General features: G+C 39.5%; 3 protein-coding genes across 3 annotated transcripts in view; all 3 read right to left on the bottom strand.

Moving 5' to 3' along the window:
• The window catches only part of LOC106610098 (uncharacterized), a 16,973-nt gene extending 7,180 nt beyond the window's left edge, over positions 1-9,793 (bottom strand). Inside the window, exons 1-3 of the mRNA XM_045723219.2 lie at positions 9,334-9,793; positions 8,803-8,921; positions 3,342-3,518 (exon numbers count right to left, since the gene is read on the bottom strand). Of these exons, the coding sequence (XP_045579175.2) occupies positions 3,342-3,518; positions 8,803-8,921; positions 9,334-9,592 (555 nt within the window). The 5' untranslated portion in view covers positions 9,593-9,793. The remainder of the gene's footprint in view (positions 1-3,341; positions 3,519-8,802; positions 8,922-9,333) is intronic.
• Positions 9,794-22,974: 13,181 nt separating this feature from the next.
• Positions 22,975-63,873, bottom strand: LOC106610143 (uncharacterized). The gene is made up of 7 exons (XM_082978408.1): positions 62,170-63,873; positions 61,465-61,595; positions 61,108-61,272; positions 59,773-59,925; positions 39,627-39,738; positions 36,205-36,326; positions 22,975-29,579 (listed from the first exon to the last, which is right to left on the bottom strand). Exons 1-7 carry the CDS (start codon positions 62,450-62,452, stop codon positions 28,506-28,508), a joined length of 2,040 nt encoding a protein of 679 aa, XP_082834534.1. The 5' UTR covers positions 62,453-63,873; the 3' UTR covers positions 22,975-28,505.
• An 8,053-nt stretch (positions 63,874-71,926) lies between these two features.
• The window catches only part of LOC106610106 (uncharacterized), a 5,634-nt gene continuing 5,471 nt past the window's right edge, over positions 71,927-72,089 (bottom strand). Inside the window, exon 3 of the mRNA XM_014209276.3 lies at positions 71,927-72,089. This exon is cut by the window's right edge and continues 3,692 nt beyond it. The gene's annotated coding sequence lies outside the window, so the exon portion shown is untranslated.

Here is a 72,089-nt window from a genome sequence, read left to right as displayed (position 1 = left end):
AAACTCATCATGGTGGACATAAATACACTACCGTTCAAAAGTTTGGGGTCACTTAGAAATGTCCTTGTTTTTGAAAATAAAGCACATTTTTTGTCCATTAAAATAGCATCACATTTATTAGAAAAACAGTGTAGACATTGTTAATGTAGTATTACTATTGTAGCTGGAAACGGCAGATTTTTTATGGAATATCTACATAGGTGTACAGATGCCCATTATCAGCAACCATCACTCCTGTGTTCCAATGGCACGTTGTGTTAGCTAATCCAATTTTATAATTTTAAAAGGCTAATTGATCATTAGAAAACCCTTTTGCAAGTATGTTAGCACAGCTGAAAACTGTTCTGATTAAAGAAGCAATAAAACTGGCCTTCTTTAGACTAGTTGAGTATCTGGAGCATCAGCATTTGTGGGTTCGATTACAGGCTCAAAATGGCCAGAAACAAAGTACTTTCTTCTGAAACTCGTCAGTCTATTCTTGTTCTGACAAATGAAGGCTATTCCATGCGAATAATTGCCAAGAAACTGAAGATCTCATACAGCGCTGTGTACTACTCCCGACACAGAACAGCGCAAACTGGTCTCTAACCAGAATAGAAAGAGAAGTGGGAGGCCCCGGTAAACAACCGAGCAAGAGGACAAGTACATTAGAGTGTATAGTTTGAGAAACAGACGCCTCACAAGTCCTCAACTGGCAGCTTCATTAAATAGTACCCGCAAAACAGCAGTCTCAATGTCAACAGTGAAGAGGCGACTCCGGGATGCTGGCCTTCTAAGCAGAGTTCCTCTGTCCAGTGACTGTGTTCTTTTGCCCATCTTAATCTTTTATTTTTATTGGCCAGTCTGAGATGGCTTTTTCTTTGCAACTCTGCCTAGAAGGCCAGCATCCCGGAGTCGCCGCTTCACTGTTGACGTTGAGCTGTCGGGTGTATGCAGAATAGGGTGAGATTAGATGTGATGTATACTGAAGAGTCTCAATGAAAGTCTTAGAATGAAAAGTCCCATTTTGTGTTTATTAAACATCCATATGAAAATCACACATACACATCTCAACAAAAAAATCTGCATGAACTTGATAAACTGCATACATTTTCTAATTAAAAGTGTCTTGGGGAAGAAAAAAACATTAAGTAGTTGAAAGGTAGTAATGAAACAGGCATTGTGAACATCTTATAGGCTACACAGTACAAACACAATGTGTAACACACGTTTTATGGTTATAAACTGAACAAAAAAAACTAAAAAAAAACACACCTTGCAACTATTTCAACAATTTCACTGAGTTACAGTTCACATAAGGAAATCAGCCTATTGAAATAAATGCATTACGCCCTAATCTATGGATTTCAAATGAATGGAGCACCAGGGGAGCCAGGCCCAGACAGTCAGAATGAGTTTTTCACAAATAAAGGGCTTTATTACAGACAGAAATACTCAGTTTCATCAGCTTTCCGGATGGCTGGTCTCAGACGATCCCGCAGATGAATTAGCTGGATGTGGAGGTCCTGGGCTGGCGTGGTTACACATGGTCTGTGGTTGTGAGGCCAGTTGTACTGCCAAATTCTCTAAAACGACGTTCGAGACAGCTTATGGTAGAGAAATTAACATTCAATTTTCTGCCAACAGTTCTGGTGGACATTCCTGCAGTCAGCATGCCAAATGCACACTACCTCAACTTGAGACATTTGTGGCATTGTGTTGTGTGACAAAACTGCACATTTTAGAGTCCCCAGCACAAGGTGCACATTTGTAATGATCATGCCGTTTAATCAGCTTCTTGATTTTTTTTTATTTAACCTTTATTTAATTAGGCAAGTCAGTTAAGAACAAATTCTTATTAACAGTAGTGACGGCCTACCGGGGAACAGTGGGTTAACTGCCTTGTTCAGAAGCAGAACAACAACTTTTTTACCTTGTCAGCTCAGGGATTCGATTCAGCAACCTTTCGGTTACTGGCCCAACGCTCTAACCACTTGCCATACCTGCCAAGTGGATGGAATATCTTGGCAAAGGAGGAATGTTTTTGTGCATAAGGAACTTTTCTGGAATCTTTTATTTCAGCTCATGAAACATGGCCCAACACCTTACATGTTGCGTTTATATTTTTGTTCAGTATATATGCCTTATATCACACAATGTCTGGATGCAATACTCTTCCCAGGAATATTCTAAAGTCAAATCTGTTACTCTCGTTATTCCAAATGCATCTGTGGATATTTTCTGCTGACAACAATGACAATTCATTTGTCTTTAATGCAGGGTTTGATCTAAACGTCTATTGAGTGGAATGGTTACTTTCTATTTTATGGAGTGGAATGGTTTTTCTGCTGGTGTATCCTGAGGTAGCTCCTCTCTGAGAACCTCTTCCCGCAGTGAGTACAGGCAAACAGCCTCTCTCCCGTGTGGACCTTCAGGTGCATCTTCAGCTGGTGTTGGCGGGAGAACCTCTTCTCACACTGGGGGCAGCTGTAGGGTTTCTCCCCTGTGTGGACCCTCTGGTGCCTCTTCAGGTTGCCAGCCTGGGCGAAGCGCATATGACATTGGGTACAGCTGAAGGGTTTCACACCTGTGTGGACCCTCTGGTGGACCTCAACCTTCTGGGGGCAGCTGAAGCCTTTGTTACAGAACATGCAGAGGAACCGTTTCTCTTTACTATTGCCTGGTGTGGCTCCCCCTCCCTGAGCCTGGGCTCTAGCCCTGTCGTTTGAATTCAATACTTGATCAAAAAGTACACGGCCTTGAGAATCAGAAGATGCCATCGACGTTGACACTGGGTCGCGATCCCAGAACCTGTGTACAGGGGAGTGGGTCACAACATTTGTATTTGTCTCTAAGCTTCCCCTGTAATCTAAGCAATCTCTGCCCTGTGAGTGTCCTTCTCCTTGGTGACAATCTGCATTCCATGTGGGAGGAGCGTCACCCTCTACTTTCACAGTCACCTCATCTACCACTATAACCTCCCCTTTCTTATCTAGGGACCCTTCAGAGTATACACTACTACTGTACTGGTTCCAGTCCCCTCTAGATAGATCAGTCTGTGTCTCTAAACCCAAGGATATGTTGCCAGGGTCCATCTCTGTAGTGTAAGAACAAGATGGATCATCACTGCCAGTGTCTAACGTGTCACCATCACCATCCCCACGGGAATGAACCGTCCTCTGGCTCTGGTGAAATACCGGTAAGTATTCCAAGCCAGGAGCAGGAGGACAGACCATTCTTCCCAGCATCAGTCTCTCTGGGTCTGATCTGTAGTCAGATCCTGTATGTAAGAGCCTGTGTTTTACAGTTAAAGTCTCTGTGTCTGTCTCTGACTTGATGACGGCGTTCGGCGCTCCACTGACCTCCGTGATGCTGCGTCGAGTCTTGGCATTGGGCGCGGCAGCAGTTGCGGTATCCTCCGTGGCTATAGGGGGCGCTCCAGCCGATCCAGTCTGGATGTCTCTGCTGTGCCGTGGGTCCTCCTCTCCTTCAGACCTCTCCAGCTTCACCCCAGGACCTGCAGCCTCTGCATCTGTAGACTGACACAAAAAGAGGAGGTTATTGAATTGGATAACAGGGAAGTAGGGAAGTCTCACATGTAGGGCTGTTGCTGTGAGCGTATTACCGCCACACTGGTGGTCACGAGTCCCAAAGGCAGTCAAATAGGCTTCTCCAAGCTCCGATGCTGCTGATGATCATTAGTAGAATACCAAACTTGCTAACTGCATGGTACTCAGCACTCTATTGTCCCTCTAAACACTCGGACATTAATGCAAATGTAATCGGAAATCTAATCAAACACTTCATGAGAGCCCATGAGCTCATGTTGCGCAACATTTCTATAGGCTATGCAATTGCGAAAAAACCCCAGAGAGATGGCATCTATTAAAAAGAGAATCCCATCAGCTTTCGATAGGCGGAGCTCAATTTCGAGTCTCATAGCAAAGGATCTGAATACTTATGTAAATTAGGTATCCCTATTTTATTTTGAATACATTGGCAAAAAAAATTCTAAAAACCTGTTTTCGCTTCGTCACTATGGGGTATTGTGTGTAGATTGCTGAGGATTTTGTATTGATTTTATATCACTTGTGAATGATGCCCAGCATAAGGCAAGAAACAATGTTTTTCTTGCGCTACTTTTTCTAATCATAGTCGCACAACTCATGTTTGTTTTTTGTTGTTGGTTTTTTTCACCCCTTTTTCATGGTATCCAATTGGTAGTAGTTACAGTCTTGTCTCATCACTGCAACTCCCGTACGGACTCGGGAGAGGCGAAGGTCAAGAGCCATGCGTCCTCCGAAACACAACCCAACCAAGCCAAGCCAAGCCACACTGCTTCTTGACACAATCCCCATCCAACCCAGAAGCCAGCCGCACCAATGTGTTGGAGGAAACACCGTACACCTGGCGACCGTGTCAGCGTGCACTGCGCCCGGCCCGCCACAGGAGTCGCTAGTGCGCGATGAGACAAGGATATCCCAAACCCTCCCCTAAACCGGACGACGCTGGGCCAATTGTGCGCTGCCCCATGGGTCTCCCGGTCGCGGCCGGCTGCGACAGAGCCTGGACTCGAACCCAGGATCTCTAGTGGCACTGCGATGCAGTGCCTTAGACCACTGCGCCACTCGGGAGGCCCTAGGCCTATATGTTTTTATAAGGTTTGTATCACAACTAAAGTGGCCAAATAACGTCTTAAAATTAAGCTCATTAATCTGCTTTACAAGGGGTATAGAGACTAACTGGCATACATAAGCAGCGTGTGAGTTTCAAGTTTGGGGAAGATCATTTTCACCATAAAAATGCACCTTTATAATATAAGCATTATTGAATTTGCGGTTACTTTTGATAATGGTGTTTTCCCGCTAATGGAACATTCGCGCTTATAGCCTGCTGCAGTGTGCGCATTGCTGCGCTTATGTGAAGAAATAGCCTAATAGTGTATGAACATATAAAGCTGTTGCGTCAGCCACATTGTGTGAAAAAGTTTTTTTGATGCTAGTGGTTGTATTCATTTGGGATCTATCGCATCCCACAACTGTCCCAGACTATGTTTGGAATATTTATTTCTCGCACAGAATAGGTCAACTTTTGCACTATTGGTGATAGTAGATTGACATAGGCTAGTGCTTTTGCTGTTCGTTAGAGCTATTTATCTTGTTGGCTGACAAAGTAAATGTGGACAGTTCTTCCAAAATCTTTAATATGCACCTTGGAATTGGATAAGAATGCACGCAGTTGCATCCCCGATGTGTCTGTCTTCAATTGTAGTCTATGACAAAGACCCAATCACGTGATGGAGAGCCATGTGAGTGAGAGGTGCTTCAGATCGCGCAGCTCTCAAGGCGAAGGGCACAACGCAGCACTCCGGGCCAAGGGCACAACGGCCACTGGCCTCAAAAGGCATGGATTTTTTTTAGGGTGCATTATGGCCACACAAAGGGGATGCCGCCGTGAAATTCGAGGCATTATCAAGTGCTTGTCAAACTGTGAATGAGAGACTGATGAAGTGTGTACTGCGCAAAAAATAAACAGAGCTCATGCCTTTCAAGCGACTTAAAAAAAATCATCACTAGAGTCGCATCATGCAGCCTTACAATGTATTACAAATCAAAACATATAGCCCAACGTTTGTAGAACAACTAAAGATACATTAATAACTCTAAATTAAGAATATAGGAGTACTTATTTATTTGTTAACCACTCAACACAGAATAGCCGCATGTGCATATCCTTTCTATTTTATTCAGCTATGTTCAATTGTATTCTTCATACTATAAAATGATGCCACGGAATTCTAACCAAATCTTGTCTGCTAAATGAACTAGTGTAGCCCACAGCCATTTGGCATAGCCAGATCAGGACCTAACATAAGGACACCTCAGAGTACGCTATTCTGTTCTTCTGAAATAGACTACATTTTTTTCATATCATGCTTCTTTAGACCTGTCTAAAATAAATAGATTTATTGTGAAGGTGTAGGCTATATTACATGGATTTATTAGACTTTTTTAAAAATGTAGATGTTCCAAAGGTCTGCATCAGTGGCTTGTATGCTATGTGTGGAAGCCAGGAGATGCTGAACGTGTTTATGTTCATTAACGTCAATTACCGTGAGGCCGACAGTTATTTGCTTGACAATCACTGGCTGACGAAATTTCGTGACCGCCATAGCCCTACTCACATGCTCCCCTATGGCAGATAAATAAGGATGTGCTTGTAAGCAAATTAATAGCTGTCGGCATAGGCGCCTGAGCAATGGAGCAGCTGCACCCCCACTTTCAAAATAGGGGTGCAAACCGATGTTTTTGCACACCCACTTTTATACCAGAAAATGTATTTGATGTTTTCAGTGATTAGTAACGTTTTGAGCTAGTCTGTATTAAAATAGTTATATGATATATACAAAAGTATGTGGACACCCCTTCAAATTAGTGGATTCGGACAGTTCAGCCACACCCGTAGCTGACAAATCGAGCACATCGCCATGCAATCTCCATACACAAACATTGGCAGTAGAATGGCCTTACTGAAGAGCTCAGTGACTTTCAACGTGGCACCGTCATAGGATGCCACCTTTCCAACAAGTCAGTTTGTCAAATTTCTGCCCTGCTGCCCCAGTCAACTGTAAGTCCTGTTATTGTGAAATGGAAATGTCTAGGAGCAACAACGGCTCAGCTGCAAAGTGGTAGGCCACACAAGCTTACAGAACGGGACCATCGAGTGCTGAAGAGCAAAATAATTGTCTGTCCTCGGTTGCAACACTCACTACCGAGTTCCAAACTGCCTCTGGAAGCAACGTCCGAATAAGAACTGTTTGTCGGAGCTTAATGAAATGGGTTTCCATGGCCAAGCAGTCGCACACAAGCCTAAGATCACCATGCACAATGCCAAGCGTCGGCTGGAGTGGTGTAAAGCTCGCCGCCATTGGACTCTGGAGCAGTGGAAACTCGTTCTCTGGAGTGATGAATCATGCTTCACCATCTGGCAGTCCGACGGATGAATCTGTGCTTGGCGGATGCCAGGAGAACACTACATGCCCCAATGCATAGTGCCAACTGTAAAGTTTGGTGGAGGAGGAATAATAGTGTGGGGCTGTTTTTCATGGTTCGGGCTAGGCCACTTAGTTCCAGTGAAGGGAAATCTTAATGCTACAGCATACAATGACATTCTAGATGATTCTTTGCTTCCAGCCTTGTGGCAACAGTTTGGGGAAGACCCTTTCCTGTTTCAGCATGACAACGCCCCCATGCACAAAGCGAGGTCCATACAGAAATGGTTTGTAGGACTGGCCTGCAGAGAGCCCTGACCTCAACCCCATCTAACACATTTAGGATGAATTACATCGACTGCGAGCAAGGCCTAATCGCCCAACATCAGTGTCCAACCTCACTAATGCTCATGGCTGAATGGAAGCAAGTCCCTGTAGCAATGTTCAAACATCTTCCCAATGTTCCAACACCTTCCCAGAAGAGTGGAGGCTTTTAAAGCAGCAAGGGGGGGGGGGGACCAACTCCATATTAATGCCCATGATTTTGGAATGAGATGTTCGACAAGCAAATGTCCACATACCTTTGGCCATGTAGTTTATGTCCATGTTATATATAGGATATAATAGCTAACAGATGTCATTTTGCACCCCCTCCACCCATCGCCTCAAGATCAATGGTTTTGACCAGTAAAGTTTTGCTTCGTTTCCGCGTGCCACTGTTTTGGTTCAGTGCAGTTAGAAAGCACTAGTTTCACCACTGGTGTTTAACATGAAAAGGCATCTGCAAAAGAAAATTGTTTATCTAGTTTGTTGTGCTGTTGTATCGTTGCTAGAGTAGGAGGCTACTAGTAGACAGGCTGTATATGAGTACATTTCTTTTTGTATGAAGTAGTGTTTATGAAAGAAAAAGGTTGGAGACCCTTGCTCGAGGTCAAACTGTTGAAATGACCCATATTACCGGAGCTACATTTTATCCTTTCTACTGCAGATTCAGAGCCGCAATTTATGGATATATTATTATAATTTATGGATCAACAAAAAATATCGCATTTAATAATTATAAATGAATACATTTGGAATTTTCTTTTTTTTTATGTTAAAATCATTTTAATGACCAAATGTAAACGCAAAACTCTAGTTTGCATTTTCAAGTTGACAGTTCTTGTTCAATGCCCTACCAGATAACACTGCCATATTGAGGACGAAAATTGTTAAAAGTTCACATTTGTAATTGTACTACATTATTGTGATTGCATTATTTGTGACAAAAAGATGACAACTTGATGTGCAATTTGACAATGTTTTTTATTAACCTACCAAGTACAACATTTAAATCCTTATTGAGTAAAACAATATCATTCCTCCCATTTTTGATTTCATTATCATTCCTTATCCTTGACAGTTTGGCCTCTCAATTGATCACTGTGGGTGGGATTGTCAGGGGAGGAGCATAATATTTGTAAGTCACAGGCTTGTTAAGGTTTCAGATCTGTCGATGAATTATTGGTGGTGGGATTTTTAGGGAAGGGAGAAGATGAGTACTCTAGTAATTAAAACACTTTTTCAATATAATTTATTGTGGGAAAACCAAATAAAAATAGTTATGTTCTGTTCATATATATTGATTCCACCTGTTAAGAAACAGAGTAGAATGGCAGGAAAATGGTGTAAAAAAATACTATGAATTTCTGGGAGTGATCCCCCAGACGCCAATGCTTTTGCACCGCCACTTTCAGAAAAAGTCAAGCGCCCATGGCTAAGGGAAGCCTTTCTGAAATAAACGGGCCACATTTAATGTACTGTAATTTTTTATGTCACACTATGATACTAACCTCTATCACAATAACATGCTGGTTTGAGGTTCCACTCCCCTCATCTATAGCTAAGGGTTGGTCATCTCTCCACGCTGGCTTCACAAAGCTCCTGTGGCCTCCAGTGAGATGTCCTTCACCTGAGAGAGTGATTGGGGAAAAAGGGGTGGTTAAGTTAGGTACTGTCAATGCTCAACGCTATATTGTACACAGTCTACAATTGGCAAAGATATAAGGAAACACCTCATAACTTCTTAATACACTATTTATTGATTGACTTACTATGTTCCATGCATCACATTCTTTTGAGTATGACAATAGGAAATTCAGTGAATCAAGAATCTTGTTAGAATATTATATTGTGTCTTTGTGCAAGAAAAAAATTGTTCTTAATTGACCTGCCTGGTAAAATAAATAAAAATGTGCAAGATAGCCAAGTAATCAGGGGGAGTGACCAGAAACTGACCAAGACCCAATTCTGGGTAACGCATCTGAACACGTGGTGAGGACAACATGGCAACAGCCCCCGACTTCTGCAAAATGAAAATGTACCTCTCGCCATTCCTTTGTATCGTTCGAGGATCTTGACACTATTGGGACGACTTGCGAGGACGCGCTCTCGTGCCACCTTCAGTTCCACTAGCTGTAGTTTCCTCCGCAATGCCCTGTTTTCTTTTTGGCTTTGAGTTATTTCCAAACGAAACACTGCATAGTCGTCGTCTACGAGTTTACAGATCTCTGCCACGGCTGAATTCGCTAGAACCTCCATGATGGAGGCTATTTGAGTGTGAAAAACCATACAGTTAGCCATTATTAGCAGCTACTAGCTAGCGTTACCTAAACATATATCAACCAAGTCGAACGCGAATTAAACAGTACATGGGGTACGTATGTGATGGTGTGCAGTTACATTAGTCATATTCTGAGTTCTAGGGTGTTAATAAACGTCTAAATAAAACCGCTAACGTTGAAATTGCTCTTGGTTACAGTTCGCTTCCGTTTACACTGAAGAGAAAGGATCTTATTGGGTGGCGTCATAGCTCAAAGGGTGTGGTTAAATAAATAAAAATATGCGTATTGTTCTTTGAAATACGGTACTGCTTAAAATAGTATTATGTTGAAAATCATATTTTGTGTGTTGGAATGGTGTGAACATATACCGGTCGTTAACATTTACGCGAGTAGCTCATCCTCTAAGGAAATAGCAAGCTTTTTTTAAACCTTTGAATAAAGTTTAAGGTGGGGGTTTTAAGTGTTTTCTCAAATGTATGCTTTGGTCACAAATACGATTATTAGGGATGTGCACGGTTATTCGAGTATCCATAGTATGCGAATAGTTGTGAGTATAAATACATTAATTAAAACATCCGTCTGACAATGGGTGGGCATAATTTGTGGAACGTTTCAACAGGAATGTGTTCCAAAAACTTCGTAATGTACAAGGTTGCCAAAAAACAACGCATACAGTGTAGAATTAGCAATTCACGTCGCCACCTAGCTGCCGAATAGGCATCAATTCACCACGTAGCTTATTCTTAATGTTTGTCCATAGGACAGACATTTTTCGGAATAAACATGGTGAGTGAAAAATTAAATAGCCCACTCCCTACCCGGTATCGTATTCAGCCGCTATACAACTTTGTATGCGTTGTTTGTTGGCAACCTTGTTTACGAAGTTTTTGGAACAGATTATACCCACCCTCTGACAATCATTTTAAATTATTCATTTAATAAAACAAACTTTTCAATGTAGTTATGACTGCGCCCCGTAAAGACTAGTAGCCAACCGGTAGACTTCACGTGTAGCTTGTTTTATGTTGGCCAATCAAAGTGGCAAATAGGCTCAATGTGTCGCAAGTACGTGACAGTTCACCACTACAATGGAATACAATTACGTAATTAAACGTTTTTGAAACGATTAGGACTTGGCTACAACCAACAGGTAGGCTGTTGTTTACAGAATGGGGTTGTAGAGAGCGCCTCAATTAACCTACCATGCCAAGCTGTCTAGGATACTCCAGTGAAGACAGGCAAATATGGGTGGTGTTTGTTCTTCACTGGTTGCCCTTATTTTGTGGCAACAGGTCACAAATCTTGCTCCTGTGATGGCAAACTGTGGTATTTCACCCAAAAGATATGGGAGTTTATCAAAATTGGGTTTGTTTTTGAATTCTATGTGGATCTGTGTAATCAGAGGGAAATATGTGTCTCTAATATGGTCATACATTTGGCAGGAGTTTAGGAAGTGCCGCTCAGTTTCCACCTCATTTTGTGGGCAGTGTGCACATAGTCTGTCTTCTCTTGAGAGCCAGGCCTGCCTACAGCGACCCTTCTCAATAGCAAGGCTATGCTCACTGAGTCTGTACATAGTCAAAGCTTTCCTTAAGTTTGGGTCAGTCACAGTGGTCAGGTATTCTGGAACTGTGTACTCTCTCTGTTTAAGGCCAAATAGCATTCTAGTTTGCTCTGTTTAATTTTTTAAAATAATAATTCTGATGTATCAAGTAAGTATATTTTAGGTATATTTTAGTTTTCTCATGATTTGGTTGGGTTTAATTGTGTTGCTATCCTGGGGCTCTGTGGGGTCTGTTTGTGTTTGTGAACAGAGCCCCAGGATCAGCTTGCTTAGGGGACTCTTCTCCAGGTTCATCTCTCTGTTGGTGATGGCTTTGTTATGCAAAGTTTGTGAATCACTTCCTTTTAGGTGGTTGTAGAATTTAATGGTTCTTTTCTGGATTTTGATCATCTCTCTCTCCCTCCATCTGCTCGCTACCATCTCACCGGCCCCTCCGCAGCTGCAATAGAGCGCCAGCGCCTCTTCCTCATGCAGCAGTACTCGGGTTAAAACACAAGTAAAAAATTTCTGGATATCCGTCCAAAATTCGTCATACTATTCGAATAGTGAAATTATTTCAAACCCCCATCTCTAACGACTATAGGTTGAGTCAACAACATTATTTGGGTATGAGTTAACATAGGGTTTCCCAAACTCGGCACGAATTGCTATTTGTACATGTAATGAATTTGCAAAATGTATATGTTGCGAATTCCAATTTGTTGTCGCTAATGTTAGCTAGGCTAGGGGTCAGGAGTTGGGTTAAAGGGTGAAGGATTAGCTAAGTAGTTGCAAAGTAGCTCAAAATTAGTATGTAGTTGTCCGTGATGAGATTCTAACACCCAACCTTTGGGTTGCTAATGTTTGTTTTATACTCCCACCCATCTTTAGTTTTTAGCCATAAGCAACCTTCTGTCTTATGTAACATACCAAATTAACATATCATACTATATTGAACTAAAAATATGAACGCAACATGTGAAGTGTTGGTTTCATGAGCTGAAAGAAAAGATCCCTGAAATGTTCTATATGCACAAAAAGCTTTTTTCTCTAAAATGTTGTGTACAAATTTGTTTACATCCCTGTTAATGAGCATTTCTCCTTTGCCAAGATAATCCATCCACCTAACAGGTGTGGCATATCAAGAAGCTGATTAAACAGCATGATCATTACACAGGTCCACCTTGTTCTGGGGACAATAAAAAGGCTACTCTAAAATGTACAGTTTTGTCACAAAACATAATGCCACAGATGTCTCAAGTTTTGAGGGAATGTGCAATTGGCATGCTGACTGCAGGAATGTCCACCAGAGCTTTTGCCAGAGAATTTAATGTTCATTTCTGTACGATAAGCCTCCTCCAATGTTGTTTTAGAGCATTTGGCACTACGTCCAACTGGCCAAACAACTGCAGACCACATGCAACCACGCCAGCCCAGGACCTCCACATCGGCATATTCACCTATGTGTCGTTTGAGTTCAACCACCTGGACACCTGATGAAACTGAGGAGTATTTCTGTCTTTAATAAAGCCCTTTTGTGGGGATAACACATTCTGATTGGCTGGGCCTTGCGCCCCAGTGGGTGGGCCAGTCTCCCAAGTGGGTGGGCCTATGCTGTCCTAGGCCCACCCATGGCTGTGCCCCTGCCCAGTCATGTGAAATCCATAGATTAGGTCAAATCAAATCAAATTTATTTTTATATAGCCCTTCGTACATCAGCTGATATCTCAAAGTGCTGTACAGAAACCCAGCCTAAAACCCCAAACAGCAAGCAAAGCATGTGAAAGAAGCACGGTGGCTAGGAAAAACTCCCTAGGAAAAACTCCCTAGAAAGGCCAAAAACCTAGGAAGAAACCTAGAGAGGAACCAGGCTATGAGGGGTGGCCAGTCCTCTTCTGGCTGTGCAGGGTGGATATTATAACAGAACATGGTCAAGATGTTAAAATGTTCATAAATGACTAGCATGGTCAAATAATAATAATCATAGTAGTTGTCGAGGGTGCAACAAGCACGTCCGGTGAACAGGTCAGGGTTCCATAGCCGCAGGCAGAACAGTTGAAACTGGAGCAGCAGCACGGCCAGGTGGACTGGGGACAGCAAGGAGTCATCATACCAGATAGTCCTGAGGCATGGTCCTAGGGCTCAGGTCCTCCGAGAGAAAGAGAGAATTAGAGAGAGCATATTTAAATTCACACAGGACACCGGATAAGACAAGAGAAATACTCCAGATGTAACAGACTGACCCTAGCCCCCCGACACATAAACTACTGCAGCATAAATACTGGAGGCTGAGACAGGAGGGATCAGAAGACACTGTGGCCCCATCCGATGATACCCCCGGACAGGGCCAAACAGGCAGGATATAACCCCACCCACTTTGCCAAAGCACAGCCCCCACACCACTAGAGGGATGTCTCCAACCACCAACTTACCGTCCTAAGACAAGGCCGAGTATAGCCCACAACGATCTCCGCCATGGCACAACCCAAGTGGGGGCGCCAACCCAGACAGGAAGACCACGTCAGTGACTCAACCCACTCAAGTGACGCACCCCTCCCATGGACGGCATGGAAGAACACCAGTAAGCCAGTGACTCAGCCCCTGTAAAAGGGTTAGAGGCAGAGAATCCCAGTGGAAAGAGGGGAACCGGCAGAGACAGCAAGGGCGGTTCGTTGCTCCAGCCTTTCCGTTCACCTTCACACTCCTGGGCCAGACTATACTTAATCATAGGACCTACTGAAGAGATAAGTCTTCAGTAAAGACTTAAAGGTTGAGACTGAGTCTGCGTCTCTCACATTGGTAGGCAGACCATTCCATAAAAATTGAGCTCTATAGGAGAAAGCCCTACCTCCAGCCGTTTGCTTAGAAATTCTAGGGACAATTAGGAGGCCTGCGTCTTGTGACCGTAGCGTACGTGTAGGTATGTACGGCAGGACCAAATCGGAAAGATAGGTAGGAGCAAGCCCATGTAATGCTTTGTAGGTTAGCAGTAAAACCTTGAAATCAGCCCTTGCCTTAACAGGAAGCCAGTGTAGGGAGGCTAACACTGGAGTAATATGATCAAATTTTGGGGTTCTAGTCAGGATTCTAGCAGCCGTATTTAGCACTAACTGAAGTTTATTTAGTGCTTTATCCGGGTAGCCGGAAAGTAGAGCATTGCAGTAGTCCAGCCTAGAAGTAACAAAAGCATGGATTAATTTTTCTGCGTCATTTTTGGACAGAAAGTTTCTGATTTTTGCAATGTTACGTAGATGGAAAAAAGCTGTCCTTGAAACAGTCTTGATATGTTCTTCAAAAGAGAGATCAGGGTCCAGAGTAACGCCGAGGTCCTTCACAGTTTTATTTGAGACGACTGTACAACCACCCAGATTAATTGTCAGATTCAACAGAAGATCTCTTTGTTTCTTGGGACCTAGAACAAGCATCTCTGTTTTGTCCGAGTTTAAAAGTAGAAAGTTTGCAGCCCTCCACTTCTTTATGTCTGAAACACAGGCTTCTAGCGAGGGCAATTTTGGGGCTTCACCATGTTTCATTGAAATGTACAGCTGTGTGTCGTCCGCATAGCAGTGAAATTTAACATTATGTTTTCGAATGACATCCCCAAGAGGTAAAATATATAGTGAAAACAATAGTGGTCCTAAAACGGAACCTTGAGGAACACCGAAATTTACAATTGATTTGTCAGAGGACAAACCATTCACAGAGACAAACTGATATCTTTCCGACAGATAAGATCTAAACCAGGCCAGAACTTGTCCATGTAGACCAATTTGGGTTTCCAATCTCTCCAAAAGAATGTGGTGATCGATGGTATCAAAAGCGGCACTAAGATCTAGGAGCACGAGGACAGATGCAGAGCCTCGGTCTGACGTCATTAAAAGGTCATTTACCACCTTCACAAGTGCAGTCTCAGTGCTATGATGGGGTCTAAAACCAGACTGAAGCGTTTCGTATACATTGTTTGTCTTCAGGAAGGCAGTGAGTTGCTGTGCAACAGCTTTTTCAAAAAAAAATTCAAAAACTGCATCTAGGGTATTGCGCAAGGTTAAATTGAGTTCCTCGGTTAGGTGGTTAACTGATTTTTGTCCTCTGACGTCCTTGGGTAGGCAGAGGCAGTCTGGAAGGGCATCAAGGAATCTTTGGGTTGTCTGAGAATGTATAGCACGACTTTTAATGCTCCTTGGTTGGGGTCTGAGCAGATTATTTGTTGCAATTGCAAACGTAATAAAATGGTGGTCCGATAGTCCAGGATTATGAGGAAAAACATTAAGATCTACAACATTTATTCCATGGGACAAAACTAGGTCCAGAGTATGACTGTGGCAGTGAGTAGGTCCAGAGACATGTTGGACAAAACCCACTGAGTCGATGATGGCTCCGAAAGCCTTTTGGAGTGGGTCTGTGGACTTTTCCATGTGAATGTTAAAGTCACCAAAAATTTGAATATTATCTGCTATGACTACAAGATCCGATAGGAATTCAGGGAACTCAGTGAGGAACACTGCATATGGCCCAGGAGGCCTGTAAACAGTAGCTATAAAAAGTGACTGAGTAGGCTGCATAGATTTCATGACTAGAAGCTCAAAAGACGAAAACGTCATTTTTTTTTTTTTTTAATTGAAATTTGCTATCGTAAATGTTAGCAACACCTCCGCCTTTGCCGGATGCACGGGGGGTATGGTCACTAGTGTAACCAGGGGGTGAGGCCTCATTTAACACAGAAAATTCATCAGGCTTAAGCCATGTTTCAGTCAGGCCAATCACATCAAGATTATTATCAGTGATTAGTTCATTGACTATAACTGCCTTGGAAGTGAGGGATCTAACATTAAGTAACCCAATTTTGAGATGTGAGGTATCACAATCTCTTTCAATAATGGCAGGAATGGAGGAGGTCTTTATACTAGTGAGATTGCTAAAGCGAACACCGCCATTTTTTATTTTGCCCAACCTAGATCGAGGCACAGACACGGTCTCAATGGGGAAAGCTGAGCTGACTACGCTGACTGTGCTAGTGGCAGACTCCACTAAGCTGGCAGGCTGGCTAACAGCCTGCTGCCTGGCCTGCACCCTATTTCATTGTGGAGCTAGAGGAGTTAGAGCCCTGTCTATGTTCGTAGATAATATGAGAGCACCCCTCCAGCTAGGATGGAGTCCGTCACTCCTCAACAGGCCAGGCTTGGTCCTGTTTGTGGGTGAGTCCCAGAAAGAGGGCCAGTTATCTACAAATTCTATCTTTTGGGAGGGGCAGAAAACAGTTTTCAACCAGCGATTGAGTTGTGAGACTCTGCTGTAGAGCTCATCACTCCCCCTAACTGGGAGGGGGCCAGAGACAATTAATCGATGCCGACACATCTTTCTAGCTGATTTACACGCTGAAGCTATGTTGCGCTTGGTGACCTCTGACTGTTTCATCCTAACATCGTTGGTGCCGACGTGGATAACAATATCTCTATACTCGCCAGTTTTAGCTTTAGCCAGCACCGTCTTTAGATTAGCCTTAACGTCGGTAGCCCTGTCCCCTGGTAAACAGTGTATGATCGCTGGATGATTAGTTTTAAGTCTAATACTGCGGGTAATGGAGTCGCCAATGACTAGAGTTTTCAATTTGTCATAGCTAATGGTGGGAGCCGTCGGCGTCTCAGACCCCACAACGGGAGGAGTAGAGACCAGAGAAGTCTCGGCCTCCGACTCCGACTCGCTTAATGGGGAGAACCGGTTGAAAGTTTCTGTCGGCTGAATAAGCGACACCGGTTGAGCATTCCTACAGCGTTTCCCTCCAGAAGCCATGATAAAGTTGTCCGGCTGCGGGGACCGTGCAAGGGGGTTTATACTAACGTTACTATCTGTACTTACTGGTGGCACAGACGCTGTTTCATCCTTTCCTACACTGAAATTACCCTTGCCTAACGATTGCGTCTGAAGCTGGGCTTGCAGCACAGCTATCCTTGCCGTAAGGCGATCGTTCTCCTGTATATTATAAGTACAACGACTGCAATTAGAAGGCATCATGTTAATGTTACTTAGCTTCGGCTGTTTGAAGTCCTGACGAACCATGTCCAGATAAAACCTCCGGGGTGAAAAAGTTGGTCCTAAAGGTCCTAATGAATTTATTTCAATTGACAGATTTTTTGATATGAACTGTAACTCATCATTGAAATTGTTGATTGTTGCATTTACATTTTTGTTCAGTATAATTTCAGTGTCCCGGATTTATGTTTACTATGTTACGTCTAGTCTAAGGCTTTTAAATATTTTGGACATTATTTTTGTCCAGCTTCTGTGAAAAGTTTGGACACGTGCGATGCCCATTGCATGAAAGGTGTCAGTGGTTGTAGGAAGCCTGTTTAGGAACATCAAGTTATTTAAAATGACTGCTTGTTTTTTGTTTATCATTTTGTACAAAAAAAAAACATCGTCCACTTCCCCCTGTTGGACCAAACTGTTAAATCGCAGGAATTTTGATCGCTGTCTGTGGTTCTGAATCCGCTTGTAGGCTATATTAGCATGTTTATTTATTTACCTTTAACGTGGCAAGTCACTACTGTCCATATCAACAGCAATGGTAGGATATATATATATATATATGGGAGCAGTATAAAGGGGAGTTGACATTCCCCCTTTCTCTTTTTTATTGATTTATTTTTTATTTCACCTTTATTTAACCAGGTAAGCTACTTCAGAACAAGTTCTCATTTACAACTGCGACCTGGCCAAGATAAAGCAAAGCAGTGCGACAGAAACAACAACAGAGTTACATAGAATAAACAAGCGTATAGTCAATAACACAATAGGGAAAAAAAGAAAGTCTATATACAGTGTGTACAAATGGCATGAGGAGGTATGGCAATAAATAGGCCATAGTAGCAAAGTAATTACAATTTAGCAGATTAACACTGGAGTGATAGATGAGCAGATCATGGTGTGTAAGTAGTGATACTGGTGTGCAAAAGAGTAGCAAAGTAAATAAAAACAATATGGGGATGAGGTAGGTAGATTGGGTGGGCTATTTACAGATGGACTATGTACAGCTGCAGTGATCGGTTAGCTGCTCAGATAGCTGATGTTTAAAGTTAGTGAGGGAAATGTAAGTTTATACGGGATCTTTTTCCAGCTCCTGTGAAAGTTTGCATGTGCATAACATCCTCCATAGTCTTTGTTATCTTAATAATATATGCCCAAGGGGAGCAATTATGGTGCCTGTAACTATTTAGACAGCGTATTTAAAACAAGTTCTTGTTTCGTTTTATAAAAATTTGATTAGAATTATTCACTGTCTTTTCAGGTCCTGGCCAATCAAAAACAGCACATGTAGAAATGACCCGAATTGCGGGCTGCAGTTGCACACTTCTACAATTTATCTTCTTAAAATCTAACATTAACCACACTGATAACCTTATGCCTAACCTTAAATTAAGACCAAAAATTAAAACAAAAGATTCATGAATGTTTACGATATGGCCAATTTGGACTTTGTGGATGTGGTAACTATTGACAACCGGGGTCAAGCCTCGACACACTTACAACTTTATTAATCAAAACCCAGCCCTTTCACGCCACCACCAGCTACTGCCCCCATAATTACAGTTGTGAAAATAGCAACATTTTTGATACACAATCTTACCGCCAGCACTAAGATTTACCATAGCGTCAGGTCTGAATCTCCTATGATCAGTATATTTCAAGCTGAGAATACTTTATTTTTAAAGAACATTGTTGCCAAGAATAAAGTAGAAAATAATGAATGACTTTATTCCATCAACATCACCTCAGTAAGGTAAATATTAAACTGTATTTGTTCTAGCCTAGATTTTCTGTCTCTCTAAAAACAGGTATTTACACAAGACTGTTTTAAATGGCAAGTTAACAAAGGGTTAATGAGGGGTCTGTGGTTAATTACCCTCTTAATTAAACTCTTACTCCAAGACACTTCACATAACCATAATATGTCAGATAAAGAATGGCTCCCAGATATCCCCTGCGTACATCTCAAACCACACTGCTAAGATTTATCCCCATTGTGGACACTCCTATGTCTGATAAAGCTACTCAGGAAGGAGAAGCTCTTGTAACATAGTTTGCACTTGAAGGGCCTCTTCTTAGTGTGAACGGTCCGGTGCTTCTTCACATAGTACGCTTCAGTAAAGAGCTTTCCATACGTGGGGAAGGCGTATGGCTTGTCGGCGTCCGTCCTAATGCTCGGGCTCCCACGTTGTGACCCAATGACACCAGAGGAGGTAGAAGCAGGATCCACCACCCTCAGGTGGTTAGTCTTTGAGCTCCCTCCTTGACCTCTAACTATTGGTTGGGTGTTGTTGGGATTGTATGCTGTGTTGTAGGTTAGGTACCTCTTGTTGTGAACGTCCATCCTGACCCTGTCTGTATTGGTGGTGTAACCCAGAGGCAGCTGAGGAAGGCTAGACCCAGGCTTTCCATGAACCCAGTCACTAGGCATTTGACCAGTGGTCACCAACCTTTTCTGAGTCAAGATCACTTTCACAGTCAAAAAGAAAATTGAGATCTACTGCTCAGATTTGTTTTTTTTACATTAACCTCACACAAACAGTTTTGTAGGAATGAGGTTTGGGCAGTAGACCTAATACATTATCACAGCATATTGGCTATATGATTGGCCTGCCAATATTGTTAATCAGACCATATTATATTTCAAAACTCGAGCTTTGATAACAAAATAGATCAGTTGGTTTAGCACTTGTGAGGCACTGTGGAGCATGAATTTAAATATTTAGCTTTGAAATTTTACTGGACTGATGGTAACTGCGCCTGAGGGTCAACAAGGTCAAATCACCACGTCAGTGATCTTCTAGAAAGATGCCTGAGTTTCTGACTTGGAATTCCGTGTTGGATGACCGTTCAAATCGATTTTTCCCAACCGCCTCTCACAGTCCCTGCTCTCTCCTTCCAGGGAGTGTCTGTGTTGTCTCAGGGTCCATGTTCCAGTTGATAGATCCTATAGAAGGCAGGCTGAAGGCAACACCTATTAAGTGGTTAACCTGTGGCGCCATCTGTTGTAACTGTAATGGGTTACAGAGTTAATGTTTACAGTTAATTCATTGAGCTGTATCGAAGGATATTTTCTTTAGAGTTATTTACATATATAATTGTATTAGATTTCGTGTGTTGGAGATTGAGAGAACTACATACACATTTCTGATGTATTGGTTAGTATTGGATTACGCTATTGACTGCAAGTTCCAGAATGCCTTGCAACAGGCCAGCGAGAGAGAACTCGCCAGTTATGTACAAGTGACAAGTGATTATCCTGACTTTCGCTAGCAACTTTCTTTTATTGTTTTGTAGAATCTAAAGTTGTTAAATGTAACGCTAACAAGTAGTACTACTAAAATAAGTTTTCATTTCAAACCCGACATCCCGAGTCATTACTTTGAAGGTAGTTATTCTATACCATCTATCTGTCTGAATTACAACTATAGGAGCAGGATGGAACATTGCTAGCCAAGTCAGTATCTATTCTCTCTAGCCGCATAAGGACACCTCCCCATCCACACAGACCAACTCTACGCATCGCCCTGATCTCAGCTAGTCTGTTGTCATGGAGACTAAATTCAGTTGTTTTGTGTTCGACTGTTTGTTTCTGGTTGTGGTTAACAATGTTGTTCCCCAGTCCAGAGTTGAGGACGCTGTCCCATCCACTGACCTCCACTATGTCGCCTCTGGTCCTGGCCTGCTCAGTGATGTAATTCCCTAGATCCTTGGCTGCACTGGTCTGGGAATCCAAGATGTCCGCCCAGTCTCCTCTGTTAGCCTCCACCCAACCACCTGCAGGAAGAGTTTACAAAATAGACTTTCCAAACATGGCAGAGAAAACGTAACATTATGACTAACTACTGTTCACCGAAGGAGGGAAATGAGTTACATCATACTACGGGGAGTCGGTTGAAGGATCTACAATCACGCCTGAGAAGGCCAATGAAATCCGTACCTAGCTGGAAGCCCCGCCTTCCACAGATGATAAGCGTGAGACTCAGATTCATTGCTTCAATTTAATAACGCTTTTCACCAAGGCCTGGAATGGGCGGCACGGGGCCAAACAGGTGTTCTACCTCGTTTGGCTCCTTCAGGGAACAATAGTTCTAGTCTTGACGCTACGTTTCCTTTCAGTCAGTCAACTTTGGTACAACATACTATGGGGAAATATAATCACGCCCCAAGCCACCCCAACGGATACTAAATGAAATGGCCCAAGACAGACCACCCAGACCTGACCATGCTAGATGGGGCAGTCCAGATGCAGCACACAGGGTGTCCTGCCTGGTTACTTCCCCTGTCACAGCCGTAAGCACACTGTGGGCTACACTGGGAGCTGTGACATCCAAGCAATAAAATATCACAAGTGTTTGGAGATGCCCAACTCGCCGCAGCACAAATATCTCCTATAGTCAACCCTTTAAACAACGCCCAAGTGATCGCATACACCGCTAGGTAAACCTAGCCCCTTGCTGCTATATGCCCGGGAGATAGCTGGATTAGCAAAACATTTTAAAAAAGCTGGTCATATAACCGCATATCCCTGGACAGTTCAATGTATGTGCGTAAAGCTCTCAGCGGACACAGGGCACGTAACCGCTGTTGCTATTCAGAAGCAAAAGGAGGATGTGAAAAGGGAAATAGCTCAAAAAGAACTGTAGGACATAGCCATGACTTTTGGGGCAAAGGCCGCATTTGGACGCAATATCACCTTAGAGTTCCCCAAGATGAACTGAGTACAGGGAGGGTGTACAGATAACACGTGTAAGTCCCCAACACATTCAGCCAAAGCCATGAGCAGGGAGTTTTTTTAGGAGAGGATCTTTAGAACCATCAACTCCAAAGGCTCAAAGGGGGCCACACACAGTGCCTCCAAAACCGGCGCCAAGTCCCATGTGGGCAAATGGGTTTAGAGACCGGTCTGAGATGATGTACACCTTTTCAGGAACCGCACAATCAGGGGGTGGGCCCCCGGTGAGGCTCCGTCAATTCCCACGACACACAGAGAAAGCATTTAACGTGGAGAATGCCCGCCTCTGCTCAAAAATCTCCTGTAGGAACATAAGGATGTCCCTCACAGAGCACTGAAAAGGAACAAGTCCTTTATCTTGGTACCAGACACTTGCCACTTATACCATATAGACCTCTCGTGGAAGGTAGCAGACTGAATGGATCAATAACATTCAGCGGTAAACCTCTAGCCATCAGATTGGCCCTCTCAGGGGAAAGGCCGATAGGAACCAAATCTCCAGCCAAGCGTGCCTGGTACAACAGGTCCCTCCCGACACACCTTCTCCAATGTGGGCTGAATCAGAACCACTGGCGGAAACATGTAAAGGAGGGTCCGAGGCCACTGGTGTGCCAGAGCGTCCGTTCCCAACGGGACACTCAGGTCACTCATCACGATGTGTAAAGATCTACGTCTGCCCTGTAGTCTCCACTCATGCCGTGACCACCTTGTGGGACAACACCTGGCGCATGAGAACTCCTTGCGACAGTAGCCAGGGATCCCTCCGCTGGCCATTGCCCAAAGGCATGTCGGGGACACCTGCAACGACCAGTTTAGGTAGTGTTGTGACTTTTGGCTAATTAATATTCAAGATAATTTACTGATTAATTAATTGATCAGGTTTATTTGATTCATTTGGTTATCCAAATAATCTAAGAGGGGCACCATTACATTTTGGATATAGAAACACCGTTTAATTAACTAATCATTAGTCAATTTACTATATTCTCATTCTCAACAGTTGTCACGCTCTGAAACCTCAAGAACCAAATCGCTTACAAATTAACTCAATGTCACAAATAATTCAATCAAGGTTTTATTTACTAGACTAAATCAATTGGAAAATTAGGTAGTTAAAGACACAATATAAGACGGGGTACAATGGGGTACAACAGTTATTGAGGTGAGAAGCCCCACAGTTCAATATGAAATAGGCTTCCGTACTCAACTCAGACAAAAACAACAGGACATTCACAGGACTTTTGAGAATGACATGATCTTACTCATTGAAAGAGAAAATGTCGACACAGGCTTTCGCAACTGTGAAACTCTAGAGCTCCCCAACCAGGAATAGACATGAACTAGGCTATTGATTAGCATCTGATGTGGACAGTCCCGGGATAGTATTGACCATGGGTTTGTAAATTAGACCTGCTGTCCTACAACACTCAATGACTTCCACCACTTTAAACATACAAAGCACCACTTTCAGAGGAAATGAATAATGAAAGTGGGTAATTGACTTGTATGTTGCCTGCCCAGTAGGATTCCGTTAGGATAGGATGAAGCCGGGATAGAGACGAAAAAGGTGTGTTGTCCAAGACTCTTTCTCCCTCAGTTCTCAGTCCAGGAAATTAAAGTCTATGAGAGCTCTTCCGTGCAGTGAATTCTTCCTCTGCTGCCAGCTGGGATGGATAGCGAACTCGGTCAGTTAGTCTCGAATGCAAATAGTGCGTTCCTGCAATCACCCGCAGCAAGAGCAACATCGTTGATATATACAGAGAAAAGAGTCGTCCCGAGAATTGAACCCTGTGGTATCCCCATAGAGACTGCCAGAGGTCCGGACAACAGGCCCTCCAATTTGACACACTGAACTCTATCTGAGAAGTAGTTGGTGAACCAGGTTGACATATCAGGTGCAATGGAGAGATTGAAAATACTAATGGCCGAACCTACCAGCACCGCAAAAAGTCAGGTAAACAACCTCCAACCGCCAAAAGGACCAACAGCATGTACAACCACTAAAGTAAGTAAATATCATTTTACTCAACATCCTGGCTTTTAGAGACTACTGCTGCTTTTGTAGGGTGACTTCAGTCAGTCCGAAAAAGCCCTGCAGTAACCATGGTAACAGTCTGATGTTCAGACAAGGTAGCTTCCAGCTTTAATTAAGCTAACTTTCCTTGCTAGCTTACAGCTGAATTTACTACCCTAGTTCTTTGTTTGTGATAATATGCAAACCATAATGCAAAATATGCTGATTTCAAAGACGATTGTCACCAAAAACGTTATTAATTCACTTCGTCTCCCTCGCCAAAAACAATAAATGAACTTGTCTTCCTTCCTTTGCCTCCCATCTGGTTTCCACTCGATTCCATAGCAACAAACTCCGATTCCAGCCACATTCTGCCTGCGAATGACATTCATGTCTTAGACAGTGCACGCTATTATAAAATAAGAGATTGTTTCTTCTATGCAAATGTTGTTAATCAGTACAACAAAATAATATTCTTAGCAGTTACCAATAAAGTAAGTCCTAAATGGAAAGGAAAACAAGCTCAATTACTCAATGCATGCACGCACTCCTATTGAATAATATGCATTCACATGTATTGTGAATAGACCTAGGCTACATCTTGATTTACCCAGTGTATCAATACAGATTTTCCATTCAAATAAAGGATTATCGTTATGTTGTTTTCTAGTTAGATTGGTAAAAAAAAGTACATTTGAATATAATTGATTCAAAATGGACCTAAAAATGTTAAAATAGAATGATATTGAACTCAAAAGATGCCCAACGATTGAACAGAGCAGTATCTGAGTTGATCTGACTGGATCAAGTGCCATTCTGTGACTTTGGCAAATACGCCTTTTTTTTCTGGTATTGTTTTGGTATCAAGTATCGTGATACTAAACCTGGTATCGATATCGAAGTCAAAATTCTGGTATCGTGACAACACTATAGACTTTAATTGTAAATAAGAATTTGTTCTTAACTGACTTGCCTAGTTAAATAAAGGTAAAACATGTTTTTTTTTTTAAACAACCCTAGCTTCATGTCCACATCCTGGTTCAACCCTAACCTTAGACAAACTGAAAACATGTTTTTAAAAATTTTAGCACATTTATTGAAAATTAATTACAGAAATATGTAATTTATATAAGTATTCGCATCCCTGAGTCAATACATGTTAAAATAACCTTTGGCAGCAATTACAGCTGAGTCTTTCCGAGTAAGTCTCTCAGAGCTTTACACACCTGGACTGTACAATACTTCCATATTATTATTTTTAAAATGTCTTCAAGCTCTGTCAAGTTGGTTGTTGATCATTAAACAATGGGTGGGACTAATCCTGGAAGCTGATTGTTTGTCTGCATTCCAGGTTTTAGTTACCACCAGCTAAAACTATGACGTTGAAATGCCTATCTACTCTGTTCCATCTCACTGCGTAATCCACTGTCTCATCAGCCCAGCCAGACATTTTATAAACTTGATCTCCACTGTACAAAGAAATGTCAATAGAAAACAGGTAAAACGAAACGAAGTGCCGCTAGTTTTCAGTCTTTCCAGCTTCAGTTTGAAGTGATTATGTTAGCTGTGTTGTTAGCTAGCTCCTCTGAACAAGTGTCCTGATGAGAGAGCACATTTTCTATGCCAGGTGAAATCACGCCTCATTTAGCTCATTCTTATGGATGTATCCAAATAAATGTCACTAAAAGACAGTTTATGTAAATGCCGCTACTTTGTTGTTATTCTGCCTGCCATGTTTGATGTGACTAAGTTAGCCGTAGTTGGCTAGCTAGCAAGCAAGGGATAAGAACATAGAAAATATGAAGAGTGGTAGGTACTCAGTGATGTTGTTGGATTTACCCCAAACATAACATTTTGTATTGAGGACATAAAGTTAAAAAGAAATTGTCAATTTTTTTTGCAGTTTTAATTTAGTCCCTTAATGCAAACAGGATGAATGTTTTGGAATATGTTGTATTCTGTACAGGCTTTCTTCTTTTTACTCTGTCATTTAGGTTTGTTTTGTGGAGTAACTGCAATGTTGTTGATCCTCAATTCTCCTTTCACAGCCATTAAACTATAACTGTATTAAAGTCACCATTGGCCTCATGGTGAAATCCCAGAGCGGTTTCCTTCCTCTTCCGGCAACTGAGTTAGGAAGGATGCATGTATCTTTGCAGTACCTGGGTGTATTGATACACCATCCAAACTGTAATTAATAACTTCACCATGCTCAAAGCGATATTCAATCTTTTTTTTTACCCATCTACCAATAGGCGCCCTTCTTTGCGAGGCATTGGAAAACCTCCCAGGTTTTTGTGGTTGAATCTGTGTTTTAAGTTTACTGCTCAACTGAGCGACCTTACAGATAATTGTACTGGGTACAGAGAAGAGGTAGTCATTCAAAAACCATGTTAAACACTATTATTGCGCACAGAGTGAGCATGCAACTTACATGTCTTGTTAAGCAAAGTTTTACTCCTGAATGTATTTAGGCTTGCCATAAGAACGGGGTTGAATACTTATTTCAGCTTTTCATTTTTTATTAATTTGTAAAAATTTCTAAACTTAATTGCACTTTGACATTATGGAATATTGTGTGTAGGCCAGTGACACAATCTCAATTTAATCCATTTTAAATTCAGTCTAACACAACAAATGTGGAAAAAGTCAAGGGGTGAGAACACTTTGACGACATTGTACATGTCTCTGCATGAACTTGATAAACTGTCCACTTAGGAAGCAACACTGATTGACAATAAATTTCACATGCTGTTGTGCAAATGGAATAGACAACAGGTGGAAATTATAGGCAATTAGCAAGACACCCCCAATAAAGGAGTGGTTCTGCAGGTGGGGACCACAGACCACTTCTCGGTTCCTATGCTTCCTGGCTGATGTTTTGGTCACTTTTGAATGCTGGCAGTGCTTTCACTCTAGAGGTAGCATGAGACGGAGTCTACAACCCACACAAGTGGCTCAGGTAGTGCAGCTCATCCAGGATGGCACATCAATGCGAGCTGTGGCAAGAAGGTTTGCTGTGTCTGTCAGCGTAGTGTCCAGAGCATGGAGGTGCTACCAGGAGACAGGCCAGTACATCAGGAGACGTGGAGGAGGCCGTAGGAGGGCAACAACCCAGCAGCAGGACTGCTACCTCCACCTTTGTGCAAGGAGGAGCAGGAAAAGCACTGCCAGAGCCCTGCAAATGACCTCCAGCATGCCACAAATGTGCATGTGCCTGCTCAAACGGTCAGAAACAGACTCCATGAGGGTGGTATGAGGGCCCGACGTCCACAGGTGGGGGCTGTGCTTACAGCCCATCACCGTGCAGGACGTTTGGCATTTGCCAGAGAACACCAAGATTGGCAAATTTGCCACTGGCGCCCTGTGCTCTTCACAGATGAAAGCAGGTTCACACTGAGCACGTGACAGACGTGACAGAGTCTGGAGACGCCGTGGAGAACGTTCTGCTGCCTGCAACATCCTCCAGCATGACCGGTTTGGCGGTGGGTCAGTCATGGTGTGGGGTGGCATTTCTTTGGGGGGTCGCACAGCCCTCCATGTGCTCGCCAGAGGTAGGCTGACTGCCATTAGGTACCGAGATGAGATCCTCAGACCCCTTGTGAGACCATATGCTGGTGCGGTTGGCCCTGGGTTCCTCCTAATGCTAGACCTCGTGGCTGGAGTGTGTCAGCAGTTCCTGCAAGAGGAAGGCATTGATGCTATGGACTGGCCCGCCCGTTCCCCAGACCTGAATCCAATTGAGCACATCTGGGACATCATGTCTCGCTCCATCCACCAACGCCACGTTGCACCACAGACTGTCCAGGAGTTACATTTACATTACATTTAAGTCATTTAGCAGACGCTCTTATCCAGAGCGACTTACAAATTGGCGGATGCTTTAGTCCAGGTCTGGGAGGAGATCCCTCAGGAGACCATCCGCCACCTCATCAGGAGCATGCCCAGGCGTTGTAGGGAGGTCATACAGGCACGTGGAGGCCACACACACTACTGAGCCTCATTTTGACTTGTTTTAAGGACATTACATCAAAGTTGGATCAGCCTGTAGTGTGGTTTTCCACTTTAATTTTGAGTGTGACTCCAAATCCAGACCTCCATGGGTTGATAAATTGGATTTCCATTGATTATTTTTGTGTGATTTTGTTGTCAGCACATTCAACTATGTAAAGAAAAAAGTATTTAATAAGATTATTTCTTTCATTCAGATCTAGGATGTGTTGTTTAAGTATTCCCTTAATTTTTTTGAGCAGTATATATATATGTATGTATGTATGTATGTGTGTATGTGTGTGTATGTATATATGTGTATATATATATATATATATCACACAATATCTGGATGCAGTATTCTACCCACGAATATTCAACACTGAAATATATTACTCCTGTTATTCCAAATGCATCTGTGGATCTTTTCTAACAACAATAATGAAAATTCATCTTTGGGTTTGATCTAAACGTCAGAAGCTATCTTGTGGAATGGTTACTTTCTATGTTATAGAGTGAATGTTTTTTAAGCTGGTGTATCCTGAGGTAGCTCTTCTCTGAGAATCTCTTCCCACAGTGCGTACAGGCGAACAACCTTTCTCTCGTGTGGACCTTCAGGTGCATCTTCAGCGGGTTCTGGTGGGAGAACCTCTTCTCACTCTACGGGCAGCTGTAGAGTTCTCCCCTGTGTGGACCCTCTGGTGCCTCTTCAGGCTGTACGAGTGTGAGAAGTGCATATGACACTGGGTACAGCTGAAGGGTTTCACCCCTGTGTGGACCCTCTGGTGGGTCTTTACGTTCTGGAGGCAGCTGAAGCCTTTGTTACAGGACATGCAGATGAACCGTTTCTCTTTACTACTGCCTGATGTTCCTCCCCCTCCCTGAGTCTGGGCCCTTTGGTCCTTTGAGTTCAATACTTGATAGAAAAGGACGCGGCTGTGTGAATCGGAAGGCCCCATCGACGTGGTCACTGTGTTGCGATCACTGAACATGTGTAAAGGGGAGTGGGTCGCAACATTTGGATTAGTCTCTAAACTTTCCCTGTAATCTAAGAAATCTCTGCCTTGTAAGTGTCCTTCTCCTAAGTGAGTCTCGTCTGCATTCAGTGTCAGAGGAACTTCGCCCTCCATTTTCACAGTCACTTCGTCTACGACTATAACCTCCCCTTTCTTATCTAGGCACCCTTCAGAGTGTACACTACTACTGTACTGGTTCCAGTCCCCTCTAGATAGTTCAGTCTGTGTCTCTAAACCCAAGGGCATGTTGCCAGGGTCCATCTCTGTAGCATAAGAACAAGACAGATCATCACCACCAGTGTCTAACGTGTCACCATCACCATGGGAATGAACCGTCCTCTGGCTCTGGTGAATTACTGGTAAGTACTCTGAGCCAGAAGCAGGAGGACAGCCCAGTGGCCCCAGCTCCAGTCTCTCTGGGTCTGATCTGTGGTCAGATCCTGGGTGTAAGAGCCTGTGTGTTACAGTTAAAGTCTCTGTGTTGGTCTCTGACTTGAAGAATGTGTTCGGCGTTCCACTGAACTTGATGCTACGTCGGGTTCTGGGCGGCGCTGGGGCGGAGCTGGTGGGGACCTCTGTGGCTACATGGGGCGCTCCAGTCTGGATGTCTCTGCTGTGTCGTTGGTCCTCTCCTTCAGACCTCTCCAGCTTGACCCCAGGACTGGCAGCCTCTGCATCTGTAGACTGAGACAAGAAGAGAGGAGGTTATTACCGGCAGTGAGACTAATTGGATAACAATGTCGTAGGGAAGTCTCACAAGCTATACTTTCGTCCATTTGCTATATCGGCATCAAACATGTCACCCTCCCTAGGAAAGGGGGTGACCTTGACAATTTATTGTTAAAATGAGAGGCTGCCTGGATCTTTAACTTAAAGGTCCTTGCTCCCTTTCGCCTAAACATAGTTTGATCTGAAACCATTCTTGTGATTGTGGTTTTGCTATCCATTATAAATAATGTTTGTAGGCCTATGTCGCCAAATTACACTACACGGTCAAAAGTATGTGAACACCTCTTCAAATTAGTGATTTGGCTATTTCAGCCGCACCCGTTGCTGACAGGTGTATACAATCAAGCACACAGCCATGCAATCTCAACAGGAAAACATTGGCAGTAGAATGGCCCGTACTGAAGAGCTCGGTGACTTTCAAACGTGGCACCGTCATAGGATACCACCTTTCCAACAAGTCAATTCGTAAAATTTCTGCCCTACTAGAGCTGCTGCAGTCAACTGTAAGTGCTGTTATTGTGAAGTGGAAACCTCTAGGAGCAACAACGGCTCAGCCGCAAAGTGGTAGGCCACACAAGCTCACAGAACTGGACCGCCGAGTGCTGTAGTGCGTAATAATCGTCTGTCCTCGGTTGCAACACTCACTACCAAGTTCCAAACTGCCTCTGGAAGCAGCGTCGGCACAAGAACTGTTCGTCGGGAGCTTCATGAAATGGGTTTCCTTGGCTGAGTAGCTGCACACAAGCCTAAGATCACAATGCGCAATGCCAAGTGTCGGCTGGAGTGTTGTAAAGCTCACCACCATTGGACTCTGGAGCAGTGGAAATACATTCTCTGGAGTGATGAATCACGCTTCACCATCTGGCAGTCCAATGGACGAATCTGGGTTTGGCGGATGCCAGCAGAACGCTACCTGCCCGAATGCATAGTGCCAACTGTAAAGTTTGGTGGTGGAGGAGTAATAATGGTCTGGGGCTGTTTATCATGGTTTGGGCTAGGCCCCTGAGTTCCGGTTAAGGGAAATCTTAATGCTACAGCATACAATGTGACATTCTAGATTATTCTACACTTCCAACTTTGTGGCAACAGTTTGGGGAAGGCCCTTTCCTGATTCAGCATGACAATGACAATGCCCCTGTGCACAAAGTGTGGTCCATACAGAAATGGTTTGTCGAGATCGGTGTGGAAGAACTCGACTGGCATGCACAGAGCCCTGACCTCAACCCCAACTTACACCTTTGAGATGAACTAGAACACCAAGCTGCGAGCCAGGCCTAATCGCCCAACATCAGTGCCCGACCTCACTAATGCTCTTGTGCTGCGGGGACTTGCTTCCATTCAGCCAATGTTCCAACATCTAGTGGAACGCCTTCCCAGAAGATTGGAGGCAGCAAAGGGGGACCAACTCCATATTAATGCCCATGATTTTGGAACGAGATGTTCGACAAGCAGGTGTCCACATAGTTTTGGCCATGTAGTGTATATCTATGATCATATGTAATCCATTCATGCTTTTTATATAAATCACGTAACTATAGCAATGGTAAACATCAGGCCATAGCAATGGTACAAAAATAAACAGACATGCACAGTCCCAAGGCAGGTGGATGTCTAATGGTGCTTAAGTAATACAAACCTATGCTCCTAATGCACGTCTAATGTACCTCACTGGACTTCCCTTAGCCTAATGACCTAGACACATATAGAGTGCACTTATTCTGCTTACTACTCTAAGATGTATAATGAGCACACGTACTGGGAATTTCCCAATACAACGCAAAGGTAAACCCTGCCTGGGGAAATAATGTGATGCTGGGCAGTTAAATTAGTCATATTTTGAGTTACATGGTGTTCACAAATGCTAACGTGGAAATTGTTATTGGTTCCTGTGCACTTCCGTATGAACTGAAGAGATCTTATTAGTTGGCGTCATAGCTCAAAGGATGTGGTTAAATGAAGCATTTATGTGTATTGTTCTTTGAAATACGGTACAGCTTATTATATTACATCAACTCTCCTATGATCAATATCTTTCAAGATAACAGCAGACTAGTTTAGAAAGAACAGTGTGATAGCGAGACAATAATAGAATGACTTTATTCCATTTACATCACCTCAGTAAGGTAAATATTCAACTGTTCTTGCCTCGATCCTTTATGATAATTATTACAATACAGTGCCTTGCATAAGTCTTCACCCACCTTAAACTTCTCCATTGTATTGTGTTACAACCTGGAATTGAAATGGATTTCATTGTAATATGTCAACAATTTATTGAAAATACTCTTGTCAAAGTGGAACAAAAATTCTAACATTGTTTGAAGATTTCTGACAACTAAAACACTAATATATCTTGATTACATAAGTATTCATCCCCTGAGTAAATACTTGTTAGAAACACCTTTGGTAGTGATTAGAGTGTTGAGTCTTCTTGGGTAAGTCTCTTGAGAGCTTTGCACACCTGTAGGCTTTTAAATTCTTCAACCTCTGTCAAGGTGTTGGGGATCATGGCTAGACAGCAATTTTAAGTCTTGCCCTAGATTTTCAAGCAGATTTAAGTCAAAAATGTAACTTGGCCACTCGGGAACATTCACTGTCTTCTTGGTAAGCAACTTCAATGTAGATTTGGCTTTGTGTTGTAGGTTATTGTCCTGCTGAAAGGTGAATTCCTCTGAGTGTCTGGTGTAAAGCACACTGAAGCAGGTTTTCCTCCGGGATTTTGCCTGTGCTTAGCTACATCCTGTTTCTTTTCGTCCTGAAAAATCCCAGTCTTTGCCGATGTCAAGCATACTCATAATGCAGCCGCCAACATGCTTGAAAATAAGGAGGCTCAGTGATGTTGTATTTCCCCCAAACATAAGGCTTTGCATTTAGGCCAACAAGTGTATTCCTTTGCTGTGTTTATTTTGTAGTATTACTTTAGTGCTTTGTTGCTTACAAGATGCATGTTTTGGAATATTTGTATTATTTTCATTCAGTCATTTACTACAGTGTTGATCCATCCTCAATTCTTCCATCTCAGCCATTAAACTCACCAATGGCCTCATGGTAACTTCCCTGAGCTGTTGCATTCCTGTCATGCAGCTCAGTTCAGAAGGTTGACTATCTTAGATGTGTCTGGGTGGTTTAATACATCAAGAGATATTCAATATCTGATTTGTTATTGTTACCCATCTACCAATCACTGCCCTTCTTTACGAGGCTTTCGAAAAGCCCCCTAGTCTTCGTAGTTGAATCTGTGCTTGAAATTCAATACTTGACAATACTTAGATATGTTGTATGTATGGGGGACAGAGGAAGGGTTGGTCATTTAAAAATCATGTCAGCCCTATAATGTCACACAGTGATTCCTTGTAAGGTATGTGATTTGTCTAGAGATATTTACTCCTGAACTCATTTAGGCTGGGGGTGAATACTTATGCAATGATTACTGAATATTTTAGTTTTCCAATTTTTATATTTAAAAAAGAATCTTCCACTTTGACAGAGTATTTTGATTAAATTGTTGATGAAACAATTACAATTAAATCCATTTTAATTTCAGTTCATAACAAAATTAGGAAAAGTCTAAAAGGGGGATGAATGTTTAGTTTACCCCTTATATCACTACAAGTTACCACTAAAATATGCAGAACATTTGATTGTATTGTTATATTCTGATTTTAAAATACCAACCCAACAGGGTAGAATGAAGCATAACAGGGTATTTGGTATTTTATTAGGATCCCCATTAGCTGTTGCAAAAGCAGCACCTACTCTTCCTGGGGTCAAGATAAAACATGAAATATAATACAGAATGACATAATACAGAACATCAATAGACAAGAACAGCTCAAGAACAGAACTACATACATTTATAGAAAATGAAAGCAATAGGGTGGAACAAACAGCAATAATGAATACATGATTTAAACAATGAAATAAATATACTGAACAAAAATAGTTTAAAAGATTTTACCCTTGCAGTTCATATAAGGAAATCAGTCAATTGAAATAAATGTATTAGGCCCTAATCTATGGATTTCACATGACTGGAAATACCGATCTGCATCTGTTGGTCGCAGATACCTTAAAATAAGGTAGGGGCGTGGATCAGAAAACCAGTCAGTTTCTGGTGTGACCACCATTTACCTCATGCAGCGCGACACATCTCCTTCGCATAGAGTTGATCAAGCTGTTGATTGTGGCCTGTGGAATGTTGTCCCACTCTATAACGCCTGTGTGAAGTTGCTGGATATTGGCGGGAACTGGAACACGCTGTTGTACATGTTGATCCCGAGCATCCCAAACATGCTCAATGGGTGACTTGTCTGGTGAGTATGCAGGCCATGGAAGAACTGGGGCATTTTCAGGTTCCAAGAATTGTGTACAGATCCTTGCGATGTGGGGCCTTGCATTATTATGCTGAAACATGACGTAAAGGCGGTAGATGAATGGACCACAATGGGCCCGACAGGATCTCATCACGGTATATCTGTGCATTCAAATTGCCATCGATAAAATGCAATTGTGTTCGTTGTCCGTAGCTTATGCCTGCCCATACCATAACCCCACCGCCACCATTGGGCACTCTGTTCACAACATTGACACACGACGCCATAAACGTGGTCGGCGGTTGTGAGGCCGGTTGGACATACTTCCAAATTCTCAAAAACAACGTTGGAGGCGGCTTATGGTAGAGAAATTAACATTCAATTATCTGGCAACAGCTCTTGTGGTCATTCCTGCAGTCAGCATGCCAATTGCACACTCCCTCAAAACTTGAGACATGTGACATTGTGTTGAGTGACAAAACTGCACATTTCAGAGTGGCCTTTTATTGTCCCCAGCACAAGGTGCAACTGTGTAATGATCACGCTGATTACCTTGACAAAGAAGAAATGCTCACTAAATGGGATGTAAACAAATTTGTGCACAACTTTTTTGCGAAATAAGGTTTTTGTGTGTATGGGACATTTTATTTCAGCTGATGAAACATGGGACAAACACTTTACATGTTGCATTTTATCTTTTTTGTTCAATGAATGAAATGGTTGAAAAAAATTACACCTATAATAATAATAGAATATTGTGCATTAGTTTACTTTCTATTTATTTGATAAAATAAAAAATAAACTTTTTAAAAACATTGTCAACCTGAGTTTGTAAAACATTACATTACTAATTACAATTATATGTAACTAATTAATAATTGTAATGTTATTAGCAACAAATGTATCTAAATATGCATAAAATATATTATTCAAAGACAAATAAATATTGACATTAGTCATTTATTTGCCATTTTTCAAACAACATTTAACAACCGTTAGGTGCCCAATTCTAACAGGGTGGAACCTTAGAGTGGAATAATTTTGCTTTACACCGTTTTTTCCCCCACCAACAAATGGTACTTCCTGAACGTGGTGCCATTGTGGGAGGGGGCTGTTTTTTTAAAGGGGAATTCAGTTTTTCCTCTATATTAATTTAGCCACCTCCGCAAAAGATATGTACATTTAGTTTTTATATTTTTGCAGAGACAAGCTTTTAAATGGATAGTTGTTGGCTCAATGCCTAGAAGTTTACGGGAACAGTTAGCGATGTATTCCACCCCCCAGCTAGGTTTACTGCATCTCTAAAAATAGGTATTTACACAAGCCTGTTTCAAATGACAAGTTAATGAGGGGTATGTGGTTAATTACCCTCTTACCTCAAGACACTTCACATGATAACTATAATATTTCATCTAAATAACAGTTCCAAGACATCCCCTACGTACATTTCAAGTGATACGATTTCTCTCAATTATTAGACACGACTATGTCTGATAAGGCTACTCCTGCAGTGCATACAGGGACACTGCCTCTCCCGTATGGACCTTCAGGTGCACCTTCATATTGTGGTGGTGGGAGAACCTCTTCGCACACTGGGGGCAGCTGTATGGTTTCTCCCCTGTGTGGACCCTCTGGTGCCTTTTCAGGTTGGAGGATCGGGAGAAACTGGCCGGGCACAGGTGGCAGCTGAATGCTTTCTCCCCCGTGTGCATCCTCTGGTGGATCTCCACTTGTTTGGGGAAACTGAAGGCTTTCCCACAGAACGAAGACGGGAAGCGCTTCTCTTTGGCGCTGCCACCTTTACTGATTCCGTCTCTACTACGGTAATGTGTCAATGGGCTTGTGTAGCCATTTAGTGTTGAGGTACTTGCATTGTCTGAGGTCTGGTTTAACATTAGGAGAGTGTGAGGAGGACGAGGGCCAGGGAGTGTCTGTGTTGTCTCAGGGTCCATGTTCCAGTTGATAGTTCCTATAGAAGGCAGGCTGAAGGCAGCACCTGTTAGGGGGTTAACCTGAGGCTCCATCAGTCTCTCTGAATCACAACTATAGGAGCAGGATGGAGCATAGCTAGCCGAGTCTGTGTCTGTTCTCTTCAGCCGCATACGGACACCTCCCAGTCCCCGCAGACCAATTCTACGCCTTGCCCTGGTCTCAGCCAGTCCTGGTCTCAGTTCAGTTGTTGTTTTGTGTTCCACTGTCTGTTTCTGGTTGTTATTAACAGTGTTGATCCCCAGCCCAGAGTTGAGGACACTGTCCCATCCACTGACCTCCACTATGTCATCTCTAGTCCTGGCCTGCTCAGTGATGTTGTCCCCTGGGCCCTTGGCTGCACCGGTCTGGGAATCCAAGATGTCCGCCCAGTCTCCTCTGTTAGCCTCCAGCCAACCACCTGCAAGAGATTACAAAATACTTTCCAAACATGGCAGATAAAATGTACCGTTATGACTATAACTACTGTTCCCTGAAGGAGGGAAACAAGGTACAACATACTATGGGGAGTCGCACACTGAAATCCGCACCTCGCTGGACACCACGCCTTCCACAGGATTCATTCCTTCAATTTAATATCTCTCAGGGTTTGACAAACTTTTTTAGCCACAAGTAGTACAGATGTTTTACTTGTTCGAAAGCGCAAGTCACTTGGCCACCCCAGACCAAATCTCCGGTCTCCCGTGCCAAACCTGCCCGTACGCCTGGGACAACAGGACTCTGCGCAACGTGCGTTGTCAGGGTCCCCGCCTAAAGGGCAAATGATCTCCCCGAACCAAGGCTACCTGGGCCAACGGAGAGCCACAAGAATCGCCCTCCCAGCGCACCCTCTCCAACGTGGGCTGAATCAGAACCACTGGCGAAAATCCATAAAGGAAGGTCAAAAGGCCACTGGTGCGCCAGAGAGTCTTTCCCAACGGGGCACTTGGGTCCCTCGTGCAGAAAAAAAGACGACAATGCGCATTTTCTTGCAATGCGTAAAGATCTATGTCGGCATTGCCGAACCTCTCCCATATCTGGGCAACCACCCAGGGGTGTAGTCTCCACAACTGACGAAGATGGGCCCCCCCTGGATAGCAGATCCACCCGAGTTGAGGTAACCAGGAACATGGATCCCCTGAAGTGAGAGCAAATGTGCACTGCTCCACCACAACAGGAAGCGAGCCAAGGTGAGGAGGGGGAGGGTCCGCCCATGCCTGTTGATGTATTAGCTTTACATTTAAGTAATTTAGCTCACGCTCTTATCCAGCGTGACTTACAAGAGTGAGAGCGCACATTTGTGTACCATTTTCGTACTGGTCCCCCGTGGGAATCGAACCAACAACCCTGGCATTGCAAGCACCATGCTCTACCAACTAAGCCACCATCGTTAGATATGACCAGCACACAGTGGTGTAAAGTACTTCAGTAAAAATACTTGAAAGTACTGCTTAAGTAGTTTTTGGGGGTATCTGTACTGTACTATTAATATTTGTGCCTACTTTTACTTTACTACATTCCAAAAGAAAATAATGTACTTTTTACTCCATACATTTTCCTTGACACTCAAAAGTACAGGAAAATTGTAAAATTCACACTTATGAAGAGAACATCCCTTGTCATCCCTACTGAGTCTGATCTGGCGGACTCACTTAACACAAATACTTAGTTTGTAAATCATGTCGGAGTGTGCCCCTGGCTATCATTAATTAAAATAAAAAATACAATTCTGCCGTCTGGTTTGCTTAATAAGAAATTTGAAATGGTTTATACTTTTACTTTTGATACTTAAGTATATTTAAAAGCAAATAATTTTATTCAAGTAGTATTTTACTGGGTGACTTTTTTACTTGAGTAATTTTCTATGAAGGTATCTTTACTTTTCCTCAAGTATGACAATTTAGTACTTTTTACACCACTGCCCGCACATGTCTGACAATCAGAAGTTCCAGGTAATTGATATACCGGGCTCTCTGTGACACCGTCCATACTCCCCGAATTCATACTCCCTGAATTCCACCCCTGGTGGGCCTCGTCTGTCGTGACCACCTTGCGGGACAACACCTGGCCCATGAGAACCCCTTGCGACAGTAGCCGGGGATCCCTCCACTGGGCCAGTGCCTGAAGGCATGTCGGGGACACCTGAATTGACCGGTTTAGGTGGCGAGATGCATCCAAGCGTGTTGCTAGCACCCAGCACTGGAACAGCCCCAGGGGAATGACCACCATCCATAGAAGCATCATCCCCAGTAGGCGCAGGAACTGGTGAAAACGTACAGGAACTGGTGAAAACCGAAATTGGGCCAAGCAGAGCTGGAAACCCGACAACCTCTCCGGGGATAGAAAAGTGCAATTTAAGGATGAGTCTAACTGGAGACCCAGGAATGGAATGTGCTGAGACGGCTCTTTTTTTGGTATACAATAAAACCTAGAGAATGAACATGGGGCATTAGCCTCTGTGTGTAACACGGCGTGTTCCTTTGACTGCTATCGGCCAATCGTACAGATAGGTCAACACACTCAGCCCCTGGCCCCTCATGGAGTACCAAAAAATGACGCTACTTTCATAGCGTGAGGAGGTGGCTGTCCCCGAACTAAGTCCTCTTCATCACCCGAGGAAACCCCCGGAGCTGTCCAGGGACACCATGGCGTCATCCGAACATGGGCCCTTTATGTCACCGAACCCACTGGCTCACCACCTCCCTGCTGGGAGGCTAGATCCACCTTTTCCGACAACAGCCTCGAGCCCCTCTCCGCTTCCTGCACCTCGGTCCCAGCCAAGTTGCCGGATTCTTGGAAACGAAAGTCGCAAAGAATGCTACACGTCTTTACCTGGGAGTTTTCACACAGTATGTGGCAATGCGCACACGGATTGGTTCGCATAGTATAACCGCATGACTGGGGGCATGATCGTGACCCTGAACCCGACTTAGCCATTGTCGTCTTGGTCGTTTTCTTAGCCATCTTGCTCATTGCTCCAGAAAACTGAAGAATAATTAACTGTTTGGCATTAGGAAACTAACGATACCAAATACAAAACTTCAGCACACAACGTCCAGGGGGGGTGAACACGCTCTGCCACAGTCTCGTTTTCCAGTTGTTTGTTTTAGTAGCGTGAATTGTTCCTGTTCACACCAAGGTGACGAGTGGAATAGTTGACGGAATAAATCCGAGCCTCGCGATTATCACCTGTGGAAGGCGGGGCTTCCAGCGAGGTGTACATTTCATTGGCCTTGTCAGGCGTGATTGTGGACCCTTCAACCGGTCACGAGAGTGCGACTCCCCATAGTATGTTATACCGAAGTTGACTGACTGAAGAGGAACTCCTATACATTTTTCTGTCAATTGCCTGGTGAAGTTCATACATTGTGTTTTTGTATGTCTACATAAGTTGTATTCATTTAATTTTATGAATGAAGAAAATTAAGAAAGAATAATATCCAAGCGCATCAGTATTACCATTGAAGAGGGCTCTATGCTGACTTTTTTTTACAAGGAGTACGTATAAGTTGACAAATGTAGGCGCACAAAGAAATTTAGGAGCACGATTAAAAATATTTCAGGTAATAAAGCTAGAATCTTTCATTTTTCTAGGCACACTGGTGCTTTTAAATTAAAATTCCAGGTTTCACTACAAAATATTAAGATGCATTTGTGAGTAAAATGGTTGCACTGTAGAACCCTGTTGAGGATCTGTAGGCTATATGTATTTCTCCCTTACCTTGCTCCCCCATCTTTAATCCACTCAGCAGATCAATGCTCTCTGGTTCATCTTCTATTGTCTCCTCTTTGACCAGCAGCAGATCAGGCTTCCCATCCTCCATGTCTACTGACTGTAAGAGATACAGAGTGAGGATGTTGGATCAAGAAATATGATATGAGCACCCTGCTATGGAGCATCTTGTGATTGGGCAATGAGGGATTGCGATGAGCACTATGCAACATGTAAGTTAATGTGATACTATACACACATGTTAGTTAATGTGATACTATACAAACATGTTAGTTAATGTGATACTATACAAACGTGTTAGTTAATGTGATACTATACAAACGTGTTAGTTAATGCGATACTATACAAACGTGTTAGTTAATGCGATACTATACAAACGTGTTAGTTAATGCGATACTATACAAACGTGTTAGTTAATGCGATACTATACAAACATGTTAGTTAATGCGATACTATACAAACATGTTAGTTAATGTGATAACATGTTAGTTAATGTGATACTATACAAACGTGTTAGTTAATGTGATACTATACAAACGTGTTAGTTAATGTGATACTATACAAACGTGTTAGTTAATGTGATAACATGTTAGTTAATGTGGTACTATACAAACATGTTAGTTAATGTGATACTATACAAACGTGTTAGTTAATGTGATACTATACAAACGTGTTAGTTAATGTGATACTATACAAACGTGTTAGTTAATGTGATACTATACAAACGTGTTAGTTAATGTGATAACATGTTAGTTAATGTGATACTATACAAACGTGTTAGTTAATGTGATAACAGAACAGGGCTCCGGGCAGCCGAGCGGAAATGGAGGAAAACTCGCCTCCCTGCGGACCTGGCATCCTTTCACTCCCTCCTCTCTACATTTTCCTCTTCTGTCTCTGCTGCTAAAGCCACTTTCTACCACTCTAAACTCCAAGCATCTGCCTCTAACCCTAGGAAGCTCTTTGCTACCTTCTCCTCCCTCCTGAATCCTCCTCCCCCTCCCCCCCCCCTCCTCCCTCTCTGCGGATGACTTCGTCAACCATTTTGAAAAGAAGGTTGACGACATCCGATCCTCGTTTGCTAAGTCAAACGACACTGCTGGTCCTGCTCACACTGCCCTACCCTGTGCTTTGACCTCTTTCTCCCCTCTCTCTCCAGATGAAATCTCGCGTCTTGTGACGGCCGGCCGCCCAACAACCTGCCCACTTGACCCTATCCCCTCCTCTCTTCTCCAGACCATTTCCGGAGACCTTCTCCCCTACCTCACCTCGCTCATCAACGTATCCCTGACCGCTGGCTACGTCCCTTCCGTCTTCAAGAGAGCGAGAGTTGCACCCCTTCTGAAAAAACCTACACTCGATCCCTCCGATGTCAACAACTACAGACCAGTATCCCTTCTTTCCTTTCTCTCCAAAACTCTTGAACGCGCCGTCCTTGGCCAGCTCTCTTGCTATCTCTCTCAGAATGACCTTCTTGATCCTAATCAGTCAGGTTTCAAGACTGGGCATTCAACTGAGACTGCTCTTCTCTGTGTCACGGAGGCTCTCCGCACTGCTAAAGCTAACTCTCTCTCCTCTGCTCTCATCCTTCTAGACCTATCTGCTGCCTTTGATACCGTGAACCATCAGATCCTCCTCTCCACCCTCTCCGAGCTGGGCATCTCCGGCACCGCGCACGCTTGGATTACGTCCTACCTGACAGGTCGCTCCTACCAGGTGGCGTGGCGAGAATCTGTCTCCGCACCACGTGCTCTCACCACTGGTGTCCCCCAGGGCTCTGTTCTTGGCCCACTCCTATTCTCGCTATACACCAAGTCACTTGGCTCTGTCATATCCTCACATGGTCTCTCATATCATTGCTATGCAGATGACACACAATTAATCTTCTCCTTTCCCCCTTCTGACAACCAGGTGGCGAATCGCATCTCTGCATGTCTGGCAGACATATCAGTGTGGATGACGGATCACCACCTCAAGCTGAACCTCGGCAAGACGGAGTTGCTCTTCCTCCCGGGGAAGGACTGCCCGTTCCATGATCTCGCCATCACGGTTGACAACTCCCTTGTGTCCTCCTCCCATAGTGCTAAGAGCCTTGGCGTGACCCTGGACAACACCCTGTCGTTCTCCACCAACATCAAGGCGGTGACCCGATCCTGTAGGTTCTTGCTCTACAACATTCGCAGAGTACGACCCTGCCTCACACAGGAAGCGGCGCAGGTCCTAATCCAGGCACTTGTCATCTCCCGTCTGGATTATTGCAACTCGCTGTTGGCTGGGCTCCCTGCCTGTGCCATTAAACCCCTACAACTCATCCAGAACGCCGCAGCCCGTCTGGTGTTCAACCTTCCCAAGTTCTCTCACGTCACCCCGCTCCTCCGCTCTCTCCACTGGCTTCCAGTCGAAGCTCGCATCCGCTACTAGACCATGGTGCTTGCCTACGGAGCTGTGAGGGGAACGGCACCTCCGTACCTTCAGGCTCTGATCAGGCCCTACACCCAAACAAGGGCACTCCGTTCATCCACCTCTGGCCTGCTCGCCTCCCTACCTCTGAGGAAGCACAGTTCCCGCTCAGCCCAGTCAAAACTGTTCGCTGCTCTGGCACCCCAATGGTGGAACAAGCTCCCTCACGACGCCAGGACAGCGGAGTCAATCACCACCTTCCGGAGACACCTGAAACCCCACCTCTTCAAGGAATACCTGGGATAGGATAAAGTAATCCTTCTAACCCCCCCCCCCTTAAAAGATTTAGATGCACTATTGTAAAGTGGTTGTTCCACTGGATATTATAAGGTGAATGCACCAATTTGTAAGTCGCTCTGGATAAGAGCGTCTGCTAAATGACTAGAGAACAGGGCTCCGGGCAGCCGAGCGGAAATGGAGGAAAACTCGCCTCCCTGCGGACCTGGCATCCTTTCACTCCCTCCTCTCTACATTTTCCTCTTCTGTCTCTGCTGCTAAAGCCACCTTCTACCACTCTAAACTCCAAGCATCTGCCTCTAACCCTAGGAAGCTCTTTGCTACCTTCTCCTCCCTCCTTAATCCTCCTCCCCCTCCCCCCCCCCTCCTCCCTCTCTGCGGATGACTTCGTCAACCATTTTGAAAAGAAGGTTGACGACATCCGATCCTCGTTTGCTAAGTCAAACGACACTGCTGGTCCTGCTCACACTGCCCTACCCTGTGCTTTGACCTCTTTCTCCCCTCTCTCTCCAGATGAACTCTCGCGTCTTGTGACGGCCGGCCGCCCAACAACCTGCCCACTTGACCCTATCCCCTCCTCTCTTCTCCAGACCATTTCCGGAGACCTTCTCCCCTACCTCACCTCGCTCATCAACGCATCCTTGACCGCTGGCTACGTCCCTTCCGTCTTCAAGAGAGCGAGAGTTGCACCCCTTCTGAAAAAACCTACACTCGATCCCTCCGATGTCAACAACTACAGGCCAGTATCCCTTCTTTCCTTTCTCTCCAAAACTCTTGAACGCGCCGTGCTTGGCCAGCTCTCTTGCTATCTCTCTCAGAATGACCTTCTTGATCCTAATCAGTCAGGTTTCAAGACTGGGCATTCAACTGAGACTGCTCTTCTCTGTGTCACGGAGGCTCTCCGCACTGCTAAAGCTAACTCTCTCTCCTCTGCTCTCATCCTTCTAGACCTATCTGCTGCCTTTGATACCGTGAACCATCAGATCCTCCTCTCCACCCTCTCCGAGCTGGGCATCTCCGGCACCGCGCACGCTTGGATTGCGTCCTACCTGACAGGTCGCTCCTACCAGGTGGCGTGGCGAGAATCTGTCTCCGCACCACGTGCTCTCACCACTGGTGTCCCCCAGGGCTCTGTTCTTGGCCCACTCCTATTCTCGCTATACACCAAGTCACTTGGCTCTGTCATATCCTCACATGGTCTCTCATTATCATTGCTATGCAGACGACACACAATTAATCTTCTCCTTTCCCCCTTCTGACAACCAGGTGGCGAATCGCATCTCTGCATGTCTGGCAGACATATCAGTGTGGATGACGGATCACCACCTCAAGCTGAACCTCGGCAAGACGGAGCTGCTCTTCCTCCCGGGGAAGGACTGCCCGTTCCATGATCTCGCCATCACGGTTGACAACTCCCTTGTGTCCTCCTCCCAGAGTGCTAAGAGCCTTGGCGTGACCCTGGACAACACCCTGTCGTTCTCCACCAACATCAAGGCGGTGACCCGATCCTGTAGGTTCATGCTCTACAACATTCGCAGAGTACGACCCTGCCTCACACAGGAAGCGGCGCAGGTCCTAATCCAGGCACTTGTCATCTCCCGTCTGGATTACTGCAACTCGCTGTTGGCTGGGCTCCCTGCCTGTGCCATTAAACCCCTACAACTCATCCAGAACGCCGCAGCCCGTCTGGTGTTCAACCTTCCCAAGTTCTCTCACGTCACCCCGCTCCTCCGCTCTCTCCACTGGCTTCCAGTCGAAGCTCGCATCCGCTACAAGACCATGGTGCTTGCCTACGGAGCTGTGAGGGGAACGGCACCTCCGTACCTTCAGGCTCTGATCAGGCCCTACACCCAAACAAGGGCACTCCGTTCATCCACCTCTGGCCTGCTCGCCTCCCTACCTCTGAGGAAGCACAGTTCCCGCTCAGCCCAGTCAAAACTGTTCGCTGCTCTGGCACCCCAATGGTGGAACAAGCTCCCTCACGACGCCAGGACAGCGGAGTCAATCACCACCTTCCGGAGACACCTGAAACCCCACCTCTTCAAGGAATACCTGGGATAGGATAAAGTAATCCTTCTAACCCCCCCCTTAAAAGATTTAGATGCACTATTGTAAAGTGGTTGTTCCACTGGATATTATAGGTGAATGCACCAATTTGTAAGTCGCTCTGGATAAGAGCGTCTGCTAAATGACTAAAATGTAAATGTAAAATGACTAAAATGTAAATGTAAAATGTAATGTGATACTATACAAACGTGTTAGTTAATGTGATACTATACAAACGTGTTAGTTAATGTGATACTATACAAACGTGTTAGTTAATGTGATACTATACAAACGTGTTAGTTAATGTGATACTATACAAACGTGTTAGTTAATGTGATACTATACAAACGTGTTAGTTAATGTGATACTATACAAACGTGTTAGTTAATGTGATACTATACAAACGTGTTAGTTAATGTGATACTATACAAACGTGTTAGTTAATGTGATACTATACAAACGTGTTAGTTAATGTGATACTATACAAACGTGTTAGTTAATGTGATACTATACAAACGTGTTAGTTAATGTGATAACATGTTAGTTAATGTGATACTATACAAACGTGTTAGTTAATGCGATACTATAAAAACATGTTAGTTAATGTGATACTAGACACACATGTTAGTTAATGTGATACTATAAAAACATGTTAGTTAATGTGATACTATACAAACGTGTTAGTTAATGTGATACTATACAAACGTGTTAGTTAATGTGATACTATACAAATGTGTTAGTTAATGTGATAACATGTTAGTTAATGTGATACTATACAAACGTGTTAGTTAATGTGATAACATGTTAGTTAATGTGATACTATACAAACGTGTTAGTTAATGTGATACTATACAAACGTGTTAGTTAATGTGATACTATACAAACGTGTTAGTTAATGTGATACTATACAAACGTGTTAGTTAATGTGATACTATACAAACGTGTTAGTTAATGTGATACTATACAAACGTGTTAGTTAATGTGATACTATACAAACGTGTTAGTTAATGTGATACTATACAAACGTGTTAGTTAATGTGATACTATACAAACGTGTTAGTTAATGTGATACTATACAAACGTGTTAGTTAAAGTGATACTATACAAACGTGTTAGTTAATGTGATACTATACAAACGTGTTAGTTAATGTGATACTATACAAACATGTTAGTTAATGTGATAACATGTTAGTTAATGTGATACTATACAAACATGTTAGTTAATGTGATACTATACAAACGTGTTAGTTAATGTGATACTATACAAACGTGTTAGTTAATGTGATACTATACAAACGTGTTAGTTAATGTGATACTATACAAACGTGTTAGTTAATGTGATACTATACAAACGTGTTAGTTAATGTGATACTATACAAACGTGTTAGTTAATGTGATACTATAAAAACGTGTCAGTTAATGTGATACTATACAAACGTGTTAGTTAATGTGATACTATACAAACGTGTTAGTTAATGTGATAACATGTTAGTTAATGTGATACTATACAAACGTGTTAGTTAATGTGATACTATACAAACGTGTTAGTTAATGTGATACTATACAAACGTGTTAGTTAATGTGATACTATACAAACGTGTTAGTTAATGTGATACTATACAAACGTGTTAGTTAATGTGATACTATACAAACATGTTAGTTAATGTGATACTATACAAACATGTTAGTTAAAGTGATACTATACAAACGTGTTAGTTAATGTGATACTATACAAACGTGTTAGTTAATGTGATACTATACAAACATGTTAGTTAATGTGATAACATGTTAGTTAATGTGATACTATACAAACATGTTAGTTAATGTGATACTATACAAACGTGTTAGTTAATGTGATACTATACAAACGTGTTAGTTAATGTGATACTATACAAACGTGTTAGTTAATGTGATACTATACAAACGTGTCAGTTAATGTGATACTATACAAACGTGTTAGTTAATGTGATACTATACAAACGTGTTAGTTAATGTGATACTATACAAACGTGTTAGTTAATGTGATAACATGTTAGTTAATGTGATACTATACAAACGTGTTAGTTAATGCGATACTATAAAAACATGTTAGTTAATGTGATACTAGACACACATGTTAGTTAATGTGATACTATAAAAACATGTTAGTTAATGTGATACTATACAAACGTGTTAGTTAATGTGATACTATACAAACGTGTTAGTTAATGTGATACTATACAAACATGTTAGTTAATGTGATACTATACAAACATGTTAGTTAATGTGATACTATACAAACGTGTTAGTTAATGTGATACTATACAAACGTGTTAGTTAATGTGATACTATACAAACGTGTTACTTAATGTGATACTATACAAACGTGTTAGTTAATGTGATACTATACAAACGTGTTAGTTAATGTGATACTATACAAACGTGTTAGTTAATGTGATACTATACAAACGTGTTACTTAATGTGATACTATACAAACGTGTTACTTAATGTGATACTATACAAACGTGTTAGTTAATGTGATACTATACAAACGTGTTAGTTAAGGTGATACTATACAAACGTGTTAGTTAATGTGATACTATACAAACGTGTTAGTTAATGTGATACTATACAAATGTGTTAGTTAATGTGATAACATGTTAGTTAATGTGATACTATACAAACGTGTTAGTTAATGTGATAACATGTTAGTTAATGTGATACTATACAAACGTGTTAGTTAATGTGATACTATACAAACGTGTTAGTTAATGTGATACTATACAAACGTGTTAGTTAATGTGATACTATACAAACGTGTTAGTTAATGTGATACTATACAAACGTGTTAGTTAATGTGATACTATACAAACGTGTTAGTTAATGTGATACTATACAAACGTGTTAGTTAATGTGATACTATACAAACATGTTAGTTAAAGTGATACTATACAAACGTGTTAGTTAATGTGATACTATACAAACATGTTAGTTAATGTGATAACATGTTAGTTAATGTGATACTATACAAACATGTTAGTTAATGTGATACTATACAAACGTGTTAGTTAATGTGATACTATACAAACGTGTTAGTTAATGTGATACTATACAAACGTGTTAGTTAATGTGATACTATACAAACGTGTTAGTTAATGTGATACTATACAAACGTGTTAGTTAATGTGATACTATAAAAACGTGTCAGTTAATGTGATACTATACAAACGTGTTAGTTAATGTGATACTATACAAACGTGTTAGTTAATGTGATAACATGTTAGTTAATGTGATACTATACAAACGTGTTAGTTAATGTGATACTATACAAACGTGTTAGTTAATGTGATACTATACAAACGTGTTAGTTAATGTGATACTATACAAACGTGTTAGTTAATGTGATACTATACAAACGTGTTAGTTAATGTGATACTATACAAACATGTTAGTTAATGTGATACTATACAAACATGTTAGTTAAAGTGATACTATACAAACGTGTTAGTTAATGTGATACTATACAAACGTGTTAGTTAATGTGATACTATACAAACATGTTAGTTAATGTGATAACATGTTAGTTAATGTGATACTATACAAACATGTTAGTTAATGTGATACTATACAAACGTGTTAGTTAATGTGATACTATACAAACGTGTTAGTTAATGTGATACTATACAAACGTGTTAGTTAATGTGATACTATACAAACGTGTCAGTTAATGTGATACTATACAAACGTGTTAGTTAATGTGATACTATACAAACGTGTTAGTTAATGTGATACTATACAAACGTGTTAGTTAATGTGATAACATGTTAGTTAATGTGATACTATACAAACGTGTTAGTTAATGCGATACTATAAAAACATGTTAGTTAATGTGATACTAGACACACATGTTAGTTAATGTGATACTATAAAAACATGTTAGTTAATGTGATACTATACAAACGTGTTAGTTAATGTGATACTATACAAACGTGTTAGTTAATGTGATACTATACAAACATGTTAGTTAATGTGATACTATACAAACATGTTAGTTAATGTGATACTATACAAACGTGTTAGTTAATGTGATACTATACAAACGTGTTAGTTAATGTGATACTATACAAACGTGTTAGTTAATGTGATACTATACAAACGTGTTAGTTAATGTGATACTATACAAACGTGTTAGTTAATGTGATACTATACAAACGTGTTAGTTAATGTGATACTATACAAACGTGTTAGTTAATGTGATACTATACAAACGTGTTAGTTAATGTGATACTATACAAACGTGTTAGTTAATGTGATACTATACAAACGTGTTAGTTAATGTGATACTATACAAACGTGTTAGTTAATGTGATAACATGTTAGTTAATGTGATACTATACAAACGTGTTAGTTAATGTGATACTATACAAACGTGTTAGTTAATGTGATACTATACAAACGTGTTAGTTAATGTGATACTATACAAACGTGTTAGTTAATGTGATACTATACAAACGTGTTAGTTAATGTGATACTATACAAACATGTTAGTTAATGTGATACTATACAAACATGTTAGTTAAAGTGATACTATACAAACGTGTTAGTTAATGTGATACTATACAAACGTGTTAGTTAATGTGATACTATACAAACATGTTAGTTAATGTGATAACATGTTAGTTAATGTGATACTATACAAACATGTTAGTTAATGTGATACTATACAAACGTGTTAGTTAATGTGATACTATACAAACGTGTTAGTTAATGTGATACTATACAAACGTGTTAGTTAATGTGATACTATACAAACGTGTTAGTTAATGTGATACTATAAAAACGTGTCAGTTAATGTGATACTATACAAACGTGTTAGTTAATGTGATACTATACAAACGTGTTAGTTAATGTGATAACATGTTAGTTAATGTGATACTATACAAACGTGTTAGTTAATGTGATACTATACAAACGTGTTAGTTAATGTGATACTATACAAACGTGTTAGTTAATGTGATACTATACAAACGTGTTAGTTAATGTGATACTATACAAACGTGTTAGTTAATGTGATACTATACAAACATGTTAGTTAATGTGATACTATACAAACATGTTAGTTAAAGTGATACTATACAAACGTGTTAGTTAATGTGATACTATACAAACGTGTTAGTTAATGTGATACTATACAAACATGTTAGTTAATGTGATAACATGTTAGTTAATGTGATACTATACAAACATGTTAGTTAATGTGATACTATACAAACGTGTTAGTTAATGTGATACTATACAAACGTGTTAGTTAATGTGATACTATACAAACGTGTTAGTTAATGTGATACTATACAAACGTGTCAGTTAATGTGATACTATACAAACGTGTTAGTTAATGTGATACTATACAAACGTGTTAGTTAATGTGATACTATACAAACGTGTTAGTTAATGTGATAACATGTTAGTTAATGTGATACTATACAAACGTGTTAGTTAATGCGATACTATAAAAACATGTTAGTTAATGTGATACTAGACACACATGTTAGTTAATGTGATACTATAAAAACATGTTAGTTAATGTGATACTATACAAACGTGTTAGTTAATGTGATACTATACAAACGTGTTAGTTAATGTGATACTATACAAACATGTTAGTTAATGTGATACTATACAAACATGTTAGTTAATGTGATACTATACAAACGTGTTAGTTAATGTGATACTATACAAACGTGTTAGTTAATGTGATACTATACAAACGTGTTACTTAATGTGATACTATACAAACGTGTTAGTTAATGTGATACTATACAAACGTGTTAGTTAATGTGATACTATACAAACGTGTTACTTAATGTGATACTATACAAACGTGTTACTTAATGTGATACTATACAAACGTGTTAGTTAATGTGATACTATACAAACGTGTTAGTTAATGTGATACTATACAAACGTGTTAGTTAATGTGATACTATACAAACGTGTTAGTTAATGTGATACTATACAAATGTGTTAGTTAATGTGATAACATGTTAGTTAATGTGATACTATACAAACGTGTTAGTTAATGTGATACTATACAAACGTGTTAGTTAATGTGATACTATACAAACGTGTTAGTTAATGTGATACTATACAAACGTGTTAGTTAATGTGATACTATACAAACGTGTTAGTTAATGTGATACTATACAAACGTGTTAGTTAATGTGATACTATACAAACGTGTTAGTTAATGTGATACTATACAAACGTGTTAGTTAATGTGATACTATACAAACGTGTTAGTTAAAGTGATACTATACAAACGTGTTAGTTAATGTGATACTATACAAACGTGTTAGTTAATGTGATACTATACAAACATGTTAGTTAATGTGATAACATGTTAGTTAATGTGATACTATACAAACATGTTAGTTAATGTGATACTATACAAACGTGTTAGTTAATGTGATACTATACAAACGTGTTAGTTAATGTGATACTATACAAACGTGTTAGTTAATGTGATACTATACAAACGTGTTAGTTAATGTGATACTATAAAAACGTGTCAGTTAATGTGATACTATACAAACGTGTTAGTTAATGTGATACTATACAAACGTGTTAGTTAATGTGATAACATGTTAGTTAATGTGATACTATACAAACGTGTTAGTTAATGTGATACTATACAAACGTGTTAGTTAATGTGATACTATACAAACGTGTTAGTTAATGTGATACTATACAAACGTGTTAGTTAATGTGATACTATACAAACGTGTTAGTTAATGTGATACTATACAAACATGTTAGTTAATGTGATACTATACAAACATGTTAGTTAAAGTGATACTATACAAACGTGTTAGTTAATGTGATACTATACAAACGTGTTAGTTAATGTGATACTATACAAACATGTTAGTTAATGTGATAACATGTTAGTTAATGTGATACTATACAAACATGTTAGTTAATGTGATACTATACAAACGTGTTAGTTAATGTGATACTATACAAACGTGTTAGTTAATGTGATACTATACAAACGTGTTAGTTAATGTGATACTATACAAACGTGTCAGTTAATGTGATACTATACAAACGTGTTAGTTAATGTGATACTATACAAACGTGTTAGTTAATGTGATACTATACAAACGTGTTAGTTAATGTGATAACATGTTAGTTAATGTGATACTATACAAACGTGTTAGTTAATGCGATACTATAAAAACATGTTAGTTAATGTGATACTAGACACACATGTTAGTTAATGTGATACTATAAAAACATGTTAGTTAATGTGATACTATACAAACGTGTTAGTTAATGTGATACTATACAAACGTGTTAGTTAATGTGATACTATACAAACATGTTAGTTAATGTGATACTATACAAACATGTTAGTTAATGTGATACTATACAAACGTGTTAGTTAATGTGATACTATACAAACGTGTTAGTTAATGTGATACTATACAAACGTGTTAGTTAATGCGATACTATAAAAACATGTTAGTTAATGTGATACTAGACACACATGTTAGTTAATGTGATACTATAAAAACATGTTAGTTAATGTGATACTATACAAACGTGTTAGTTAATGTGATACTATACAAACGTGTTAGTTAATGTGATACTATACAAACGTGTTAGTTAATGTGATACTATACAAACATGTTAGTTAATGTGATACTATACAAACGTGTTAGTTAATGTGATACTATACAAACGTGTTAGTTAATGTGATACTATACAAACGTGTTAGTTAATGTGATACTATACAAACGTGTTAGTTAATGTGATACTATACAAACGTGTTAGTTAATGTGATACTATACAAACGTGTTAGTTAATGTGATACTATACAAACGTGTTACTTAATGTGATACTATACAAACGTGTTAGTTAATGTGATACTATACAAACGTGTTAGTTAAGGTGATACTATACAAACGTGTTAGTTAATGTGATACTATACAAACGTGTTAGTTAATGTGATACTATACAAACGTGTTAGTTAATGTGATAACATGTTAGTTAATGTGATACTATACAAACGTGTTAGTTAATGTGATAACATGTTAGTTAATGTGATACTATACAAACGTGTTAGTTAATGTGATACTATACAAACGTGTTAGTTAATGTGATACTATACAAACGTGTTAGTTAATGTGATACTATACAAACGTGTTAGTTAATGTGATACTATACAAACGTGTTAGTTAATGTGATACTATACAAACATGTTAGTTAATGTGATACTATACAAACGTGTTAGTTAATGTGATACTATACAAACGTGTTAGTTAATGTGATACTATACAAACGTGTTAGTTAATGTGATACTATACAAACATGTTAGTTAATGTGATACTATCACTGTTAGTTAATGTGATACTATACAAACGTGTTAGTTAATGTGATACTATACAAACGTGTTAGTTAATGTGATACTATACAAACGTGTTAGTTAATGTGATACTATACAAACGTGTTAGTTAATGTGATACTATACAAACGTGTTAGTTAATGTGATACTATACAAACGTGTTAGTTAATGTGATACTATAAAAACGTGTCAGTTAATGTGATACTATACAAACGTGTTAGTTAATGTGATACTATACAAACGTGTTAGTTAATGTGATACTATACAAACGTGTTAGTTAATGTGATACTATACAAACGTGTTAGTTAATGTGATACTATACAAACGTGTTAGTTAATGTGATACTATACAAACGTGTTAGTTAATGTGATACTATACAAACGTGTTAGTTAATGTGATACTATACAAACGTGTTAGTTAATGTGATACTATACAAACATGTTAGTTAATGTGATACTATACAAACATGTTAGTTAATGTGATACTATACAAACATGTTAGTTAAAGTGATACTATACAAACGTGTTAGTTAATGTGATACTATACAAACGTGTTAGTTAATGTGATACTATACAAACATGTTAGTTAATGTGATAACATGTTAGTTAATGTGATACTATACAAACATGTTAGTTAATGTGATACTATACAAACGTGTTAGTTAATGTGATACTATACAAACGTGTTAGTTAATGTGATACTATACAAACGTGTTAGTTAATGTGATACTATACAAACGTGTCAGTTAATGTGATACTATACAAACGTGTTAGTTAATGTGATACTATACAAACGTGTTAGTTAATGTGATACTATACAAACGTGTTAGTTAATGTGATACTATAAAAACATGTTAGTTAATGTGATAACATGTTAGTTAATGTGATACTATACAAACATGTCAGTTAATGTGATACTATACAAACGTGTTAGTTAATGTGATACTATACAAACGTGTTAGTTAATGTGATACTATACAAACGTGTTAGTTAATGTGATACTATACAAACGTGTTAGTTAATGTGATACTATAAAAACGTGTTAGTTAATGTGATAACATGTTAGTTAATGTGATACTATACAAACGTGTTAGTTAATGTGATACTATACAAACGTGTTAGTTAATGTGATACTATACAAACGTGTTAGTTAATGTGATACTATACAAACGTGTTAGTTAATGTGATACTATACAAACGTGTTAGTTAATGTGATACTATACAAACGTGTTAGTTAATGTGATACTATACAAACGTGTTAGTTAATGTGATACTATACAAACATGTTAGTTAATGTGATACTATACAAACATGTTAGTTAAAGTGATACTATACAAACGTGTTAGTTAATGTGATACTATACAAACGTGTTAGTTAATGTGATACTATACAAACATGTTAGTTAATGTGATAACATGTTAGTTAATGTGATACTATACAAACATGTTAGTTAATGTGATACTATACAAACGTGTTAGTTAATGTGATACTATACAAACGTGTTAGTTAATGTGATACTATACAAACGTGTTAGTTAATGTGATACTATACAAACGTGTCAGTTAATGTGATACTATACAAACGTGTTAGTTAATGTGATACTATACAAACGTGTTAGTTAATGTGATACTATACAAACGTGTTAGTTAATGTGATACTATACAAACGTGTTAGTTAATGTGATACTATAAAAACATGTTAGTTAATGTGATAACATGTTAGTTAATGTGATACTATACAAACGTGTTAGTTAATGTGATACTATACAAACGTGTTAGTTAATGTGATACTATACAAACGTGTTAGTTAATGTGATACTATACAAACGTGTTAGTTAATGTGATACTATAAAAACGTGTTAGTTAATGTGATAACATGTTAGTTAATGTGATACTATACAAACGTGTTAGTTATTGTGATACTATACAAACGTGTTAGTTAATGTGATACTATACAAACGTGTTAGTTAATGTGATACTATAAAAACGTGTTAGTTAATGTGATAACATGTTAGTTAATGTGATACTATACAAACGTGTTAGTTAATGTGATACTATACAAACGTGTTAGTTAATGTGATACTATACAAACGTGTTAGTTAATGTGATACTATACAAACGTGTTAGTTAATGTGATACTATACAAACGTGTTAGTTAATGTGATACTATACAAACGTGTTAGTTAATGTGATAACATGTTAGTTAATGTGATACTATAAAAACATGTTAGTTAATGTGATACTATACAAACGTGTTAGTTAATGTGATACTATACAAACGTGTTAGTTAATGTGATACTATACAAACGTGTTAGTTAATGTGATACTATACAAACGTGTTAGTTAATGTGATACTATACAAACGTGTTAGTTGATACTGTGCATACGTGTTAGCTAATGTGACTAACATGTTAGTTAATGTGATACAATACAAACGTGTTAGTTAATGTGATACTATACAAACATGTTAGTTAATGTGATACTAGACACACATGTTACTTAATGTGATAACATGTTAGTTAATGTGATACTATAAAAACATGTTAGTTAATGTGATACTATACAAACATGTTAGTTAATGTGATACTAGACACACATGTTATTTAATGTGATAACATGTTAGTTAATGTGATACTATACAAACATGTTAGTTAATGTGATACTATACAAACATGTTAGTTAATGTGATACTATAAAAACATGTTAGTTAATGTGATACTAGACACACATGTTATTTAATGTGATAACATGTTAGTTAATGTGATACTATAAAAACATGTTAGTTAATGTGATACTATAAAAACGTGTTAGTTAATGTGATACTATAAAAACGTGTTAGTTAATGTGATACTATAAAAACGTGTTAGTTAATGTGATACTATACAAACGTGTTAGTTAATGTGATACTATAAAAACATGTTAGTTAATGTGATAACATGTTAGTTAATGTGATACTATACAAACGTGTTAGTTAATGTGATACTATACAAACATGTTAGTTAATGTGATACTATACAAACGTGTTAGTTAATGTGATACTATACAAACGTGTTAGTTAATGTGATACTATAAAAACGTGTTAGTTAATGTGATAACATGTTAGTTAATGTGATACTATACAAACGTGTTAGTTAATGTGATACTATACAAACATGTTAGTTAATGTGATACTATACAAACGTGTTAGTTAATGTGATACTATACAAACGTGTTAGTTAATGTGATACTATACAAACATGTTACTTAATGTGATACTATACAAAGGTGTTAGTTAATGTGATACTATACAAACGTGTTAGTTAATGTGATACTATACAAACGTGTTAGTTAATGTGATACTATACAAACGTGTTAGTTAATGTGATAACATGTTAGTTAATGTGATACTATACAAACGTGTTAGTTAATGCGATACTATAAAAACATGTTAGTTAATGTGATACTAGACACACATGTTAGTTAATGTGATAACATGTTAGTTAATGTGATACTATAAAAACATGTTAGTTAATGTGATACTATACAAACGTGTTAGTTAATGTGATACTATACAAACGTGTTAGTTAATGTGATACTATACAAACGTGTTAGTTAATGTGATACTATACAAACGTGTTAGTTAATGTGATACTATACAAACGTGTTAGTTAATGTGATACTATACAAACGTGTTAGTTAATGTGATACTATACAAACGTGTTAGTTAATGTGATAACATGTTAGTTAATGTGATAACATGTTAGTTAATGTGATACTATACAAACATGTTAGTTAATGTGATACTATACAAACATGTTAGTTAATGTGATACTATACAAACATGTTAGTTAATGTGATACTATACAAACATGTTAGTTAATGTGATACTATACAAACATGTTAGTTAATGTGATACTATACAAACGTGTTAGTTAATGTGATACTATACAAACGTGTTAGTTAATGTGATACTATACAAACGTGTTAGTTAATGTGATACTATACAAACGTGTTAGTTAATGTGATACTATACAAACGTGTTAGTTAATGTGATACTATACAAACATGTTAGTTAATGTGATACTATAAAAACATGTTAGTTAATGTGATACTATACAAACATGTTAGTTAATGTGATACTATACAAACGTGTTAGTTAATGTGATACTATACAAACGTGTTAGTTAATGTGATACTATACAAACGTGTTAGTTAATGTGATACTATACAAACGTGTTAGTTAATGTGATACTATACAAACGTGTTAGTTAATGTGATACTATACAAACGTGTTAGTTAATGTGATACTATACAAACGTGTTAGTTAATGTGATACTATACAAACGTGTTAGTTAATGTGATACTATACAAACGTGTTAGTTAATGTGACACTATACAAACGTGTTAGTTAATGTGATACTATACAAACGTGTTAGTTAATGTGATACTATACAAACGTGTTAGTTAATGTGATACTATACAAACATGTTAGTTAATGTGATACTATACAAACATGTTAGTTAATGTGATACTATACAAACGTGTTAGTTAATATGATACTATACAAACGTGTTAGTTAATGTGATAACATGTTAGTTAATGTGATACAATACAAACGTGTTAGTTAATGTGATACTATACAAACATGTTAGTTAATGTGATACTATAAAAACGTGTTAGTTAATATGATACTATACAAACGTGTTAGTTAATGTGATAACATGTTAGTAATGTGATACTATACAAACATGTTAGTTAATGTGATACTATAAAAACATGTTAGTTAATGTGATACTAGACACACATGTTATTTAATGTGATAACATGTTAGTTAATGTGATACTATAAAAACATGTTAGTTAATGTGATACTATACACACATGTTATTTAATGTGATAACATGTTGGTTAATGTGATACTACACAAACATGTTAGTTAATGTGATACTATACAAACGTGTTAGTTAATGTGATACTATAAAAACATGTTAGTTAATGTGATAACATGTTAGTTAATGTGATACTATACAAACGTGTTAGTTAATGTGATACTATACAAACGTGTTAGTTAATGTGATACTATACAAACGTGTTAGTTAATGTGATACTATACAAACGTGTTAGTTAATGTGATACTATACAAACGTGTTAGTTAATGTGATACTATACAAACGTGTTAGTTAATGTGATACTATACAAACATGTTAGTTAATGTGATACTATACAAACATGTTAGTTAATGTGATACTATACAAACGTGTTAGTTAATGTGATAACATGTTAGTTAATGTGATACTATACAAACGTGTTAGTTAATATGATACTATACAAACGTGTTAGTTAATGTGATAACATGTTAGTTAATGTGATACTATACAAACATGTTAGTTAATGTGATACTATAAAAACATGTTAGTTAATGTGATACTAGACAAACGTGTTAGTTAATGTGATACTATACAAACGTGTTAGTTAATGTGATACTATACAAACGTGTTAGTTAATATGATACTATACAAACGTGTTAGTTAATGTGATAACATGTTAGTTAATGTGATACAATACAAACGTGTTAGTTAATGTGATACTATACAAACATGTTAGTTAATGTGATACTATAAAAACGTGTTAGTTAATATGATACTATACAAACGTGTTAGTTAATGTGATAACATGTTAGTTAATGTGATACTATACAAACATGTTAGTTAATGTGATACTATAAAAACATGTTAGTTAATGTGATACTAGACACACATGTTATTTAATGTGATAACATGTTAGTTAATGTGATACTATAAAAACATGTTAGTTAATGTGATACTATACACACATGTTATTTAATGTGATAACATGTTGGTTAATGTGATACTACACAAACATGTTAGTTAATGTGATACTATAAAAACATGTTATTTAATGTGATAACATGTTAGTTAATGTGATACTGTAAAAACATGTTAGTTAATGTGATACTATAAAAACATGTTAGTTAATGTGATACTAGACACACATGTTATTTAATGTGATAATATGTTAGTTAATGTGATACTATAAAAACATGTTAGTTAATGTGATACTATACACACATGTTATTTAATGTGATAACATGTTAGTTAATGTGATACTATACAAACATGTTATTTAATGTGATACTATACAAACATGTTATTTAATGTGATAACATGTTAGTTAATGTGATACTATACAAACGTGTTAGTTAATGTGATAACATGTTAGTTAATGTGATACTATACAAACATGTTAGTTAATGTGATACTATACAAACATGTTAGTTAATGTGATACTATACAAACGTGTTAGTTAATGTGATACTATACAAACGTGTTAGTTAATGTGATAACATGTTAGTTAATGTGATACTATACAAACGTGTTAGTTAATGTGATACTATACAAACATGTTAGTTAATGTGATACTAGACACACATGTTATTTAATGTGATAACATGTTAGTTAATGTGATACTATAAAAACATGTTAGTTAATGTGATACTATACAAACATGTTAGTTAATGTGATACTATACAAACATGTTAGTTAATGTGATACTATACACACATGTTATTTAATGTGATAACATGTTAGTTAATGTGATACTATACAAACATGTTAGTTAATGTGATACTATACAAACATGTTATTTAATGTGATAACATGTTAGTTAATGTGATACTATACAAACGTGTTAGTTAATACTATACAAACGTGTTAGTTAATGTGATACTATACAAACATGTTAGTTAATGTGATACTCTACAAACATGTTAGTTAATGTGATACTCTACAAACATGTTAGTTAATGTGATTACTTGACACGCTTTAAAATGGTTTGATAATTCAGGCATGGTCCCACCCTTTTGACAAAATTAATCAAGACCTGGGCCCGTTTCTACAAAGAGTCTTAGTAAGAGTGCTGATCGAGGATCAAAATTACTACTCTGAGAGGCTTTGTGGATATGGGCCCTGACGTAATACCATACAGACAGTAGTTCACAGTGGACTCACCTCAGTGAGACTGTGTGTGGTCCTGTGATGCTCAGCTGGTTCCTCTGTGGGTTCAGGAGGAGGTGTAGTCTGGTTGTCCTCCATGATTATGGTCCCCTCAGGGTTCCTCAGACCCTCCTCCTTTACCAGCAGCACCTGTGGACACTCCTCCTCCTGGAAGAGAGAGGTGATTCAGATTACACAGATATACACTCCCTTGGGTACGTACACACACACACACACACACACACACACACACACACAGATAATAAATACACATTCAACATGGAGTGTTTACCCATCCCCAATATGTTTGAGTCCTATACTGTAGTTACAGAATGACTTCATTGTTGTTAAACCCATCATGGTGGACATAAATATGATGTGGGTAAATATAAGTCAGCTATGAAAAGTCAAAAGTCATTAGACAAACCTTAAACTATTTTGAAGTGTACAGTAGGTATTTGTTAGTGTGTAGGTAATATTTAGTAGGCCTTAAGTGTGTATTGATTATGAAGCACTCGAGAGTATGCAGTCAATAAAAGTCTTAGAATGAAAAGTCCCATTTTCTGTTTATTAAACAAGTGTTAAATACACCATATGAAAACCATCAACAACAACAACAAAAATCAACATGAACGTGATAAATTGCATTAATTTTCTCATGAAAAGTCTATTGGAGGGGGAAAAATTAAGTAGTTGAATGGAGGTAATGAAATAGGCATTTGTGAACATCACACTACACATCTTTATTTTAAATAAAAAAATCAAGAAAACCCTTGAATGAGTAGGTGTCCAAAATGTTGACTGGTACTGTGTAGAAACACACACGCATGTATATGCCTTATATACTGTATCACCCAATATCTGGATGCAATATTCTACCCAGGAACATTCAACACTGAAATCTGTGGATATTTTTGCTGACAATAATGAAAATGTATCTTTGACTTTAATGCAGGGCATGCTCTAAACCATTCCTGAGTGGAATGGTTACTTTCTATGTTATTGAGTGGAATGGTTTTTCTGCTGGTGTATCCTGAGGTATCTCCTCTCTGAGAACCTCTTCCCACAATGCGTACAGGCGAACGGCCTGTACGCCTGTTGCCAGGGTCCATCTCTGTAGCGTAAGAACAAGACAGGTCATCACCTCCAGTGTCTAACGTGTCACCATCTCCACAGTAATGAACCGTTCTCTGGCTTTGGTGAAATACCGGTAAATACTCTGAGCTGGGAGCAGGAGGACAGCCCAGTGGCCCCAGCCTCTCTGAGTCTGATCCGTGGTCAGATCCTGTATGTAAGAGCCTGTGTGTTACAGTTAAAATCTCTGTGTCTGTCTCTCGCCATTCCACTGACCTCCGTGATGCTGCGTTGGGTCCTGGGCGGCGCTGGGACGGTGGTGGGGTCCTCAGTGGCTTCATGGGCCACTCCAGTCTGGATGTCTCTGCTGTGCTGTGGGTCCTCCTCTCCTTCAGACCTCTCCAGCTTCACCCCAGGAACTGCAGCCTCTGCATCTGCAGACTGACACAAGAAGAGAGGAGGTTATTACCGGCACAAGTCTAATTGGATAACAATGTTGTAGGAAAGTCTCACAAGCTCCCTAATGGCAGATAAATGAGGATGTAAGCAAGTGAATAGCTGAGGGGAGCCTTTCTGAAATATACTGGCCACATTTGTTGGACTGTAATTTTTATGTAATACTATTACACTAACCTCTATCACGATAACATCCTGGGTTGAGGTTCCACTCCCCTCATCAACAGTGATTGGTTGGTCATCTCTCCATGTATTGTGTCCCGCCGGCTTCACAAAGCTCCTGTGGCCTCCAGTGAGATGTCCTTCACCTGAGAGAGTGATTGGGGGAAAAGAGGTGGTTAGGTTAGCTACTGTCAATGCTATATTGTACACTATTGTTACTGTCTAGAATTGGCAAGGATGTAAGGTAACACTTCTCATAACTTCTTGATATACTATTTATTGATCAATGTATTAAGTTTCATGCATCAAACTGTTTTTAATTAGTAAATAATAGGACAAGCAGTAAATCAAATATCTGGTTAGAATATGATATTTTGTCTTTATGTAAGATAGCTAAGTAATTCAGGGAACTCTTCCATACTATCAAAAACCGACCGAGACCCAATTCTAGTTAACACAGAGTTTCCAAGACTTGGTCCTAAGAGATGCACTTTTTTTTTTTCACCAACACTACAAAGCTGATTTAAATTATCAAAGCTTGATAATTATTTGACTATTTGTATCAGATGTGTAGTACTAGGGCAACAAAAACAAAACCTGCACCCTTTAGAGTCTGGAGGACCGAGTTTGGGAAATGCTGAGTTAACACATCTAAAGTCACACATGCGCATAGGAGAACGGGCGACAGGCCCCGCAGCCTCCGTCTTCTGCAAAATGTACCTCTAGCCATTCCTCTGTTTCGGTTGAGGATCTTGACACTACTGGGACGACTGGCGAGGACGCGCTCTCGCATTGTCCTTTCTGCGCGCTCCCGTGCCACTTTCAGATCGAGTAGCTGCAGTTTCCTCCGCAATGAGCTGTTTTCTTTCCGGCTTTGAGTTATTTCCAAACGAAACACTGCATAGTCGTCGTCTACGAGTTTACAGATCTCTGCCACGGCTGCATTCGCTAGCACCTCCATAATGGAGGCTATTTGAGTGTGAAAAACCATGCAGTTAGCCATTGTTAGCAGCTAGCTAGCATTACCTAGGTAACATCGATCAACCAAGTCCTGTCTCCAACGAGAATTGAACACTACCTGGGAAAAGTATGTGATGCTGTTCATTTAAATGTCACGAGTTCCACGGTTTTAATAAACGTCTTAATAAAAACGCTAACGTGGAAATGGTTGTTAGTCACTGTTCACTTCCGTTTAAACTGAAGAGAAATGATCTTATTGGGTGGCGTCATAGCTCAAAGGGTGTGGTTTGAATAACGGTACTGTTTTTACGTTACGCATCAAATCTCATATGATCAGTGTCTTTCAAGCTGAGAGCAAACTTGTTCAGAAAGAGCAGCGAGTTAGCAAAAATAGAGTAGAAAAGAATAGAATCACCTCAGTAAGGTAAATATTCATCTGTCCGAGTTCTGTTTAGTAGACTGCTTCTATCTCTACAAGTTACAACAAAATATACACAACATTTGGAATTGTTAAATTATGATTTTAAAATACCTACCCAGGTAGCTAGCTAGCACTCACATGGCTAACTTGTGTGCTGTCATGAGGGACGCCCAACAATATTACTTTTTTCTATGTATTGAGAACGCTTGGGAGCAGGCAATGTTGAAAAGTAATCTTTAGACATGTAAGTATGCGCCCGCAACCCATATTCTCCGCAAAATGCTCTCATGGTCAACAGAGCTGATCATGTCATGGACATCAGACAAACAGCAGCAATACACAATTGCATATCTATTGTTTTGTAACTAATTACAGAATACATATCACTTATACACTTCACAATAATTAGTAAAGCCTGAGTCACCTTAGAAGCTTAGACATAAGAGAATGTACATGAAAACAGCATACAATAAGTGTACTGGACAATATATTGCTGCCCCTGCATTAGCATTATCAATGACAATGTGTTCAGAATTGTATGTATTGATCAGACAATTATTTGATAATTTACAATTGGCCAGCATAGCTGATATATTGAGCAACATGAACACTCATGAGAAATAAAGGTGAAAAATAATGGTGAGACAACTGACAAACAGTGTGCAGGAACCCATTGACTCGTACACATTTTCTTACACTCATCTCCTGTCCGAATGCTTGAAAAAACAATACAAAGTAATGTGATATCACCTAAAAGTGAATAAGTTATGCTTTAGGAAATGCAAATAACTACAGAGATTGATGGGGAGGGGAGGGCAGCGGGAGAGGTGGAGGACCCATGTACCCCACTTCAATCAATCAGGCTTCAGTCACCCCCAAGATTGAAGCGGGAGACAAATCCAGCCATGGCCTCCTCCTTGTCAGGCCTCTCACACTGGGCAGATGGGTCCTGGGATGGACAGCTCGCACAGCTTCCTCACATACGGCGCTGGATCAAGGGTGATCTTGTTGAAGAGGAGATCCAGGAGCCTGTCTCCATAGCCTGTAATGTTTTTGAAAAGGGAAATGTTTGTTAAATGGGTAGTGTGAGAGGAAAAATTGCAAGATTATGTTATTTTATTCGACAGAATATAGTATTCTTAACTATTGTGTGTGTGTGTGTGTGTGTGTGTGTGTGTGTGTGTGTGTGTGTTCTACTGAGGATGGGCCTCTGGGAGATAACACTGACAGGAGATATACGATGTCTTTTGGGTGATGAAACCTAAAGAGCATTCCAGAGCATGGGTTAATGTTTCTGTTCTATACCATACTAGGGAGAGATGGTTCCAGTTTGGAGTTATGCTATTAATTTGTTGATGTAGTGATCTATACCCATTCTACAATGTGTTTTCTGGTGTTTTTGGTGTTTGATATAGATATTACTGAGTTGGACCAAGCCATTAAACAAATGCCTATAGGTAAATCTCCTGGACCGGATGGCCTGACTCCTGAATTCTATCGACATGTTTGGCCTGATATTAGAGAGTTATTACTTTTGGTCTACAAAGAGGGTATTGCTAATGCTATCTTACCTCCTCCTTTGAGACAGGGACTAATAGTTCTTATACCCAAACCAAAGAAGGACACTCTTTACCTGGACAATTGGAAACCAATCACATTGTTGGCAACTGACTATAAATTATTAGCCAATGTCTATGCCAATAGGCTGAAAAAAGACCTTGGTGATATAATCAGTGAAACTCAATCAGCCTTCATTAAAATTAAAAATAACATTTTAAAAAGTAAATTCTGTTATATTTAGATTTGTTTGGAGGAATAAAACGTATTGTATTCAGAATCACAATGAGTGAAAGGCTATGATCGTGGAGGTTTACAGGCTATTGATTTTGAGTCGTTAGTGGGAGCTTTTAGAATTAAATGGTTGAAATGATGTCTGTCTAATCCTACCTCTAGGTGGTATCATATCCCTAACAGTCTGTTTAATAAACTTGGTGGACTTGAATTCCTAATGAAATGTGATTTTGACCCTCCAAAATTACCTGTGAAATTGTTTAAGTTTCACCAGCAAATGTTATTTTTCTGGAAAATGATATTCAAGCACAATGTTTCCCCCCAAAAAACACTGATTTGGAATAATAGAGTTATTAAAATTAATAGGAAATCCATTTTCAAAGGCCTTTGGTTTGACAAGGGTATTAATTATGTTTGTGATTTGGAAAAACAACACTGGGAAGTTTGAGTTCATTGGTAAATTTCAGGTTTGCAAAGCAATTCCACTTCCTTTACTTGGACTTATTAAGAACACTTTGTTATATTACGAGGTTGTTCTCTCTTTTCCAAGTTTACAAATTAATGACTTGAATCTTTTGGATTAAAAATGCAACAATACGTGGATATGATTGCCAGTTAATTAAGTCATTTTTGGTGATTATAATTCAATATATTGCTATGGAAGTGACCAACCCATGCTTTCGTCAAAAGCGACTACCTTTTACCTTAATTGTTCAGTTATCCCAAAAGTTAAAGAAACACATTTTTAAATATTTTCTTCCATCTACTCTGTTAATGATTTCTTGCACAAAAGAGTCAATTTTGACAAAATGCCTTGTGTTTTTTGTTACTCTGATTCAGAATCTATAGAGCATTTATTTTTTTCATGACGCCATTCTAGTAAACTATGGATTGAAATTCATGAATGGTTGTGTATAAAATCTCCAGAATTACCTATGTTTACCTTTGATGATGTTAAATGGCATTATGCTTATCCTTGTAATTCCGATAACTATTTTATTAACATTATTATTCCCTTGGACAAATATTATATTCACAAATGTAAATGGGGTGGAAAAATTCCTTATTTTGTAGGGTTTTTTTCCATTGAACTGTTACAATTTTATAAAACCCTCAAACTTGTGAAACTTAAAAAGTTGGGAAAATTATTAGAAGTCATGTCTCTGAATGTCTGTTAATGTTTCATTGCCTTGTCATATATTAATAATGATGTCCTGAATTATTCTATGGTGTTCTATTATTTCATTTTTCCTATTGTATTCACCGGAATTTCCCTGTATTGATGTGTAATATTGTTATTATTGTTACAATAAAATAAAAATAAAAAGATTGATAAGTCAACGTACAAGTGTAAGTAAAAACTAATTCAAATCATTTAGAAATTGTACTACTAATGCACACGACGGCACAAACACGTCTCGTAAAAAGTAAATATGTTTTTGTTTGGTTAACTTTTGGATATTGTAGAAAGAAAACATTTTCCTTCTTTAGAAGTTCCAGCTGGGCAGGCTAACGTTAGTCAGCGAATTAATTTGCTAGCTATCATACGGTAGGCGTATATTAATAATTATATAGTTCATGAGTAGAAATTGACATGCAATCATAATTGACTGTAGCGCATATAAAGCAGCCACTAGCTACGGTGGCTGAAAACACAATCATCGCGGGATGAACGAGTGACGTATTTCTAGGCAAGGGCGGTCCATTTAAAAATCCTTCTTCCTCCCTTGCCCTGCAAGTGTATACTCGTCAGGCGTCATGACACGTCATCAGAAGTGTCCACTTAATTTGAGGGCTGAGGGGATAGGGTGTGTCTTTTAAGTGTTTGGAATGGAGTTGAGATTTCAGTCTTTGAAGTGTGTTTCCTGACCGATTCCCCATTTGGTTAATGAAAGTCCCCAATGAAACACTGTAGATGCAGAATCCTATTTCACGTCCTCAGAATCCCCAGAATGAATCTAACTAAGATAACCCAAAAAATCTTTCATTAATTTTGACGTTTTAGTTGCACAATTTTACATCTAAGGAGATACTAGGCATGTCTGTCTCATTTTCTGTCTATGCTAATGTATAGAACGCAGCCACTGCAGCTGTAAACCCCATGTTAGTGGGCAAATGGATCTTGTCAAATCAAAACCCAACCTTAATTTACCCGTTGTGATGCCCGGAGCCTGCTGGTTTTCTGTTCCACCTGATAATTAATTGCACACACTTGGTGTCCCAGGTCTAAATTAGTCCCTGATTTAGAGGGTAACAATGAAAAAGCACATTGGAACTGGCTTCGAGGTCCAGACTTCAGTTTGAGGGCCCTATATTATGTTCTGTATATGTACAGTCACCTCCATAATTATTATCACCCTTGATTAAGATTAGCAAAAAATACTACAATTAATAATTCAAATATTGAGCTACAGTGCCTTCATAAAGTATTCACACTCCTTCACTTTTTAATTTTTTTTTTGTGTTGCAAAGTGGGATTAAAATGGATTTAATCATCATTTTTTGTCAAAGATCTACACAAAATACTCTGTCAAAGTGGAATAAAAATGCTAACTTTTTTAAATAAATGTAAAATAAACAATAATATATCTTGATTAGATAAGTATTCAACCCCCTGAGTCAATACATGGTAGAATCACCTCACAGCCGTGAGTCTTTCTGGGTTAGTCTCTAAGAACTTTGCACACCACGATTGTACAATACTTGCTCATCATTCTTTTTTAAATTCTTCAAGCTCTGTCAAGTTGGTTGTTGATCATTGCTAGATAGCCATTGTCAAGTCTTGCCATTGATTTTCAAGCTGATTTAAGTCAAAACTCAGGAACATTTCATGTCTTTTTGGTAAGCAACTCCAGTGTATAGTTGGCCTTGTGATTTAGGTAATTGTCCTGTAGAAAGGTGAATTTGTCTCCCAGTGTCTGTTGTAAAGCAGACTAAATCAAGTTTTCCTCTAGGATTTTGCCTGTGGTTAGCTCTATTCTGTTTATTTGTATCCTAAAAAACTCCTTAGTCCTTGTTGATGACAAGCATGCCCATAACATGATGCAGCCACCACCATGCTTGAAAATATGAAGAGTGGTACTCAGTGATGTATTGTGTTGGATTTGCCCCAAACATAATGTTTTGTATTCAGGACAAAAAAATGCATTAATTTGCCATATTTCTTTCAGTATTACTTGAGTGCCTATTGCAAACGGGATAGATGTTTTGGAATATGTTTTATTCTTTACAAGCTAACTTCTTTTCACTGTCATTTATGTTAATATTGTGGAGTAACTACAATGTTGTTGATCCATCCTCAGTTATCTCCTATCACAGCCATTTAACTCTGTAACTGTTTTAAAATCACCATTGGCCTCATGGTGAAATCCCTGAGTGGTTTTATAGTAACACAACTGGTCAGAGAATGAAAAATACAATACATTTTTAAAAAATATATGTTTTCAATACTCCAGCACCCTCCCCTTGCAAGGACAATGTTTTATGAGACTGGAGAACACATTGGGAGGGATCTTAGACCATTCCATACATAATCTTTCCAGATCCTTGAAATCCTTCGTCTGCGCTTATGGACTGCCTTCTTCAATTAAACTATAGGTTTTCAATGGTCGGGAGACTGAGATGGACATTGCAAAATGTTGATTTTGTGGTCAATTAACCATTTCTTTGTGGAATTTGATGTGTGCTTGGGGTTCAGTCAAGTTCATGATTCCGTGGACCTTAACAAGGGCCCCAGGATCAGTGGAAGCAAATTAGCCCCATAACATCAAAGATCCACCATCATATTTTACAGTAGGTATGAGATTAGGTTGTTTTCTGCATATGCTTTATTTTCAAGTCATCTCACCATAGCACCGCCTGGAGTTTGCGGAACGGTATTGGTACTTGGATTGAAACTGGTGCTATGCTATGAGGGGGAACGAGCATCGGAAGACTATATGGGCTATATGTATTTCTCCGTTACCTTGCTCCCCCATCTTTAGTCCACTCAGCAGATCAATGCTCTCTGGTTCGTCTTCTATTGTCTCCTCTTTGACTAGCAGCAGATCAGGCTTCCCATCCTCCATGTCTAAGAGATACAGAGTGAGAGGATGTTGGATCAAGAAATCTGATATGAGCACCCTGCTATGGAGCAACTTCTGTTTGTGAAATTAGGTATTGCTATGTGTACTACGCAAAAATGTGTTGATTTGATACTATAAAAACGTGTTAGTTGATTACTAGACACTCTTTTAATGGTTTGATCATTCAAATGCATGGTCCTTACACTTAAGACAAAATTTATCAAGACCTGGACCCGTATCCACAAAGAGTCTCAGATTAGGAGTGCTGATCTCAGAAACTAAGGAATTAACATGGTCCACACACACCCACACAGTTGTGTAGCGGGCATGACAGCGCCTCTTCCCCCCATGAGGCTGAAAAGATTTTTAGGAGGCCCTCAGATCCTAAAAAAGTTCTACAGCTGTATATCACTGGGGCCGCGCTCGCTGCCATCCAGGACCTCTATACCAGGTGGTGTCAGGGAAAGGTCCATAAACTTTTCAAACACTCCAGCCACCCAAGCCATTGACAGTTCTCTCTGCTGCCAAACGGCCAGTGGTGGAAAAAGTACCCAATTGTCATACTTGAGTAAAAGTATAGATACCTTAATAGAATGTTGCTCAAGTAAAAGTGAAAGTCACACAGTAAAATACTCCTTGAGTAAAAGTCTAAAAGTATTTGGTTCCAAATATACTTAAGTATCAAAAGTAAATGTAATTGCTAAAATATACATAAGTATCAAAAGTAAAGTAGAAGTATAAATCATTTCAAATTCCTTCTTCTAAGCAAAGCAGATGGCACCATTTTCTTGTTTTTAAAATGTATGAATAGCCAGGGGCACACTCCAACACTCAGACATAATTTACAAAAGATGCATTTGTGTTTAGTGAGTCCGCCAGATCAGAGGCAGAAGGGATGACCATGTGTTGTCTTGATAAATGTGTGAATTGGACCATTTTCCTGTCCTGCTAAGCATTCAAAATGTAACGAATACTTTTGGGTGTCAGGTAAAATGTACCCAGTAAAAAGTAAATTATTTTCTTTAGGAATGTAGTGAAGTAAAAATATAAATAGTAAAGTGCAGATACCCCCAAAAAACGACTTAAGAAGTACTATAAAGTATTTTTACTTAAGTACTTCACACCACTGCGCACGGCAAGCGGTACCAGTGCACCAAGTCTGCAACCAACAGGACCAGGGCTGGGCGATATGGTCTAAAAATCATATTTCTATTTTTTCCAAACCGATTCATGATATACAGTACCAGTCAAAAGTTTAGATACACCTACTCATTCTAGTGTTTTTCTTTATTTTTACTATGTTCTACATTATAGAATAATAGTGAAGACATTAAAACTATTTTTTTTAAAACATATGGAATCAGGTAGTAACCAAAAAAGTGTTAAACAAATCAAAATATATTTTAGATTTAGATTCTTCAAAGTAGCCACCCTTTGCCTTGACAGCTTGAAGGAGTTCCCACATATGCTGAGCACCTGTTGGATGATTTTCCTTAATTCTGCAGTCCAACTCATCCCAAATGAAATCAATTGGGTTGAGGTCGGGAGATTGTGGAGGACAGGTCATCTGATGCAGCACTCCATCACTCTCCTTCTTGGTCAAATAGCCCTTACATAACCTGGAGGTGTGTTTTGGTTCATTGTCCTGTTGAAAAACAAATGATAATCCCACTAAGCGCAAACCAGATGGGATGGTGTATCGTTGCAGAATGCGGTGGTAGCCATGTTGGTTAAGTGTGCCATGAATTCTGAATAAATCCCTGACAGTGTCACAAGCAAAGCACCCCCCACACTTCCTCTTCCATGCTTCATGGTGGGAAACACACATGCGAAGATCATTCGTTCACCTACTCTGCGTCTCACAACGACACAGTGGTTGGAACCAAAAATCTCCAATTTGGACTCATTAGACCAAAGGACAGAGTACCACCGGTCTAATGTCCATTGCTCATGTTTCTTGGCCCAATCAAGTCTCTTCTTCTTATTGGTGTCCTTTAGTAGTGGTTTATTGGCAGCAATTCGACCATGAAGGCCTGATTCACGCAGTCTCCTCTGAACAGTTGATTTTGAGATGTGTTGATTACTTGAACTCTGTGAAGCATTTATTTGGGCTGCAATCTGAAGTGCAGTTAACTCTAATGAACTTATCCTCTGCAACAGAGGTAACTCTGGGTCTTCCATTCCTGTGGTGGTCCTCACGAGAGCCAGTTTCATCATAGCGCTTGATGGTTTTTGCGACTGCACTTGAAGGAACTTTAAAAGTTCTTCAAATTTTCCAGATTGACTGACCTTCATGTCTTAAAGTAATGATGGACTGTCGTTTCTCTTTGCTTATTTGAGCTGTTTTGCCATAATATGGACTTGGTCCTTTACCAAATAAGGCTATCTTCTGTATACCACTCCTACCTTGTCACAACACAACTGATTGGCTCAAACACATTAAGAAATAAAGAACTTACACACATTAACTTTTAACAAGGCACACCTGTTAATTGAAATGCATTCCAGGTGACTACAGTACTTCATGAAGCTGCTTGAGAGAATGCCAAGAGTGTGTAAAGCTGGCATCAAGGCAAAGGGTGGCTACTTTGAAGAATCTAAAATATATTTTGATTTGTTTAACACTTTCATGGTTTACTACATGATTCCATGTCTTATTTCATAGTTTGTCTTGACTACTATTCTACAACATAGAAAATAGTAAAACAAATTAAATAACAAACCTTGAACAAGTAGGTGTTAAACTTTTGACCGGTAGTGTATATTATATAACTTTATAGTAAGAAGAATAAATGAAGATAGCTGAATAAAATAGAAAGGATATTTTTATCTAATGATTGCCTAGCCAGTGCGCACATGGAGCGGCTATTCTGTGTGGAATGTAAAAAGTGATCATTTAAAACAGGTCCTATACACTTAATTTCGAGTTATTTGCCTACTTTAGTTGTGATACAAACCTCTTACAAATCAAAACATATTGGCTGCATGATGCAACTACTGTCTGATGATTTGAAAGTCGCAAAAAAAGGTCATGAGCTCATTTTCTTGCCTAGACTGTGTACACAGTTCATTAGTCTCTTATTCTGTGCATTCAATTTGCCGTTGGTTGTATTGCCTTAATATGCTTGTATTGCCTTAATATGCTTGTACTGCCTTAATATGCTTGTACTGGACAGTGTTAATGAAATAAGAACGCTATAATAGGTGTGTTGGGAAAATGAAAAGCTCCTGACACGCATCATTCATTCATTATGAATACGATTTATTTGATTTCATTCTTCATTAATGTAACCACAATGTTCAGTTGAAATGACAGATGCACTCACCAACAGTAGGGACATCTTATTGATAAAACATATAACAAATGGATTTGGTCTAATTCACCATCTGATGAAGTGGAAACT

The sequence above is a fragment of the Salmo salar genome, chromosome 08 (genome assembly GCF_965601325.2).
Source record: "Salmo salar chromosome 08, fSalSal1, whole genome shotgun sequence".
Taxonomy (NCBI): domain Eukaryota; kingdom Metazoa; phylum Chordata; class Actinopteri; order Salmoniformes; family Salmonidae; genus Salmo; species Salmo salar.
This window is presented reverse-complemented; position numbering and strand designations above follow the sequence as displayed.

Bases quoted from the DNA above. Each gene is read 5' to 3' on its own strand.
- LOC106610143 (XM_082978408.1), bottom strand. From the start codon at position 62,452: ATGGCTAACTGCATGGTTTTTCACACTCAAATAGCCTCCATTATGGAG. The intron at 61,273-61,464 runs GTTAGTGTAATA...TTCTTGTGTCAG, and splicing joins AGGATGTTATCGTGATAGAG to TCTGCAGATGCAGAGGCTGC. The intron at 39,739-59,772 runs GTGAGTCCACTG...TATCTCTTACAG, and splicing joins CCACACACAGTCTCACTGAG to TCAGTAGACATGGAGGATGG.